At 39.9% G+C, this 72,089-nt stretch overlaps 1 non-coding gene across 1 annotated transcript; it reads right to left on the bottom strand.

Moving 5' to 3' along the window:
• Positions 1 to 28,711: 28,711 nt before the first annotated feature.
• Positions 28,712 to 28,793, bottom strand: trnas-gcu (transfer RNA serine (anticodon GCU)). The gene has a single exon. It is a non-coding gene; the product is annotated as a tRNA-Ser (tRNA).
• Between the last annotated feature and the right edge of the window lie 43,296 nt (positions 28,794 to 72,089).

A 72,089-nucleotide genomic window follows, 5' to 3' on the forward strand; every position in this document is an offset into this window, starting at 1 on the left:
ACTCATATGATGGTTAAGTCATATTGAAATAATAAAAGGCACAACAGAACATTAATCTCACAGACTTTTATTGAAATCACACACAAATCAACAATGACCCAGCTTTTTCAATTTAGAGTTTTTATGTCATGTCTGGGCTTTCTTCAAGCCAGTCAAAATGAATCACGCTGTGACAATCAGAGACACTGGGACAATATGTCAGTGGGGTTTGGATTAGATCCCAGAAAGTTCAAATGAGCGCTGACAGCAGTATCGGTAATGACAGTGTTTGGGAACTCTTTCTGTGAGGTAACACCTAAAACACCCTGAAGCAGCCACACCCTCTGATCTTTTCATTCCATCGTTTTTAACAGTTTTTCACATCTCCAGCCTCTTTTTCATCCAGTCATCCAAACTTAGGTGGTACACTTCTGTATTCACCTACCTGGTGTAATGATGCAGTTTTCTCTCCCAGAGATAAGTACCTGCTGCATTTCTTCAGCACATCCCTGAAGGTTTGATTCCTCTCTTTGTTGAATTGTGATTATACTTCTTTAATTCCCTCACAGCACTGGACCTGTCTTACCAAGAACTACTGCATAACTATTACTACAAGCATTTGAATTTCATGACAAAAGCATTCTGGGGCTGCGTTTTCTGCAGACTTGTGTTGTCAGCCGGAAACTCATTCCCTTAAACTTTAAGGCAAGTGAGCTTAAGCTGTCCTTTGATGCTTTTGATCTTGTTTCCATCTGGTGTTGCATGGACAGTAATAATGGGATCCCGCTCTGCTCGAGAGGCTGAGAAAACCAAGAATTTCTGCTCCGTGCTAAGTCTTCTTATCAAACTTTCAGGACTCTGGAAAAGAGCAATTAATATTCACACAAGCCATGTAAGCACTTTTGTTGCATTTGAAGACCCCTGACCACTCACTGTTCCAGCGCTTCACTGCCTTTTACTACATGTTATGGGGGATTAAGATGCAAATTGTTGCCTTAATCTTTGGAGTTAAATAAGCTTTCTCAGTTCGGGGCTAAGTAAGCCTGTACTGTATGCTGCTGAAGCATGAGCACTGTCATCACTGTATGCAGGGCTCAGCCTTAGTGGCATCTCCAAACACAAAGTGAATTTCATGTTTAATGTATGTGAGTACTACAGTGTCAAATTATCATAAACTTCAAACATGTTTTTTTTTCCCCATATTTAATATACTGAAGGCCATGAGAGCAAAGCTTCACACACACAAACATACACACACTGTGTAAGCTGTTGCTGCTGTTTAATCTGCAGGGATGTTGATTCACTAAATCATGATTGAAGTCTTCAGTATTAAATGTTTCCCTCCCGTGATCATAAATAAACACATGCACACAGAACCGCTCAAACACACGGAGTCGTCTCTGTACAGTTTGACGGAAAAGCCGCAGAGCTGATGTCTTCATAAGTCGTGTGTTTTCTGTGCCAAGTCAGCTCCACACAAGAGGAGATGAATGTAAATCCGTGCCTATAGATTATCCATTCTCCTCGCATAAAAACTGCAGGCCACAATCCCCCATTCACCCTCTTTATATTCCTTCCCTTCATATGGATTTCAGCAGTCAAATCGTATTATGTAGAGACACCCCAGTGGCTTGCTGGGCGAGGATGTGTACACTGCTCTTGCAATTTTGTGGGCTGAATCCGACAATTTCCCCATAAGCCCTTCCCTCTCCCCTGACGGAAGCAGAAGTTGTTTTAAAACTCAGAAGCACATTTTACATCGTGGGTATGGATCCAACTCTTGACAGTACAAACTCGGCCTGCTCAAATCGCATTATGACAAAACTCAAGGCACTCTGCATCATTTATCGGCCTGAACATCTGTGTTACTTTGGGAAGTCGAACAGAGAAGTTGCGTAGAGGAGGGTTCATGAATGGGTGATGATATAAAGCACATGCATCGTACTGTGAGATCTCAAGACAATAAGATAAACTTAGCAAATCATCCATGAAGAACAGATCTACAGTATAAAACTACTGAAACTGCTTCCCCTCCTGAGACTGCTCAGCTACACTGCTCAGTAGTTAGTTGTTACAATGGTTTGAACAATGTGTTCTCATGAACATGGTAGTGAAAGTTTTGGAAACACATTAAAGAGGGTACTCTGCTTTCCCATGATTTCAAACATCAATATAAAGTTACGATGCTGGATGTATACACTAGACGTGTTATTTTCATACCTCTACACACACACACACACACACACACACACACACACACACACACACACACACACACACACACACACACACACACACACACACACACACACACCACTTATCCTGTTAAGTGTCATGGATGGCTGGAGCCTATCACTTCACTTCAAGGGCTGCCTGTGGCTTTCACAGTTGATTTTAAGATCCATATCTTTGTTTTTAAATGTTTCAATGGTCTTGCCCCGCCTTACCTCTATGAGCTTCTTCACCCCTACTCACCCTCTCGGCCCCTCAGCTAAGCCGACCAGCAGCTCCTGCAGGTACCGAGGTCCAGGGAGAAGCTCAGAGGGGACAGGACTTTCTCTAGTGCCACTCCCAGGTTGTGGGACAATCTTCCCCTGCATATTAGAGAGGCCCCCTCACTGTCCACTCTCAAAAAGTGTCTGAAAACCCATGTTTATTGTTTGGCTTTAATCTTGGCAAACTTAGTTTCTTTGCCTGATCTAATTGCCTTTCTGTTTTTTTTCTTTTATTTGCTCTAAGTTGTTTTTAGTATGTTTTCCTTTATGTGTCTGTTTTTCTTATCTGTTTTTACTTTTATTATTATTATTATTATTATTATTATTATTATTATTATTATTATTATTATTATTATTATTATTATTATTATTATTTGTTTTATCTATCTGCTGTTTTTAAAAGTGCTTTATAAATAAAGTTGGTATGGTATGGTATGGTATGGTATGGTATGGTATGGTATGGTACGGTATGGTATGGTATGGTACAGTAAGGTATGGTATGGTACGGTGCAGTACAGTACAGTACAGTACAGTAAGGTAAGGTATGGTATATTACAGTACAGTAAGGTATGGTATGGTACGGTACAGTACAGTACAGTAAGGTATGGTATGGTACAGAACAGTAAGGTAAGGTATGGTATTGTACACTACAGTAAGGTATGGTACGGTACAGTACAGTACAGTACAGTACAGTACAGTACAGTACAGTAAGGTATGGTATGGTACATTACAGTACAGTAAGATATGTTATGGTGCGGTACAGTACAGTAAGGTATGGTATGGTATTGTACAGAGCAGTATGGTATGGTATGGCATATTAAAGCACAGTAAGATATGGAATGGTACGGTACAGAACAGTATGGTATGGTATGGTATGGTACAGAACAGTAAGGTACGGTATTTTATATTACAGTACAGTAAGGTATGGTATGGTATATTACAGTACAGTAAGGTATGGTATGGCACGGTACAGTACAGTACAGTACAGTACAGTACAGTAGGGTATGGTATGGTACATTACAGTACAGTCAGATATGTTATAGTGCGGTACAGTACAGTGAGGTATGGTATGGTATTGTACAGAACAGTATGGTATTGTATGGTATGGTACAGAACAGTAAGGTACGGTATGGTATATTACAGTACAGTAAGATATGGTATGGAATGGTACAGAACAGTAAGGTACGGTATGGTATATTACAGTACAGTAAGGTATGGTATGGTACGGTACAGAACAGTAAGGTATGGTATGGTATATTACAGTACAGTTAGGTATGGTATTGTACGGTACAGTACGGTATGGTATGGTACACTATGGTATTCCAGCTGTCTTAATACAAGAGGGCAACCTGTAATACTTTTACTGCTACAGGCAGTTTAGAATCACCAAGTCACCTCACAATTAGAGTAAAAGTGAGAGTACCTACATTTGAACAGGGAGAACATGCAAACCCCACCCCCAGAAAGGCCCACCTTGCGTGAACCGGGATTTAAACTGGTGAACTTCTCTTACTTTGAGGCATCAGCACTCGCCGTTGGGCATCACTTTGGAGAGACAGGGCCTTAAAAACCCAAGCCTTGTCCACAGCTCTGTCACTAACAGGCTTCAATGGGCTTGTCAACAACCATCCAAAATGCAATAACTGAAAAAGTAATTATGTTTTGGGGTAGCATTGTAAAATTTTGTGATTTATTACTTTTTCATTACTATTTTACATTCTGGGCTCAACATTTTTGTTACATCTTCGTCCAGCTATGACATTTCAGGCTTTATTACATTCTCTCAATTACATTTCAGTTTTACATTACATTTTGGGTTATTGTTACAAATGGGGCTCTAACAAGGCTGACCATTCAGAGGAAAGAGGGTTTGTTGAGCGAGGAGCCTTGAAGAGACAGTAACTAAAACCAGACGTTTCATACAGAGGTTGACACATGGATTTTTCTAAAACACCAGCGTGACAAAAATGGGGATAATTTATAGTAAGGGGTTTGGAAAAAAACAGCCATCCACTTTTAACTCACACATTTACACCATACACCAAATGACTAACAGTGGGAGCAGTTTGGGGTTCAGTGTCGTGCACAGGGACTCTTCGGTAGCTGGAATTGAACCAGCAACTCCACCGCTGAGCCACTTCCCTTCCTCCAAACAACTAGCCAGATGCTAATCTATGGCTCATGTGGCAATAAAATACAAACAAAATCCACTTCATAATTTATTTGTATGCTTTTATCCCAGATGTATATATATTTTATGATTTTAAATTGTTATTATTTTTAGAATGACGTCTTGTAGCCCTCTGTCAGTGTTTCACGACCCCCCAGAGATCCAGACCTCTACTTTGGGAACCACTTCCCTCCCCTCTACTTAAATAAAAGTCAAACCACAGCTGGTCGTGTAAACTCTGTGGTAATTTTAAAGTGTTCAGCTCCATTCCTGTGTCGTGTCATAAAGGAAGTGTATAAAAACCTTGTCCTCGTGTCATGAGGCTGAGGAGTGAGGGATTAACATTTCATGTTTTGAGCAGAAACATTGCTCCATCAGGGGGTGTGTGACACGGAGTTCTGCTCTTTACTCAGAGACGACTAAGAGCTGCTTTTCTTGTGTGACCTGACCAGACGTCCCTGTATAAGAGGCTCCACGTGGACGAGCTCTACAATAAACGTCTTTTCTGTCAGATGATGGAGAAATGTAAATTCATGCCTGGAGATTATACATTCTCCTCAGGGGGAAAACTGTCACACCATTCTTTCAATTCAGCCCAATTGTATAGTCAAATCCATTATCCGTGTGGAGCCCAGCAGAGGGAGGGGGGGGTACTTCCAGACGACAAGGCACACATTTTCCTTTCAATCTCCTGTCTCCACCAAGAACATTCCTGTCACTCATTTCCATCATAATCCGCTGGCTTCTATGTTTTCTGTCAAGAGCGTGACAGATGTTACACACAGGGAAGGAACAAGAAACTCATTCTGTTTGTTTATGTTGTGGATGAAGCCTCTTCCTGAGCCGCACATTTTCAGAAGTACTCCTGAGGGCTTTAATCGCAGCTGAAGTGGGCTTGACCTCAGGATCTCAGAGGAGGACTTCAGAGTTTAGACCTGAGCCAGGAAGAAGTTCTCAAACAGGATTTTTTCTGCTGGACAAACTTTTCCTGAAAACTTTCAGTTTTTGAAATCTTGGAGCTTAGGCATCACTCTCACCAAAATGGCTTTTGGTACTGCCACTATTATTGTTTTTACCATTATTATTGGTAGTAGTAGTGAGATATGCAGTCATAGTTAAATAAATGAATAAATAAATAAATAAATAAATAAATAAATAAAATTTGTGTCACTGCTCTACAAAAGCTCAAAATGAAGTGAGACTTTTTGGGCTCTAATTTCGTAGACCAGGCGCGCCGGCCTTCCCCGCGCAGACAGGGTGTGACTGGTGCACTTTGCAAGTTTCCTGCAGTGCCAAGAGAGGCACAGAGGAGCGCAGGGGTGCGCTTCCACACCTCCCTCCGCGCAAATGGCAGAGAGGGAGGAGAAAAGCCGTGAGTGGGTTTAACACAGTGGAGCGCTGATTTCACCAATCAAATGAGCGCCTCTCCTCGCCTTTAAATGTGTTGCAGCCGAGGCACAGCGTCTGATTGGTCTGACTGATCCCTGTCACCGCGGGAAGTGTGCTGGAAAGACCCTGTAGCGGAGACGGTCAGAGCCGCTGTCCCTGCAGCAGGAGAATGGACAGCAGGGCTCATCGGAGGACACAGAGCGCATCACTGTGTGGGCCAGATTTAATCTGTTCCTTTGTCATTAATAGGAGTACAAAATGAAGAGACAGTTACACAGCTGGCTTATCCATTCAGAATACTTTTGATCCACCTGCACTCCTGGTTTGTCATCGCCAAATAGCAGAACCTTTGGTGATATACTGTATACTCTCCCGGTGTCTCCACCTCATCCTCCTTACAATAATGTACTCCATCTTTTTAGATCACGTTAAAAATACAGACTAAAACAGAGAAATATGGGAAATCACGGGTAAATCCTGAGTGACATACATTTATTTTGTCTCTTTTTTCTTCGTCTTTTCTCTCCCTCTTTTCTTTGAATTAAATGAAATGAGAGAAGCCAGATATATACTCAGTATCAGATGTTAAGGCTGTTTGTTTATTGTTTAATTGTAAGATGTGCATCAAACTTGTAGCTGCCGTCAGGTTAACTTTCCATTGTGACAAACGGCTTTAATCTGACATCAGATGTGACGGGACAGTTAATATAGATACAAATGTATATGCTGGTTCAGACAGTTACATTAAATAGTGATTGCTGTGATTGTTTATTGCATTAAAATGTGCCTGACACTCTGGAAACCTGCCTCTGAGGCTTTGTTGACGTGTGTGCACCTGTGCGCCTGTCACCAAATTACAACTGCGGAGGGTGAGCTCTGCTTTGCGCCAAGAATAGACCAGGTTGGAGCTGGCGAGCTTTCAGCGCACTTTCTGCGCTGGTTTTGGCACAAAATTGTCACTGCACCAACATGAATCTGCTGACACCTCCCCCTGGTGCGCCGTCAACTCCCCCTGGTGCACCGTCACACCCATATCTGCGCAGATGGTCTACCAAATTGTCAAATTGGCAGCACAGGGCGGTGCGCTGCACAAAATTGATACTGCACGGGGTGTGCCAGGTTTGCACCCCCTGCACTGCGCCACAAAATTATAGCCCCTAGTCTTATTTCTAGAAAAAAATAAAAACGCTACACTTGATACATGTCATATTCATCCTTTAGGCCCTGAAAAATATCATAGTTAAAGAAATTGGAAGCCAGTCTTGCTTTTAAAAAGTATAAAAAAGAATGCTAATGAAAGAGAAAAAAATTGAAAAGGGATATTTTTAAAAAATTTTTGATACTGAAAGAGTAATTCATTTTTGTTCCACTGGGAGATCTTCTTTTCTACCCATTGAAAGCAATTCAGGCACCAGTTTTGACTTGTGATATTTTGATATAAGATTTTTTTTTCATAAACTTGCCTGGTGAGTAGAAATTAAATGAACTCCTTTAAGATATGTAATACCAGAAATGTGACAAAAACCATTCCTATGCTTTGCCTTTCGCAGTGTGGACTCTAATAACATGTAGTCAATAAAACTTATCCTTACCTGACAGCCAATCACAATTAAGAGTACTAATTGGCCCTTCTTTGTGTTGAATCAATAAGCATTGATTTTGTATTTACATACATGGCACCTCTGGCTTCATGAGGTCATGGTTATAAACCTTTATATATACATGAGACTCACCAAACGTTGTTCCTCTCACTCCTTTCTTCTTTTACCGCAGTCATGAATGCACTCTGCATTGACACTTGTAAATACAGCAATTAAAAATAAGTACTGCCTTTTCCAGGAATTAACCACTCAGCAGATGTCAGTAAATCAGATGGAAAGAGTCGTTCTTGTAATTGGATTATGTTTCCTGGTTTGTATCTCACAGCCGACAAAGCATAAAGAAAACATGCTCAAGGACTGAAGACAAAGCAACATGTAAATTGGTTTGCATTGAGTCAACATGTGTTGGTTTTGAATTGAATGCACCGAGAGTGAAGTTACAAAAGAAAACCTCACGTGCTTGGAAGCAAAAGATTCAATGAGCCTCTTTAACCATCATCTCAAGGATTTTTTCAATTTTTGTCTTTTTAGGTCTTGAGCTTGAGCCAGATTTCCCCAATCAGCAAAGAAAAACACCCCTCCAAAGGAAGAGCATGTGGTTGCAGAGTTGTTTGCAAACAGAAATCAGACAGGATTGAAGTGACAAGAAGTGGACACACATCAGGAAAGCCCAAATTAAACTGGAGACCCTTTGTGCACTAAGCTCCAAGTACAAATTTACTTTTTTTTTACCAATTGTGTTTTTTTGTTTTTTTTTTTTGTTTTCAGAAAATTGTAGAGATTTTCTGGCACATATTTTGAGACTAAATATTGGTCTTTTAAAATCAACAGTGTCTTGCTTTCAGCTTTCCTGTATTTTAAGCAAAGATGTAAAGGAACAATTCTGGATGTTCAGACTAAATGTGTGCCGGTTTTCAAACAGGTACATATTCATACATTGTAGAAATCCCTGACTCTGGAAAGAGATCAACATGCCCTATTCCAGAAAAAGCACAAGATCTTCATGAGATATTTACCAAAAAAAAAAAAGATGTCCTGTCTGGTTCATGACACATTGGAGGAGTGGGCCTCAAACACCAAGGTCTACCCATAGTCCTGCCCCTGACACACCTCCAGGGGGCTGGCCAATCAGAGGGAAGGTAGTTTATGGAGCAGGGGGCCTTAAAGAGACAACAGCTAAAACAAAGTGTTTGAGACAGAGACTGAAACAAGGGTTTTCTACAACACCAGGAAGAGATTTTTTTTTTCTTTTTCTTTTCAAGCTGCAAATTATTTAAAGTTACTATAGGTGCGCCAGAGGGACATTATAAAGCTTAAAAAAAGCACAATATCCCCTCTTTAAGGTGGATTATTTAATGTCCTTATCATCTGCTTAATGACAGTGTGTCAGTTAAGTCCTGTTCCCACCAAGGGGTTCAGTTTGGTTCATCTCAGTACGGCACACATTTTATAGTGTTTCCTGTGACTAAAACAGGAACAAGTCCCAAAATTACCAACCCCTTTCCACTTTTAAGTACCCTTGTGTTGGGGTGCCCAACATACCAATCCGACCCAGAAGATGGAGCTATGAACACTGCAGTCCGTTGACTGGTCTAAAGAATCATCACTTCCTGTGCAACAGTGGTTAAATAATTAATAAAAATAAATAAATAATAATTTTTGAAACACCAGTTGAGTCTGTGAAAATACGTTTCTTTTTGTTTTGAAAACGTCATCACGATACAGTATGAAACTGCTGTCGAAACAGAACTGTCGCGTTTTTCTACTTGGTTGGATTTATTTGCAGGGAACTCATGTCGCACTGCTATGGTGTCTCAAAACTAAGGTGGCTATTAGCATCCAGCTTACACGCTGCCCACCAAGAAGGTCACAGTTGGCTGTGCAAGCACAAATGGGATCAGGCTTTCCCAATCTGAATTGTACAAAACTGTACTGATCTGTACCGGACTGCTTGGTGGAAACGGGGATAGAGATGCATGTTTGAGTGCTTGTTGTCCCTCTAAATGAAGCGTGCGCCACACATACAGAGGCTGTGGTGGGCCCTTTGCCAATATGTGCTCTCCCTACACTTCCTGTCTCTTTTTAGCTGTAATATGAACAAAGGCTGAAAATTCTTCAAAACAATTAAAAACTGAAGCATGTCAGCTTTACTTATTGTCTTCAGTATGACAGTGTTCTTTGGAGCATGAGCAGGGCGCTCCTTATTTAATAAGGTTTCCAAAACGTTTTGAGTGCAGGCTTGTTAAATTCTCTATGAAAGTTTGGTTACAGTCTTTTAATGGTTAAGGTTTAAGTTACAATGAAGTCAGCCCATCAAAGAAACGGTGGAGAAAAGGAAAGAGGGAAGACGGTGACGGAAGGTTTTTTTTCCAGGGGACTGAAAAAGGTAATGGGGCGGAGCAAAGAAACTGACCATGAGAGAGACGTGGATGTGCTTTGCAAACAAATTCTTCCTCCTCTTCTCGCCTTCATTTGTCAGGTGACTCCGTGTGCTCTGTTTGAGTTCCTGTGGAGGGGCTGCGGGGAGGCTGTTCACTCCAGGTCAGTCGGTCTTGTGTTTCTTTAAAGGCTGATTAAGATTTAATACATCAACACACAGATTTATAAGTGATAATGATGAAATTAAAACTAACTTTGAGCAGCTACACCTGCAGGACAGAAAGTAGAGGACAGTGGAAAGTGACTCATTCTAAACTATTATTTTAAAAAAAAGACAAAGACATCAATAATCGAGTATGACTATGCATATCAAAAATGTTACTCTGATGTTTGAATAATGATGGAAATGCAATCACCCAGACAGTTTCTAATTGAGGGAGTTAGAACTACTACCACTCACATCTAAAGGAGGTACTTTACGCATTTAGGGCATCTGAGCAGCATGCTTCCTCTGCTCCTCCTTTCAGGGTTTTTTTTTTTTTTTTTTTTTGGCTTGGGCACGTCCAACTGGAAGGGGACTCTGGGTTGATACAGAGCTCGCTGGAGGGCTTCCATCTGGCCTGGGACCGCCTTGGAGTCCCTTTGGAGGAGCTGGCAAACATTGCTGCAGAGAGGGCGCCTGGGTCAACTTGCTTGGACTCATGCCACCATGACTACAGACATGAGGAAGAAAATAGATGGATTGAATTTCTAATGAGAGGATAAAGAGCTATTTTTATAAACAATACAGATAAAAAAAAAAAAAGTCTCAAGTGCTGTCTTCAGATTTTCTTCTTCCTGCGTTTGATTTAATGAGCTTGTTCCTTCCATACATCATCATGACAATTAGCTTCTTATAATAAAATACTTGGTTTGGGGAGTATCATTTGCTTAGCCTGTTCAGGGTCGCTGGTGGCTGGAGTCTATCCCATGTGTCTTAGGGCGAGAAGCAGGGTACACCCTGGACTGGTCACCAATCAATCACAGGGCTGACAGAAACAGACAACCTTTCACACACAGTCATACCTAAGGACAATTTAGAATCGCCAATTAACTTGATGAGCATGATTTTGGACTGTGGGAGGAAGACAGAGTACCTGGAGAGAACTCATGCATGCACTCAGAGAAACTGCAGGTTCCACACAGACAGACCCACCTTGCCTGAACTGGGATTCGAGCTGGAGACCTTTTATTATTGTGCGGCAACAGCACTTACCACTGTGCCACCATGCAGCCCCACACCTTTCATGAGTCTTTGAAATAAGGTCTGTACAGAAACAAGTGAAACATAAAGGTAGAAAAAAATAATAAAGGTTCAAAAAATGATCATATTCAGGCTTTTAAAATCCTATGATTGTGGCATGAATTCTTAACATTTGGAGGGACTCCAGGGATGAACACACATCAAATAACATCAATCTACAGAAAAGAGGAGAGCCGTTTTCCCTATGCCTGTTGTTACTGAGGTAAAAACTGTTAGCATGCTAAATTGGGGGCTTGTTAGAGCCTGATTTCTAAAGACCTGAAATATAGTTAAAATATTTATTTTAAAAAAAAAAAAAATATATATATATATATATATATATATATATATATATATATATATATATATATATATATATATATATATATATATATATATATATATATATATATATATATATATATATATATATATATATATGGTTGATAATTAAACAATAGTGCTGAGATCGAATATTAACTAAAAATAAAAAAAAATAACAATTTGTACCAGCTTATGCAAAAAGTCACTACATTTTAGGCCCAGCATCTTGTTACATTTTTTTGTTTGATTTCAATTTCTTTCATTACATTTCAGGTTGTTGATACACATTGGGCTCTAACAGGGCTAAACAGCATGGTTAATGTTTTTATATTAAAGCCAAGCAGCAACCCCCACTGTCCAAAACATGGGACTTAAACCAACATACTGAAATTGACACTTCTTGGAGAATTCACTTGATGCTGACTTCAGAAACTCCAGAAACCATGAACAAACCATGAGGAAAATGCCATAGACCTGCTCACAGCCTGGTTTAACAAATGTGCTTGGGTCTGAGTAGCTCATTTCTCCATGTGCACAAACTGTATGGAGGTTAGTTTCTTTCAAACTAGTAATTCTTAACTTATGAAACGTGCCAGTTATGCCCATATAAGGTCATGGCTGACTGGACTGATAGGTGGAGACCTTGTAGCTGTCTGCAGACCCTGTTTACACGACAGCGTTTCATCTAAATACACTAAAATGCTGTGAAAACGCAGTGAAAAAAATCTGCGTTTACACGGAAACGCTGAGGGACTGAAAACGCTGTAGTAAGCATACCAGGCTTGTAGGTGGTGCTTTATCTGTCTTGTCCAGAAGCTGCTTTGGGGAGATCTCCACCGAAGTAGAGTTGAGACGATCATCTGGTGCTTTGGGGAGTACTAAGTTAAAAAGTGGAGCATAAGATGCACATTTTGTTGAAAGACAGTCAGCAGATTCAGCAGATTGTGCAGTACAACACGGTGGTTCGCAACGATCCTAACAACGGTACTGTTGTACTGTTCAATGCACGCGCGCGAGGCAGAGTGTGACGTCAGCGTTTCCACTGAAACCGCCAGCTTTCTGTTTACACGGCAATGGTGTCGGGAGCGTTTCAGAAAAATCCCACTCTGGAGGCCGTTTTCAAAAGTTTGCGTTTTAGGTCGGCTGAAACGCCGTTTCTGTGTAAACGTGAGGCTGAAACGCAACAAAACTTTTGCGTTTCACCCTAAAACCGTTGTTGTGTAAACGGCCCTTGCAGTGATGCTAAAGTTCAGCCTCATCCACACTCAAAAGAGGAAAGGTTGAGTTCAGCACTTCCAACATGGCTTCCACCAATGATGTGCTTTAAAGCTCTGTATCAGAAAAACAGCGTGTGTTATTACAGACACATCCATATCTGAAACAGCCTATGATTGAAGCCTGTCTTTAAATCCAGGAATACGTTCATCTCTGAGCTTTTGATTTCTCTAAAGGAACTTAAATAGTGTTGGGCAGTGATGGCAGGATTGCTGATTTAAACAATTGTGATTCTTCCCTTGTAATGTTATGTTAACTGCTAAGCTTTAAGAATAAGACATTAACCTTCCTTTATCATGCATTTATACAATGGGCCACAATAAATCAGATCAACCTTTGTAAAGCAGCTCTGCAGACATAAAAAGTGGAGACTAGTGGCCAACTTTCGTCTACGCATTGCTGCATTTTTGTGTCAGTGTTGCCCTTTACATCTGTTCTGTGTGTGTGTCTCCGCGCGTGTGTGTGATTGTGTGTAACAGTGCATGATCCATGTTAGCTGTCTTCCCCGGCTATAAAGGGGCCAAGCCTGGAACCTGCTGGCAGCCGGACGTTTGACAGAAAACAATGCATATTCATCCCTCACACTCACATACACACACATGCACGGAGAGATTCACACACACACAAACCAATCGGCCCCCTGTGGTTGAGCTGCCACCGAGCCTTATGGACGATTAGTCAAGGCCACAGGCTTCACCTTTTAAAAGTATTCTTTCTTTTTCTTTGTCCTCCTTTCAAAGTTTCCCTCCTCCGTACTGTATTTCTTTGTTTCCCTCCTCGCTGGGCAATTTAGTCTCCTCAAATGATTGATTCTTTGTTCAGTTCTGCTTTTTTTTTCTCAACCTTGTCTGTTTTTTATCCTGCCACCATTTTTTTTTAACCAGAATTTTAAAATAATTCCTCCTGTTTCTTCCCCACTTTGATTTTCTCTCCTCTGTTTGCGTCCTGTTGTTGCCTTTCAGCGCTCGGCCCTCTTTCACTGTCCTGTTTTATTGTTTTCTTTGATAAACTCTGTTAGACCGAGATTAGTTTTACAGGACAATCAAAAAATAATTACCAAACGCCCTCTGTTACTCCTTCTCTTGTACTTGTGCCGGCCATTGTGCCGGGAGTGTTTTTGGTGCAGAGTCAGGGAGTCATGCGAAGGTAGATTTGGAATTTGCAGACATGCTCCAGTAATGATTAGTTTAGCTCTCGTCTGTAAATCTCATTTGGACTCGTGTCTAAACAAAGCGCTCCTGCTGTCACCCCGCGCCGCGCTTTCCATTTCCACCTTCACATCTTCGCCCCTCTTTGCATCATTCACCGGAACATTTAAATTATTTGACAACTCCTTCGTATCGCAAAACTATAAACTGGATACTTCCAGGGGCGGTGAGAATAACCAGCCTTCCATCCAGTCGTATTTATGTAAATGACAATGTATCACATCTCCATAAAGTTTCCCCAGTGCTGAGAGAAAAGTTTTAGTGCCTGCTCCAGGTGCAAACAAAGTTGCTTCTAAAGAAATTATTCGCTTTGGAGACACATTTGACACGATCAGGCAGACAAATTATTCATTCTGCGAGCACCTGAGCTGAGAGGGAGTTGGAGCACAGTGAATTATATCTGTAAGTTATCTGCCTGGCTCCCTGCTGATGTTGTCACAGCCTCTTTATTTTAGGGACTGAAATAAAATGAATCACTGAAACTTTAAGCCTAATCATGACAGAATAATATTTGCTGCAGGTTTTTCTGTTTATTACGACATGGATCTGGCTTTTTATTGTTTCTTGTTTTTGCTCCCTGCTTAGTTTCTCTGGCACCGACTGGACTCAAACCTGTGCAGATTAGACGATAGCAAACAGTCGTCTCTCCAGCAGCATCATGCTTCTTTAAACACTTGATATCAGATCACTTTCAGTTATGATATGTTTTATTTATCTTTGAGCCTTTCAGGTCCTGAAGTTTTTGATCGTGATTTCCTGATGGGATTTATTACAGTCTCATCTTCACCTCGACCGATATCACAGCTGGCTTTGTGTTTGTTCTTCTTATGAACTCCAGTGGAGGTTTGACTGACAGCCCAAGATGACAGGAGTCGTACTGTTTCTATTACTTCCCTCTGCTGCGACAGCGCTGTCACCTGGCTGACCCCGCGCAGCACAAACAGAGAATTTCCGTTTTGGACAGTCACTGAAGCTGATGGAAACACATTTCCTGCAGGTGAGGGCAACGGATCTGTTTTTAGTTTGGTTAAATCAATCTAAAATGAAAAATAACAAACATTTTAGCTGCGGCCCGTTTTGAGGACAGTGACTACAGAGACAGAACCAGACCTTTAAATCTTTTAATCTAACAGATCAGATCCTGTCTGCTTTAAATATGTACATATAAGAATCACTTGCATTTCACAGTCTAGAGCATATATATATATATATATATATATATATATATATATATATATATATATATATATATATATATATATATATATATATATATATATTTTTTTTTAATTCAAAGGCACGGAGTAAAATAAATAAATAAATAAAATAAAAAAATAAAAAACAGCACCATATACTGTAATTTTTTTAAGCTAGCATCCCTCTCAAAGGGCTGTAAGTCCAAAGTCAAGAGTTACAGTATTAATTAAAAAAAAATAATAATAATAATCTTGCACTGAAGTGGAGGAAAAACTGCTTGTAGCTTGTTACAACACATCCCCCATGGCTGATGTTACTGTAAGACCTCTGAAAAGGTCAGGTGACCAATCACGGGTCAGGATTCTGCCCTCATCATGATGTGCTGTTGTGTGTAGTGTGAAACATGGAGGAGCATGGTGATGAAAAGGGCATCAGTGTGATCACTGTGTGAGAGATTCTCGTTAGTATAATCTAATTAAAGCTGTGTGTATGGTGTGCTTTGTCAGAAAAAAAAAAAAAAAAAAAAAAACAGAAGGGAGGTTTTTTTATGAAAATGTAGTGATTGCTGGCTTTATTTTTCTTCCTCTCTTCCTTAAAGAGATTTGTGTTATTGCACCTGCACTTTCGCATCTATTCCTCATCATGACCACCACAGAGTTCCTGCTTCACCCATGTTTCATTGGCCATCTTACTAAAGCTTACATGAGTATCTGCACGTTTGGAGTATTCTATTTTGTGATTTTGCCCTAAACTACCCTGTCCCTCTTTTCCCAGTGCCTCCATGAGTCTCTAGTGCAACTGTCCAATCTGTGTCACCAGCCTCCACCTTGAGCCTCAGGTCTCATTCCCACACCTCACTTGGATCCCCCACTAACCTTGGACCCTGGATTGTTCTCCTTCACCCTCCACCTCACCTTTGAAGTAAATCTCACTTAAACTGCTTCCCCTGTCTCCAAGTTGCTTTTGGATCCTAGTTCAAACAACCAGTTAACAACTATAACAGCAAAAAACAAGCAGTCAACAGGCCTAATTATTTATTTCTTTAAGTAACAGTTGGCCATATGACATTTTAAACCTTTGAACATACACCTTTAATGCAAAATAAAAAGGCATCAGGCATCTGGAATCTGGGAAATGGTATAGCTAAGTTTTGGGACCACGGATAAGGGTGGATCAACAGAACATGATGGAGGATTTAAGATGAACAATCAGACTGTAAAACGTGACATAATTAAAAAGATTTCACATCATGTCAAAATAAATCAGTGAATTAGACCGTAAGTAGACAGTTTGCTCTGATGTTAGACTTTGTTCAGTTTCTTGTTGGTGCGTCATCTGCAGTGTTAGCCCTTCTTTTATCCATATCTCTGCCAACTTCTGAGCAGGGAATAAACACGTCATGGCCGCTAACAGCGATAAAGAGAAGACTGTTCAGTGCGGTCACCTTTATTCTCATACACTCATCAGTGTAATTCATGGCACTATGTCCACAGTTGCACTCTCTATGTATGTGGGTGGGTTAAATGGTCTGCTGACGGTTTGTGTCAGGTGAGGCTTTTCATGTAGAACAACTGTCATGACCTGCCTGTTATTTCATTTGGTTTTTAATCATTAGTGGGGTTGTCCCTGGAGGAAATTCATTCAGCCAAGGTAGGGACGTAAACACCAGAGGAGGGGTTGATCTCCCCCAACAAACCACACCTCAGTGCTTCTACTCGGGGAAGTGTGTTGGCTTTTGACTTGAGGACTGGTGGACTGACTTATAAAGGAGTTTTGTTATGAATAAGTCTGTACTCATCTGTCTGCCACAGGGGTCTGCAACCTGTGGCTCTTTGAATCCTTTGCAGTGGCTCCCTGTAACTTTAAAAAATAGTGAAACACACACACACACACACACACACACACAAATATGTATATATATATATATATATATATATATATATATATATATATATATATATATATATTTTCCTCACAATCAGTATTAACAAGTAAGTATAATCAAGTATATAACAAAAGTGATACTAAATAAATTCCCAAAACAAAATCTAACATTTTGTTAAGCTAACTATGCATCAGATATAGTCAATGGATTAATTTAACTACCAATGTGCTGGCGTAATGAACATATTTCGTATGCATCAAGAAATTAACACACAACAAAAAAATGATGAGTTGAGTAAAGTCTGTGCCAGTCATCTGTACAACTAACAACTATGAAGTGTAAATGAGGTTTTATCATCTTTCTTACACACAACAGTTGAGACATCATTTTTTCATCCCCAAAGACGGCAAAAGATGCCTTTAAGGGAAAAAGAAAAAAAAAAAAAAGGATCTATTAACAAGACTGCTTCATAAAACTTATGACTTCATGATTTTTCCCTGCTTGACTTTTGGTAATATTGTTTCAGCAAACAACCTTTTTTTTTCTTACCTTTGTAATGTTGACTTTTTTGTTATTAAACTTTTATATTTATTCAGATTCTGCTCAACAGTTTGATCATCTCCATCTTATTTATTTTAAAACTAAAACACAGTCTATTTATGTTTCAGTCTCTGTTTATGTATTTATTTTTCACCTCTTTCTTATTATTTAAATATAAAATGCATATGAGAGAGAGAGAGATTTGACAAAATCTAGGACAGGACATCTCAGTAAGGAAAACAAAACATGTTTTTTTTAACTGCAGAGGATTCAACCCAAAACAACATCCTATGTTTGAAGCAAAATTGTTCTTCCTCTTCGATTACAACCATCTTTCCAGAACAATTTGTCTCGTATTTCTGTCTGGCCTTCGCGCTCTGTTGTCTTGGTTTTATCTCTTTCAGGTTTTATCATCCTCTTCCTCTGCTGTCCTTCATTTTATACCCCTCCTCTATTGTTCTCTTTCTTCCCATCTCTTGTTAAACCCCTCCTTCCTTTTCCAGCTCCTCTGCCTCAGCCAAATTTCAAACTTTTGTTTAGAGTTGGATTTTCCTTCTCATCCTCTGTGTGTGTCAGATTCAGCTGTTGTTTGGACAAGTCTTTACAGTCTTTGTAATTTACTGTTTTTGAGCTGTTATGTTCATCCCATCCTCTGCTCTTTCTCTATGTCTGTATGTATATGTTATCCTCTCCTCTTTGACCTTGTTCCTTTCTGTGTTTTTCCCTGAAAACATGTCCTGACACGTCACAGTAAAGCTTTATTTCTGCAGCGGTTTTGACACTGAGTGGTCTGGAAGTTTTCAAAGCCTCCAGCAGCTCTACTTTTCCTTCCTGCACATTTTCTACAGGGATGACTTTGGTAGCTGGGATGGCGTGCAGCTCTCCTGTAATGCTTTTCTTGTTTATACTTAAATATGGGTTTCCTCAGGATCTTAGAAAAGCATCACACGGAAATCTCAACCTTATAATTTGATGGTTTTATGTGTGTTTCAGGGAGTCTTGCAGGAGAAACTGTATTTGACAAGAAAATGACAGTGTGGAATACTTGTTTCTCCACTTAAAGTAGGCAGCAACACTTTAAGTATTATCATTGTAAAACACAAATCCACCAGCACTCAGTCATTATCTCACAAAAGCCTCTAACCTCAACTTCCAATAGCAAATGATGCTGTAAATACTTTTACAGTTAATGGCTGACAACTTGCTGTCAGTACTTTACTGTAAAATTTGCAGCAACCATTTTACTGTGTATGTTTGTCTGACTGAACTTAAACTACACCTTCACAGATAGGATGTTAAGTGAATTAATATGAAGCACAGTTTCTTTGCCTCGTCTTTGGTGAAAGCACAGCTTTCTTGAGGTATAATGGGGTACGATGAGATTTTTATAGTATGTTGGTACATTGCAACAACTGGTTCCTTCAAATGGGGGCATGTTTCCAAGTGACCAAATCAACCTCATTACAGTGTTCACAACAATGTTAGTCAAAATGAGAGCGGCCGAGGGCCAGAGAGAGTGCAGCCTGGGGCCAGAGAAAAGCAGCCGGAGGCCAGAGAGCACACAGCTAGAGGCAAGAGAGAGTGGCCAGAAGCCAAAGAGACTATAGCCAGAGGCCAGAGAGAGTGCAGCCAGAGAGTGGCCTGAGAGCTGCTGGAAGCCAGAGAAACAGCAGCCAGAGGCCAGAGAGACTGCAGCTGGAGGCCAGAGATCGAGCTGCCAGAGGCCAGAGAGTGCAGCTGAAGGCCAGAGAGTGAGCTGCCAGAAGCCAGAGAGTGAGCTGCCAGAGGCCAGAGAGACTGCAGCTGGAGGCCAGAGATACTGCAGCTGGAGGCCAGAGATACTGCAGCTGGAGGCCAGAGATCGAGCTGCCAGAGGCCAGAGAGTGAGCTGCCAGAGGCCAGAGAGACTGCAGCTGGAGGCCAGAGAGACTGCAGCCAGAGGCCAGAGAGGGTGGCTGAAAGACAAAGAGAGAGTGGCCAGAGAGTGAGCTGCCAGAAGCCAGAGAGGGAGCTGCCAGAGGCCAGAGAGACTGCAGCCAGAGGCCAGAGAGGGTGGCTGAAAGACAAAGAGAGAGTGGCCAGAGAGTGAGCTTCCAGAAGCCAGAGAGTGAGCTGCCAGAGGCCAGAGATACTGCAGCTGGAGGCCAGAGATCGAGCTGCCAGAGGCCAGAGAGTGTAGCTGAAGGCCAGAGAAACAGCAGCCAGAGGCCAGAGAGGGTGGCTGAAAGACATAGAAAGAGAGGCCAGAGAGTGAGCTGCCAGAAGCCAGAGAGACTGCAGCCGGAGGCCAGAGATACTGCAGCTGGAGGCCAGAGATTGAGCTGCCAGAGGCCAGAGAGACTGCAGCTGGAGACCAGAGATTGAGCTGCCAGAGGCCAGAGAGTGAGCTGCCAGAGAGACTGCAGCTGGAGGCCAGAGAGAAAGCGGCCAGTGGCCAGAGAGACTGCAGCTTGGACCCAGAGAAAAAGCAACTGGAGGCCAGAGAGTGCACAGCTGGAGGCAAGAGAGGGGGGTGGGGGGCAGAATACAGAGAGAAAGCAGCTGAGGGCCAGAGAGCGTAGCCAGAGGCCAGAGTGATTGGGAGCTGCTTGTGACTGGGCAGAGGGGAGGAGAGGGACTATTCAGAGGCCAGAGGGGAGGAAAGCAGGTGGTCAGGGCCAAAGAGAGCAGCCAGAGGGCCAGAGAGGAGAACTGCCCGCTAGAGGCCAGAGGAGAGAAGAATGGCCATCTAAGAGCAGAAACCAGAGGCCAGAGAGGTGGAGAGTTGCCATACAGGGAACAAAAGCCAGAGAGGAGGAGAGCACCCACCCAGAGACCAGAGGGAAGGAGAGTGGCCATTCAGGGACCAGAGGCCAGAGAGTGGCTGGCCAGAGAGCGGCCAAATAGAGGCCAGAGAGGACAGAGGTAAGAGACAGAGATGAGACACAGTGCTAACAGGGAGAGTAAAGCTGGCTGCTTAATGTCAGCCATGTATAAAGCAACAGCAACAGCTGCGTAAAGTGTAACTACTTGATAATAGTTTTAGAAGGTATCAAGATGTTTTTGTTTTTTTATATATTAACACCATACTTTTGATTGTGATAAAAGGTTGTCCTTGAAACATGTTGTCCGTGGGAGTTTATGGCCAAATCCTGTTTAAACCACGCCACATTTAAAGTCTCTTAAATCACCTTTTTTTTTTCTTGAAAGAGGGGAACTTCATACAGTGGACTGTGAGTGTTCATTGATTCACACCATTCTACAGACACAACACATGGATTCTTCATGTATTAACCAGAGAAGGACCATGTTGTTGTTGTTGTTGTTGTTGTTCAAGGCGAGGAAAGGCAAATGAGGAATCTAACTGTACTGATCGATTTATCTGACGGCCTAACCTCTTTCATTCATTCCCTCTACTCAGCCATCCGTCTTATTTTAATTAATGAATAAGCCAGTCAGTTCAGAGCTGTCAGAGTGTGTGTTTGCTCTCATCAAGTTTCCTCTCCTGCGCTCCAGTTTCCCTGCGCGGCCTTACAGTAGGGACAGCCAGCCCCATCAATATTTAAAACGCATTCTAATTAAGCCCGGGCTGCACCCTTGGCGCCTGAGACGAGCAGAGGGGTGAAATTAAAGGCGCCCCTCGCCCTCCGCTGCCTCCATCCCGTCCCCATTGACTTTTCATCAACCTGGAAACAGCAACAACAACAAATTGCTGCTCACTCGCCACGTCTGCGGCAGGGGGTGTGTGTGTGTGGACGGCCGGCGGTGAAACATGCTTCATCTAATGGAGGGTTAAATATTGATGACCTCCACGATCCTCCTGCACAATGTGGGGATGCTGATGGACGACTGATGTGCATAGGCTGGGTTAACATGGGACAAAGGGTGAGACAGTGTGTGTTGGGTCTTATGGTCCCTTTCGATCATGTTTCAGCACTGACTATGTGGTAAATGTTTCTCCCCCATTTGATTGAAGTGACCTAAAGAGACAGAGTAATACCCTTTGTGTGTGTGTGTGTGTGTGTGTGTGTGTGTGTGTGTGTGTGTGTGTGTGTGTGTGTGTGTGTGTGTGTGTGTGTGCGCTCAACATGAATGATGACAGTGAATCTGATTTGAGTTGACTAAGTGAGTGAGAGACGGAGGGAAGGGAAGCATCGGACAGACGAGGACAAATGAGCTGAAAAGAGGAATCTGTTGAAGATGGAAAGGCCCCTTTGCATGCACAGCTCTATGTTAAATGCACACACACACATACACACACATGCGCGCACACAGGCACACACACACACACGCCTAAAGCCATTATCCCATCACGCTTGCCAAGTTCCTCTGACCGGTGCTGTTTCGTCAACACCAAACATTGATGGATCACTTGAATAAAAAAAGAGAAGCTGTCAACCTGTCACTTAGAAATGCATTGTTTTCAAACTGGACAGCTCAGACATGCCTTATACTTTGATAGACTGATTTAGAAATCAGCTTTGTTTGCAAAACTGAACCCACCTTTAACTCCTGAAACTAAGAGTTCCTCAAATCTCTGTAAAAAGGAACAACATGCACCTGTAGTTAATTTATAACTCTAAAATCATTTCATGAGGTCAGATTCTGTTCTCGTTTGTTTACAAACAAACATTAGTGCAGCTCTTCTGGGAGTTACGTGACATCATTGGACTCGGTGCGCTAATGACTTGTGGGATTTCTCGCCCTGACAGGTGCACAGAGAGATGACAGGAGAGTTGGAGATGTCAATCAAACAACACACCAACAACATCCTTAGAAGTATGTCGTCAGTCTGCTTTTTATACGGGGCAGGTAAAAAAGATCAGGTAAACTCAGGAAACTGTGAACTTTGGTAAGAGAATAAAGAAAAGAAGAGTTCAGAATTTTAACTGCTTAAAATAACTGAACACACATGGGAGCCTCATGCAGGCAGAGCCATCTATTTAAAGACGTCACTTTGAATGATTTCAATAAACATCATCAGGTCACAAAAGCAGCAATAGTCACTCACCAGCTACTTTATGAGCAGACTTCATTAACAGAAATATCTAATCAGCCAATCACATGGCAGCAACTCAAAGTAGTTGGGTGTGTAGACATGTGGAAGAAAAGCTGCCAAAGTTTAAACTGGAAAATGAAGAAAGGTGATTTCAGAGACTGTACTGCAGGAGTGGCCAACCAATCAGAGACCAAGAGCCACAAAAATTACTGTGGTACTACAAAGAGCCACAAAAAAACTTGGTCTTACAAACGCACTCCCTCTTACATGTAAACAGATTTACATAAAATGAAAATCAATACATTTCCAATTTTCAAAGCAAGATTTATTGTGTTTGTAAGTGTGTTTAAATTTGTACTTGGAGCCATGTCAAAGACAAATTTCTGTTTTTACCGCAGAAGAGACGAAGTTCCATCTATCCATCCATCCATCCATCCATCCATCCATCCATCCATCCATCCATCCATCTATCTATCTATCTATCTATCTATCTATCTATCTATCTATCTATCTATCTATCTATCCATCCATCTATCTATCTATCTATCTATCTATCTATCTATCTATCTATCTATCTATCTATCTATCTATCTATCTATCTATCTATCTATCTATCTATGAGCACATAAGTGATTGAGAGCAGTGCATGTAGAAAGAAACTGAAACTTAAGTATCAATCTTATCACCCAAGTATCGATCAGTACCGATCCTAATGTTTGCAACAATATATCAGTTTTAAGAGTGGATTGAAGAGCTGCACACTGAAAGGCAAAGAGCCACAGGTTTGCCACCCCTGCTCTACTGGAATCTACTGGGACTTTAACCCACAACCATCTCTAGGGTTTACAGAGAATGGTCCCAAAAACAGAAAAAAGCTGCGTTTGCACACCTAGAATTGTGCAAAACCTAAATGACACAAAAAAAAGTAATATGGAAACACCAAAACTTCCAAAAACTGTTCAAATTTTGATAAAAAGTTTTTACGCTCTCATGAGTTAGTTTTTACAGAAGTTTCGATATTGAAGTTAATTGCTAGAGTGCAATAGAAAGACCTTTTTTCGTGAAAACATGTCACATTATCATAGCAACGCACCTCTCTCACTTCCTTGTATGTGGCCACTGCCTCACATACGGACTCCGGCATTCATACTGTAACAGCTCTGCTGTTAGTTCTGTGTTCAGTGCAGATGTTTGTGTTTTGACTGTCAGTAGTGAAGGCATCATGAAGGCTGTGAGCAGGTCAGAGTCAGAGATCAGCAGGAGGGAGGAGCGGAGGTCTGTGTGTGTGAGTGGGAGAGTAGGCAACTGGAGATGATGATTTTCATTTAATGATTTGATTCTGCCTGTTTTGAGTTGATGTAATCAGAGCAGATAGTTTGACCAGGGAATAAAAACACTAATGTTCGTTAATCAACATCATCATGAGTGCGGTGTCCGGACAGACATTAAGCTTTACTTTGCACCTGTAAGATGAATTGTACTTCATCAAAACTTCAGAGCTATCACTTTTATTTTGCAAAAAGGCGTAATGGAAAAACAGCTAATCTCCAGTGAACAGCAATTCTCTGGGATGAATTGCCTTGTTGATGCCAGAGGTCAGAGGAGAATGGACAGACTGGTTGGAGCTGATAGAAAGGCGACAGTAACTCAAATAACCACTGGTTACAACTGAGGTCTGCAGAAGAGCATTTCTGAACCAGTGTTAATGTTGACAGAAAATTCTGATTTAGTCTTAGTTTTTTTAATAACACTCCATTTAGTTTTAGTCACATTTTAGTCATCTGGATCTATCTGTTATTTCTTGTCTTTTCAGCACCACTCTTGCTCCTCTTACTGTCCATATATTCTGGTGTTTGTACCATGGACTGTGTCATAATAAAGGTTTGATCCTCTGACAAGCACTGCTGCGCGTGCACAGACGTGTTGTCAAGGTAACGGGCAGCTGCATATGAGAAAAAAAGAGAGCTGCTGGTGCAGGCGGCCTTGGGAGTGTTATGAGCTTGTGTGGTACATTTCAACCTGGTGCCACTCTGGGCCAGCATCACTTCCAAACATTTTGGTGTTGTCTTTGCTTGTTAATTAAAGTGTCTGTTATATTTCATCACAGTCTTCGTCGTCACGTCTGACTTTTGATTTGATTTTAATCTTTTTTGTAATTTATGTTGTCAATGAAAATGGTTTGTTGGCAAATATTTTTCATCATAGCCTTCCTCAACAAAGTAAACTCTGCTCTGAACATACAACATGTCCAACCTTGAGGCAGATGGGCTGCAGCAGCAGTGATGCTATCATGTCAAGGAATCTGCAAGGAATATTTCCGGGCAGTTCTGAAGGTAAAAGTGGGTCCAACCCCGTACTAGCAAGGTAACGAACCGTCTGCAGAATGTGTTCAAGCTTTATATTAATTATCCTTATCTCTCCTTAGCTTCTTCTTTTCTGCCATCCCAATTATCCTCCACCCTTACTTTGCAGGGATGGTTTTCATCGCCCTCTGATTTCACTAATGTGAACTTAATTACTGTGGAAACTTCTTCACTTGTTTGCTTGTTGTTGCTTTGATTCTTCCTACCGTGCCGTGCAGAATATCTACCTGCACGTCTGTTTGTATGTTTGTGTGCATGCTTGCATGAGTGCAAACCCCACTGCGCTGTGTTCGGTTACAAAGACGAGTCTTCAAAGCTTTGTCAGTTAACAAGATGTATGGGAGTTCACGCTGAGGGGAGTATCCTGAAAGACGGATATTTCCACCTCATTACACTCACATTTGCTCCATGTCTTCCCCTGACACACGCACACAGAGTCACATGAGCAGAGATCATGAAAGACATTGCTCCCCACACACACACACACACATTCAAAGACTCTAATAAGGGTCTGATTGAAGTGCTGATGCTTTAGAAAGCGGTGAGCCCTGTGTTTTAAACCCGTGAGGGACTCAATCCATCAACCGTGCCGTGACAGGTTCATAACACATGCAAAGATAAAGAAGAGACTCTGCATGTGTGTGTGCATGTGTGTGTGTGTTCCTCTGTGCTTTGTAGTGAGGTGCCCTGCATCACAGAGACTGTGGTTTAATGTGACGATGTCTCACCCTGAGGAAAGGTGTACGTATAGATGCAAATATTTCTCTGAGACCAAATGTTTCTTTTTCTTCTTCTTCTTTTAGGATGTCTTGATTTGCCGTAGACTGTTTATCCAATTATTATTCATAGCCCTATGTATATACAAGCACCAGGCTATAGAACCCAACTTTTAATTGTGTCTCTGAGTGACATTCCTCTTTCATCTCTGCCCGTAGAGCTGCATATATGAAGCATCAGGGGAGTAAATATGAGTTTATTTGCTGGGATCACTGCAGCACAACAAAAGAGATAACACAGCTAACGGTGGGAGATGACGCTCTGTGCTAAATAAATGTGCAGCCAAGTCCGACTGCCTTTGCACAAACAGCTAATTGATTCACGTCTTCCTGATAAGCCCCTCGCCTGTGAAAACAAACAGCAGAATGTTTCAGTGGTTTGATCACTGGCTCCGGAGCGCTGCCGTGTCTCACGGTTGATTTGTGAATCCAGAAATGGGTCCATGACTTTTTTTTCTCTACCAAAGTTGGTGACAAAGTCAAGCTGCACTTTTCATTTTTGATTTGACTGTAGGGTGAATCAGGTATGTGGTGTGAGAGGAAAATAAGAAATGTGACAATTTTTATCAACCCAGTGATTCATTCTGTGGTGATTCGTGATGCACATGAATAAATAAACATCAGCCTTTAGTTTAAGCTTGTAATTCTTCAGGTTATATGTTAAACTGTGAAATTGAACGTTTCGGATGTCTGTCGTCAAAATGATGTGCCCATAAATAAGAGTGTATCTGCATCAACAAGGTCTGTTTGGATTACCAAGGAATCATTATAAAGCAGACACCTGTGAGAATTCCTCAGATGTGCAATTTGTAATGGGACAGGGTTAGAGTAAATTCATCGGGCACACAGCATAAATGAAAGATAAATGAAGATGAAAAGACAATTTTTTACATCTGAACAATATCAATGCAAAGTGATGTGCTGATAAACCTCTGTCATTTGCTCTGCTGCACTTTTAGCTTGATTGTGTTCAGATGGAATAATCAAATGTGTGTCATCTTTGTACATTTTGGCTTCATCAGTGCCATTTTAGATTTTACTAGAACAAACCCATTGGTTTTGATTATATGTCAGAATAGGAGCTCATTACATCTAAAAAAAAACTGTTTTGACATTTCTTGATCCAAGATACTTGCAAAATGAACTGGTACCTATTGCCTGCAATAGCTCACTTTCTTGGCCATGTATAAATATGTACCATACCTGGTTCACAGCATGTAGCAAATTTCTTATCTTTTGTACTAACCGGTGTTGCCAACTCAGCATCGGACGTAGCTGTAGGCCCACCCAAAAAGTAGCTAGAAGTTGACAGATCTTTTTTTTTCTGTCGGGGGGTGGAGTGGGGGGGGCTGAACCTGTGGCTGCCTACCTGTCAACTGAGCTGTCCTAGTGCCCTAGTGTACAGCTGGCCATGCATGAACAGGAAAAGAGAGAAAACACCACCAAAAAGGCGCTAGATTTGTCACGAGTCGCTTTTCTCTAATTTTCTCTCTTGGGGGGGGGGTCCAGAAAGTTGCTAAAAATAGTGACAAAGTCACTAAGTTGGCAACACTGGTACTAACATTTCCAACTTCCCAATGGTGATGAGGTCACCACGGTTGTCAAGCCAAGTACACTATTGGTTGCCAAAAGGACAGGTTATTCCATGCATAGACAGTTATGTCTACACAGTTAGAACAAAAGGCAGTGGTGGGATTTGAACCCACGCCTCCAGAGAGATTGGAGCTTAAATCCAGTGCCTTAGACCACTCAGCCACTCTACTTTAATGTGTAAGAAAAGGCCTGGGAGGAGTATCAGGCAGAATATCTTTAGCCGTTTCGTCAATGAGTGGGAACTGTGATGTTGTCTCAACGGTGGTGGGGAATGACACAGTGGCTATGTCATATTCAGGTTAAGGTCAATATTCCGTTTTTTGAAACATTCAGAGTAACCCCTTTACATGTGTGAGCAATCAGAGTTAATTCTTTCTGCACGGTACATCCATCGAAACAGCAATGCACGGACAACATCACGAGTCGCAGGAAATGTCATCTTGCTGTATCCATGGCAACAGCAGCAACAACAACAGCAGCAAGGCAGACTTCCTGTACTTAAAAGACCAAGATTCCTTGTGAACAGAACGTGCCCACAACACAAATTAATGTTCCTTTGGATAAGGATATCCTGATATCTGGGTTAGAAAAGGAGCAACCCATTGATGTTTTTCTGTTTTTCAAAAGGGTTATTGGTGTTTACATGGCCGTGCACAACTGGATTATTGCTGGTATTCCGAAAATCAAACGGTTACTGAGTGCATGTAAGCGTAGCTGTTGATTTAGCCCAGACAAATCATGGAGCAACAATCTTATTGGCCAAAGCTTTTCATCTCCTCAGTTTTGAGTTGTACTTGTATGAGCCAGGGGAAAAAGTTCACTGCAAGTTCAAAGGTGTTCAACTAGCTTGTGGCACATTTTCCAAGGTTCAAAAGCTGTTGTGACACACTTTGAATGGGGACCAACAGCCTGCTGCAGTGGACGCCAACCATTGCACTCTGCTAGACTCGAGGGTCAGGGACTTGCCTTTGTTCACCTCTTATTCAGTGAATCTGTTATTCTGTTGGTAACTGAAGCTTGCCACTGTGTGCCTTTCATTTCCATTGAAAAAGGAAAAACAAGAGCCCAAGGTAGAGCTCAACAAACATAGCAGCCCTCATTTCTGACCTGTTTGATCCTACTGACTTGCAAACAAGAGCCTGGCTGTTTGGCAGAAGCCAGTAGTTCTACAACAGCGCACGAGTTAAGGATTCCACAGGTGGTCCGAATGGGCTCCAAAGGGCCATTGGGCGTCAAGCACCCAGCTGTTTTGTTGCCCTGCTAGCATAAAACCTGTGCGACGAGGATGGGATTCGAACCCACGCGTGCAGAGCACAATGGATTAGCAGTCCATCGCCTTAACCACTCGGCCACCTCGTCTGCAAAAGCCCAGATTTTGAGAGCATTTTGAGAGCAATTTTTTATTTCTCTCTCTCTCCAACCACAACACACATGGAACCTCGAAACTCACTGGAGTTTGCCGCCCTGCCCAGTCAGGAAGCAAATAGTGGGGACACTCGGAATTAGCTTAAATGGTAGTGCGCTCCCTTAGCATGCAAGAGGTAGCGGGATGATGCCCGCCTTTGCTTTGCTGTCCTTCCAATGAGAGGGCCACATGTGAAGAAACTTGAGACCTGGGTTGGGTGGACAGAAAGAAATGTTGGCTTTGAGCCAGGAAGGGTTTCTTGGTGAGTCATGATGGTGTTGATATCGGAAGGAAACAGGCACCGTCTTGGCGTTTTTCCAAGGTCACAGAAAGGTTCAAAAAAGCAACAACACTCGCTGTTCACTCAGTTGTAGCAATGTTTGCCGTGGAGTGCAAAACACAGCTATGGGGTCTGACACAAAGGACATGGAGCCAAACTGGAGGCTGTCCACTCAGATAGCAGAGGATGGTTTTGATCCATCGACCTCTGGGTTATGGGCCCAGCACGCTTCCGCTGCGCCACTCTGCTTGGCATACAGCCTCAATGGGAAAGAAAATGATGTCTTGCACCATTTCTTATTTAACGTCTCAACTTTGACTTTTAAGTCATAGAAATTTGACGAGAGATCTTGTCCAGCTGGCATGGCAATGCACATCTGTCGCTTCACAGTCATGATTAACATCAAAGAAAACTGCCATTAAATCCAGCAAGGATCAGCATTGGAAGACTACATTTCAACAGACATATGAGGTTTAGCTAAAGGTACACAGTGGCCCCCCCACTTCTGAACTGCTTCAGCTCCTAATAACTCACAAAGAAGAGTCTCTCTTCCTCAGTTGTCTTAAGTGTTTATATCTTGCAACCAGGCTTAGGGAGTATTGATTACATGTAACAGCATAAAGTAATTAGGATACCAAAAAAGTAATTGCAATCCATTACAGTACCGAAAAAAATGAAATGAAAAATGGGGTTATTTAGCAAGATTACATTTTAAAAGTTGAAAGGCACTCAGAGATCACAGACTACCGCCAAGCATTTTGTGATTGTCACCAATACTTTAGTCCTACTTTAATGTTATACAGACTGACTAGACAGAGAGCAGACTGTCTGCTACAATTTGGTGTTAGTTTCAGGTTTGTACAATAATTTGTTACCTGACAGTGTTGAAAAATTTGATGAACCAGTGCATATTTCATATTCTGGATATTGGTACCAAAAATACTGCTAGGATCTGGATTGTACTTTAACATCTGTCAGAAATGATCGTGACCTTGTCTTGTTTTGTTTTGAAAAGCAGTCTGACCATTTATCATGGAGTTATATACACATATAGAATACAACAGATTAGAATAGAATAGAACAGAATGTTCTTTTATTGATCTCCCCGTAGGACACTTTTTGTCACAGCAGCTCACAAAAAGTGCAATAATGCAATAAAAATAAAAATAGAATAACGATAATGAGAATATGACATTAGAAACTCCCAAGGAGGAGGCCCCTTGGGATTTCAACCCACACCTCCTGAAAGAGCAGAGCCTTAACTCTGCAGCTGACCTGGTTAAGCAGCCTCCAGTCCAACTCATTGGCTGCCTCTGACGTGTGTAGATGTTGACTATGTTTTTCAATGGGGCAGCCTGGGGGACTGCCTGGCGGAGCTTGTCCATCAATGTCAGGCTTGTAAACTAGTGTACGGATGAACTGACCCTTGTAGGTGGCAGCTGTGCTCTCTTTGGATGAGAGATCAGGAGAGATTATGAGAAGTATGACAGAGATGGCAGAGAGAAAAATGGCAAAAAGTTGCAAGTTGGACAAACTCAAGCAGCTCACACCCGAACAGAGTGTGTGTTGTGATCGTGAGAAAAGACGACAGAGACCATAGAAAGGGTCAAAAGATAGAGCCTCAGAGCCAAGCGCTAAAAAGTAATCAAAACTAATTTTCTCATTTTTTGGTCAAGGCCAGGTGCTTTTGGTGAAACCGGCCTATGTGCTACCCTGACTACTAAAGAACAAAAAAAGGTAGAAACAAACTTTTGGGGGCTCTTTGCTCTGAAAACTGCTGCCAGCCAATGGGTTAAGTACCATTGGAGAAACTATTATCAGATTTAGTGTCTATATTATTTAACAAACGTAATTATACAGATAAGGATTCAACTTTATTGAACAGCATGTAAATCATATGTAAATACTATTATAGAATCAGCTTTTCCCTATTCAATGTTTCTAAAACTTTGGTTCTTTTACCAAAGTTTGAGTTTGTTTTCAGGACTTCATATCGACAAAGGTCTTTTCACTGTGTTTTTGTACTTCCAGTACTTCCAGCACCAACAGAAAAACCCTTTCAACACCATTTCCAGAGTCAAAAAACTTCACAGTTTTTGACCCGACAGCTGTCACTTGTCAAGGAAAGTTGGGTGAAGGAATTTCACGACGACAGCTCCGTTCAGCTCTGAAACCACTTCAGAGAAGTGTGCCAGGCATGAATGTGAGACACCATCACTGTGTTGACTCGCCTGAGAGGAAGAAATTCACAAGAAGCCATCTCCCACAGTTTGAACAGGCAGTCACAATTGGCTTTTGATTGGACATGCTTGTTGCTCGATCTGTTAAACCCCACATGTCTCTTTTAAAGCTCCTCTTGTGATTGAAATTGGGCTGAAGTTTTGCTGCTGAAGCTTTTTCTGCACTCGTATCTCCATCTCTTCTCTGCTGTCATAACAGGCGACATAAAATTCGCATGAGTAGGTGGAATGGCACATTTGCTGAGGAGAAACAAAGCATCTTGACAGGTTTATGTTTTATGGGCTGCTCTTGGAGATAATAGCAGAGTTTCTGCTAGCCCACTTCATTAATGCTCATTTATGATTTTTTATGAAGAAGACTGAACACTTTGACGCTAACAGACAGGCGATGCCAAGAAGAAGTAAGAGGCAGTCAGGAGTAGGAACTGTTACAGCAGGTAGATTTTCTATCTACAATAAAGTTAATGTGATCCTTCTCAATAAAGTATTCTGTGACTTCAGTGCATAAAAAGCAATGTAGATGAAGACTCTAAACGTAATTAGTACAAGCAGCAACAGGTAAAGCCTGGAATCTATGTCTATCTTTAACAGTACTTCTCTGGATTATTTGTTTCTTTTTGTAAACATTATGTAACCCCAGGCAGCAAGTTCCAGTGCTAAAATATGGGGCTAATGCAAAAGTTTTTAAAAACTGTAGTTCATCAAGTGTCCACTTGAGGCTGGCTGCAAAGGCACCGGAAACCACATACACACCCATTAAAAAAGCAAACCTTGGTGACAAAGCATGCTTATTGCCTAATTCAAAGAAGAGACTTGATCTGAATAGCTTATTTCCAAATGCACACTTTCACACTTTTATTTTTAGTCTCTTAATTGGTCAACCTGAAGTTGTGCCAGCATCAGTTCACTGAGGCTAGGTAAATATACTTTACAGTCTATTTTATACCATGACATAAGTATTAGGCCTTACAGTTTCAGCTTGTTGCCAAATGTGATATGTGTTGTTGGACACCTAGACCATCATTAGAGCACATGAAATTAGCGAAATTTTTGGACTTTTATGCCAAAAAGCTAGTTTTTGAAGTTGGAGATCCAGAAACATTTGGCTCCTGGTAAACATTCCCTGGAAGTTCATGGTTCCTGTGGTCCATTGTTTGGCTTTGATTTCACAACAGGCCAAATACCCAGGTAGATAATGTCAAGGCCAACGACATATGGAGTAGAAATAAAAGCAGTTGTAATACACCACCAGACCAGTAGAGGGCAGTAATACAGTAAATAATGGACATTTAGCAATACTGCCTCCATAGAAGGCATTGAATAAATACTGTACAAACAATATGAGTGTTACTGCATATCCAATATTTTGTAGGATGGGGTTATTTTTTGTCAGATTTTGAGTGAATTTCCCAGGTTGGTGTTGTTTTTAAGGTTTAAGGTTCAAGGTTGTCTTCATCGTCCCTGTGAGAGGGCAATTCATCTTGCAGTAAGCAGCAAAACACACATATGTAATGCAAACAGCTCAAAGGCAAGAGGATGGATAATACATAAATAAATACAAAAATTAAGACAGATAAATTGAAACAGAGGCAACACAATTAGTTAAAAGGTGATAGCAGCAGGAACAAATGAGTTTCGACAATGGTGTAGGGGTTGGTTTGGTGTGTGTTTTCTTTTTTTTCACAGCCCTCATATTTCCACAAACTTGTCCTCTGTATGTTTTTGCAGAAAGTTTTGCTGGGATTAGCACACTAGCTGTGTGGAATTTTCACATTGCATTATGCCTGTCCTTAGTTAATTCTGTAAATTGCCTCTATATGGGTTTAACAATACCTGTATTTGCCTTTAAGTTATTTGTACACAGAGACAGTGTGTTTCTAGTCTGGGTTGGATTCGATTCACACGTTCCTGTCTCCTTGAACACTGTTTCACACATTGAGATCCCAAGCCAAGCTAAACCCATTGGCTTATAGATAGACATAGCAATCTCAATCTCAGGAATGATAAATACTGAGCACACGGACTGGTCTGTAAGAATTGACTCTGCATTACACTGGGCTAAACTATTTCAACTTAAGCCATCTGAGTCTCCTGAGTCTTCTTCATCAAGTGTCAAGATTCCTTACATTTTCCCAAACACTAGCTACATGTGCTCCCATGCAGCAGCACATATCCCTCCCCTGCTCATGAGCTGCCACAACTGAAAAGCCGATGCTAAGCTAATGGCTTGGTTTTACTGCTGGGGACCCGTTTTATGAATGGATTTCTTTTCCCCTCTTGCATTGAAGTGAAGACGAAGAGACGTTTACAGTAAGTACAGAGATCATAACTCACGGGTGAAACCTTCTCCCCATGTGGACTTTTGGCTTTTTCCCCTCTTTTTTAAAATGTATTTAAATGTAGTTGAGGCAGATGTCGGTCTAAAACTAGTCTGGTCCTGTCAGAGGTTTCTGCCTGTTAAAGGGGAGTTTTTCCTTGCCATTGTAACTTGATAAATGCTGCTAAGTCCTGTACTCATGGTGGGTTGAGATCAGACTCGTTATCTTATCTTGTCATGATGTTGGGTTTCTGTTAATAAAATTTTAAGTGTCTTGAGATAACGTTTGTTATGATTCAGTGCTATACAAATAAAGACTGATTGTTTGATTGATGTAGCGGGTGTACTTGCATGTCAACTTTGGATCACGCAACTTGAAAAACTTTTACCTAACTTACCAAAGGTAAGACTGCAATTTAAAGACAAAAAGAAATTTCATCTTACAGTGAAATTTATCTCAATGCTGATTTTCTTGGTGTATTAGATGTATACTTGGCGTAATTTAAAACAGTAACGTAGGCCCTACAGGCTGTTTTTGGTTACATTATCTTTTTGTTGTGTAAGAAATGCAGTGAACTTGAGAATGAGGGGAAAATAAATCCACTTCTGCTACTATTTATTTGTACAATTCAGGCATTTTAGTGGTCTTTGAAAATGTATAAAATCTGGCTGCCAAAGAGAGCAGACGATCTGCAACGCCCAAAACCATCTTTATAATGAGGAACAAGGCAGAGTCTGCTGATTATACTGCTAGCTGTGTGACTAGCTGGGGGACGCTGGAGTCAGTCTAGCCAGTTTTAGCTCCAAGCATGGCACTAAAACCTCACTCTGATTCTAAAGATGGAGGGATAACTGCGCCTGACATTCCTCCTGTCCTTTCCCAGCCCCACAGCACAGGCCGTTAAATAAAAGCTCCACATGTTGACTAGAACAACCTGGGTTTCAAACGTTGTATTCATTTGTACACAACTGCTCCAGAACGTTGAGAGTGCCACGGGTGAAACATCGGGGTAGCATGCGATTGAATATGCAGACGAGCAAATCTATTACACACCAGAAAAAGCTAAAGCAAGGGCCCAAGGATTACAAGTTTATCCCCTCTCATGATGCAACGGCAGAGCCCAGAGTCAAAACTTTAATCCAACAGCTCCACAGACACAGCTGTGTTTATAATACTTCTCACTAAAAAGCCACCGCTCCACTAGATTCCCCCTGCAGTGGCCGTATTGGGTAATTGTCTAATTAACATCCAAGTAATGCCAACTCCCACCCTCCCCTTTCTCTTTCTGCCCTCTCTGCCTGTCTGAGTCTAGCTTTTATTACAGCACACACACACACAGGGACACACACACAGCACAGTGCATTATATGCTATTATGCATTTCTGTAGGTAAAAGCCATTCTCTGCAAAGCTAATTGAAAGGTGTGAACTTGCGGGGAGAAGCATTCATTAGTTTTTAAGCAGAAATCCATATCAGTCATCAGTATGACAGAGGGAGGACGAGAGGGGGAGAGACAGACAGGTTCCATTAAAAATTCAGAGCTACCTGTGCACTCACGTAATGGCTGCAGACAGAGCTGTCCAGAACCTTCCACTGCAGCAATGTCTAGCTGTCACACAAAAGGTGTTTGTGGACAATAAGAGAGAAAGAGGAACTGTTGGTGAGGTGTAGTTTGAGACCTGCCTGAGTGACTGGACTAAATCTCAGAAGTGTATGAGACAAACTTTGAAGGAAACAGACACGTTTCACTTTATGAGACAAACAGGCAGGTAATGAAAGAGTGTTCATAGCAATTAACTTTCTAAAACTGATCACATTTTCTTCTTCTTTTTTTTTTAATTTCTCCACAGCGGGTGGTGTAGTGATTAATACATTAACACGCTTTGTTGTTCCCTAATACTCTAAACATATTAACCTCATCATTTACTGTAATTACGCTTCTGAGTGGAGCCTACAGAAGCTCTAAACCTTCATTGTCCAGGATAAGCTGCACAAAGGGTTAGGGTACAGATGGCAAAAATATGTCTGGTCGAATGAAACCAAACAGCCATGTCATCATACATAATGTTCAACTCCTCTATTGCTGCTGATGCTGCTACTGAGAGCTTGTTGTTTCCTGTTTTTAGATAGATTGTGAGTTATAAGTTGTTAACACATTGTATCCTGTTTGTTAAAACTGCATGTTTTTGTTTGCTATCTTGAGGAATGTGTTGTTTTTTATTCTTTATTTTATCTTTATTTTTTTTTTCTGTTTGATTAGGACAACGGATGAAATTTAGCTGTTGTGCTAATTCCGTCATATTTACAATGACGTATATAACAAAACTGCTGATTAATGTGCACTGTCCTAATCAAATAAATAAATAACTGAATAAATAAATAATTAATTATTTAAAATAAACAAACAAATAATTAAGTAAGTATTCATCCGTTGCCATTGTCTTGAAAAAAAAAAGTTTTTACTTTTTTTATTTCAGTTGCTCTAAACAACAAAACTCCTATAAACAATGAAGTGAAAATGAACAAAAGCTGAGTTAAAGCTTTTTCAGCATTAACACCAAACAAGCAACAAAAGAAAGAAAGAAAAAAACAAAGAAATCAACAAAACAAAGAACAAAACAGGACCAAAAAGATGTGGGCTAAAGCCCTCGCTTACTTCACCTAAAATCATCTTTTACTCAGCTTACATCAGCTTACATAAAACAATACTATAAACCCAATGAAATACTGATTCATCTTATAAAGACCCTTTGTTGATCCAAAAGTTCAGACACGTTATGTTTTCACACCATTTTTGTACACCATATGTACTTTACACCCATCTGTTCAAATATTTTTTGGAACCTACCCGTCTGACATTCTTATTTCTCTGTGTCAAATCTGGTGTTTCCCAACCCTGGTCCTGGGGACCCCTGCCCTACATGTTTTAGATGTTACCCCACTCCAGCACACCTGATTCAAATGAATGGCTCGTTATCAGGCACGAGCAGAGCTTGATGACGAGCTGATCATTTGAATCAGGTGTGTTGGAGTTGAGAACATAAAAAAACATGCAGGGCAGGGGGTCCCCAGGAACAGGGTTGGGTAACACTGGTAATCCATTCCACAGACTTACTCCATACACTGAAACACATCTTAGTTTAGCATTTGTTCTGCTCTTTGTTTTCGTGAACAAACAGCTCCACCTCAGCTCAGACACATTGGGGGTATTCCACGAAGCTGGCTTAGCTCAAAGCCTGGCTTATTTGGGTTAGCCTCGCTAACTTTAGCGAGAGTTGGGTTCCACAAACGAGGCTTAGGGCTAGCGTGGCTTGGTAACCATGGTAAATTAGCCAGTGCCACTAGCCTGGTCCCGGTCAGGCTAAACGTCAGGCTTACCTTGGCTGCGTCTCAGAGAAGGTCCGACAGGCTTCTGAAAGACACCTTGTGAACTGCAGGTGTCACATTAAATTAATCTATACCTGTAATATTTGATGTTCTTGTTCAGAACCATAAACTGAGACCTTTTGGTAACTTTTCTGACACCTGCTAAAAACCAAAAAGTCAGAAGGATCGTGAGGCTCCGCTTTCACGGTCTGTATTAATACTGACAATCAAGATCAAGTGAGCTTTTGTCTTTCAGCTCCACGGGAGGTTTCCATCCTCACCTTAGGACACCTGCGTGATCCTTTGACAGGTGAACCGCCCCAGTTATACTAGACTGGAATAACCGTGAATCAAGACATCTGAGATACTAGACTATGTATTTGCTGTGCAGGGAAATCAGTGGCTGAGTGGTTAGAGAGTAGGACACAGGTGCACAGTGATCCATGTTTTACTTGCAGCGTGGGTTTGATCCCACCAGTGGTAACTATTTGAAATTATCTGATTTTCTTTCTTCTGTCACCCTCAAAGTACAGTCAACATATAACAGAATAAAGGCACAAATTGTCTTATGATATAAAAGGTGACAACAGCCACAATTTTCCATAGAAATACCCTCCTTTACCGGAGGTCCGTTCTGATCATGATGATAATGTAAAGGTGATTCCACATGGTGAGATAACTTTGTGTCTTCCCCCTTATTTAAATATAGGGCACTGTATCACTGACACATCTCATCTGACAGCTGAATCATCTCTAATAAAAAAAAATGACATCTCATCTACATGTCTTTTTCTGCTGTTTTAGTCAGTGTTTGATGAAACATCACCCCATGAAGTATATAGGCCTATATATATGAACAGCTTTGATTTAATCAAGATCAATCTCCTCTGAGCCATAGCAGTGTGAGGAGCTTTAGGGTGAGAAGAAAAAAAGGTCATCAAACTCAGCAGAAACAGTCAGTGCTGATTTGACACATAAGCATGATATTCTTGAACCAGCAGCATCTCTGGCTTTATTAATTGCCACCGTGTCACCCTTTTATGTGATTTTCACTTTGTAGTCATCATACATGTAGGAGTTTTTTCTCTGCTGAGGGAAGCGTCTCCGCTCTCGGTTTTGACATGATTTGGTCATTTTGACAATCGACACGTCGGGGCTTTTTATCTACTGCGGACGCGCGCTTATCCGCAGCTTGGATCAGCCTGGCTTGAATAAGCGTCTCTGAAAATCAGCTGAGCCTTGTTAGTGGAACAAGTTGCAGCTAAGATTGAAGTGGCAGCTTATTCAAGCCACGCTTACCGGCGATAGCCCAGCCTTCTCTAGCCAGCTTCGTGGAATACCCCCACTGTCTCTGATCTTGCAAAAACAAAAAAAACAAACAAACAACAAAAAAACACCTCTGAATGTAATGTGGTAACATGTTCTTGTATGCTATGAATATTAGTGAGGCTATTCTGAAACCCAAAGATTACAAAATTTTAAAGCCTGTGGATTTATAAATATTCTGTGTGTTGGCTCTTGATGATCACCTCAGTGTATGATTTAATATCTTTTCCCCAAAAACGTCAAGTCTGAATCAATACTTGTCTAGAAAAGAAACCAAACACACCATGTTAGCTTTGCAGTCTAGATGTAGCTTCATTTTTGAGGGGCAATAAAAATAAAAAATTACAAAGTTGAACAAATAAAGCGAAGTAACATTAAAAAAAAAAATTAAAAAGAAGTTAACGCTGAGGCGCATTTGGTGGATTTTTTTTTATTTTTTTGATTCTGCTTTGCATGTTACTTCACGTTAAATTAGAGTTCCTGAGTGAAGTATTAACACGTCTTCAGTTGCCTTGTGAACTGGCAATACACGTTCTAATAAAGATGTTATTTACAGTTATATAATCTGTTCTTATTTGAAGAGCCATGTTTAGATGATTATAATAAAAGTAGCAAAATAACAACTTTCTTCAAAGCACTTTTAAAAACAGAGATAGTAGTAGAGAGCAATTTTTATTATTACAGTAAAAGAAAAAAAATGCAACGGCAAATGTTAAAAAAAGATTTAAAGCACTATAAGCCGTATACGTAGAAGAAGACAAAGGATACAGATCAGAGAAACCAGACGGTGTTCAAGGATGTGGAACAATGAGATGAAAAGAAATAAATCAACTGATCAATATATGGGTGGACACATAAATTGGAGAATAAATAAAAAAGCAGTTAAATAAGACCAGTAAAGGGGATCAGAGGAAGTGTCTGGAACAACCACGTAAATTAAGAGCATGGGGATAAGTAAATGAGATTTATAATAATGAGATAGATCAAAATCAAGTTAATCACACTGAAATGAAACCAAATTAACAAGGTGAAATCACATAAAAGCAGGTCTGTTAAAGTGAGTTTAAAGTGATTTAGAAGATGTCACTGACTCTGCTAGCTTTATCTTTCTGGGAGGTTCCAAAGACGAGGGACCCCGATGGAAAAGCACAATCAGCAGATTGGAGCTTTGAGGCCCATGTATGGATCTGAGGCCAAGAGATGGCTCATCTGGTTCAGCTGAGCTTGTTATTTAACTGTTTTAGGTAGTGCCTTCACCATGATTTTCTCGTTTGTTCATCACCATCACTCCATCAAGATGCCATCATGTCTAGGCTGATGGTGTTCTTCTCTTTCTCCTTCACAAACATTGGGCGGTTCCCTCCTTCACTGGCTCCACTTGAAACTTCCCACCTTCACCCAATTACTGTTGCCCCCACCTGAACTTAAGCCCTGCCGTGAGGCTTCTCCAGTGCCAGAGTATTCCTGCATCTCATGTAGTATTTCTCTCGTGTTTCTGCAGTTGTTTGAGCTTCCAGCTTAGTGTGTTTTTACCAGCGTCTAATTTAGCTTCCCTCCTGTCTTCCATACAGCCTGGATTCACTCTCCAACCACCTCCTCAAGCCCTCACGTCTCCAGTCTTCACCTTTCATGGATTCTTCTCTCACACCTTGGAAACCTTGATCCCTCCCCTCCACTCTTCTTTCCCTGCAATAAATCCCCCTAAGTGCTTCATCTGCCTCCAGTTGTGCCAAAACATGTGGTTTACCAACCTTAACCTGTGTGCGTTAGCTTATTTTCACATTAGCATATTGGCGCAAAGGATTCTTTTAAAGTCACGGATGAAAATTTCTCAATTTTTTCACAGAGCCAGTTTCCTCCAAACAAGGTTTACACTATTTGTGTGTCCTATCTAAACTGATTATTGATTTATCTTAATAAGTCATTTTTTGGGGTTAGGTGAAGTCACTGAAGACATTTAGTGGCTTTTTGAAAAGGTTATGGTTTGTCTAATGGCTGAAGATGAAAAAAAAAAAGTCTTTGGAAGACACTTTTAACCACAGGAAGTAGAAAGATCTGAACTTGGAAAAAAAAAGTGCTTCAAGGAAAGTACCCGTCAGTTGCAGCATTAGCTGTCATGACTTCTGCAGCCGTTGATCTGACCAGATGACCGTGCCTGATGATGAGTCAGTGTGGCTCTGTAGTAGTGCTTCTCCAAAACACAGGAGGGAAGTGTCGTCTCTATGCTTGTCAGGCTGCCTGATTCTGGTCCTGCTATGTTTTTTGCTCACTTTCTAAAGTCATGTTTTGTCTTTCCTTTTTTTTTTTTTTTTTTTTTTTTTAATTTATCATACAGTAACGATACCAAGAACTGACTATTTATAGAGCATGTGGCCCACAAAAATTAGCTGCATGGGGTAGGAGTGTAGATTTGCTACATACACAGGCCTCTGTGTCTGAAACATAGACTGTATAATTAATGGACGTAGCCTCCCTGATGTAACCCATTCGTTTCTGAAACAGACTTTTAAAGCAAACCGCCTCTAGCGGCCATATTAGAAGTGACACAAGCTTCAGCTATAGGGTGCCCGTCAACAGTGAGCTGAGCCATGCCTCTGATTGGGGGAACTCGGGATCTTAATATCTTCTGGAGAAAAAAATTCCCCACACAGTGTGTGCAGACAGTCAAGTTAGGAATTCAGATGGGAGATGTTTTTTGTACCAGCAAATGTGTTTATTTCTGCTATGAAAACTGCATTTTTTTGTGGCTTGGTGGGTACACTGCAAACAACTGAAATTGTATCAATGCAATTTTGTCTTATTCTCAGCAGAAAATATAGTTTTAGACTTAACATAAGCCTCATTCACCTGACTAGTTCAGAAAAAAGTTAAAAGACAAAATGAGGTCTGAGTTGCTTGTAACAAGTTAAACAAAATCTGCCAATGTGTTAAGACTTTATTGTAGTTTCAAGCTAATTTTTCTTGTTCCATTTGCAGATTATTTTTTTTATCTTGTTACAAGCAATTCAGACCTCAGTTTTAGTTTTCGAATGGCTTAAAGCAAGATGTGTTTCTGTACTGATAAGTTGCTGATCAGTTTTGTTTTTTTTTTTTCTTTTTTTTGCAGAGTATGTGACTTCAGGTACTTCCAGAGCCAGCCAAAAAAAAAAAAAAAAAAAATTTTAGCACTACAGTATGGTCTTGCATTTTTACACTGGAGGTTGCCTCTTGGTCTGAAATGCGTAAACCAAGCTTGGGTCACAACAGTCATACACTGTTGATTTTAGTACATCAGTAGATTGTCCAAATTTATCACATTAAACCTTAAAGTGATACTCCAGGGTGGAACAAGTTGGGTCCTATCGCAAGGTTTAGGACAGAAATTACCCCTACAGCAGTGATTTTGTGCAGCAGAAGCCCAGAGCGCTCGCACCAAACACCCCCTCCCTGCTCCTCTGCCGGTTTCCTCTGCACTCAGACGGAGCCAATTTTTACTTAACCAAAAACAAGGTAGTCCTGGCAGACTACCTGTGTTTGTTTATATCTGGCACGCTGCGCGCGGACTGATACACTAAGCGGCGAGCGCCTCGTAGCCAGCTGTGGCTCTGAAGCGGAGGTAGCGCCCTTTTACGACACGATGAGAACTAGAGCCTTATTTAGCTGTGTTTTTCTGTGAAAGTGACGTGCTGAAAATTCTCTGAGTAAAGCGTGTGCAGACTGATATCAGATTTTCAGTGGGAGTCCGTTTATTTGTGTTTTTGGTCAAGTAAAAATTGGCCCCATCTGAATGCATAGGAAACCGGCAGAAGAGCAGAGAGGGGGTGTTTTGTGCGAGCGCCCTGGGCTTCTGCTGCACAAAAACACTGCTGTAGAGGTAATTTCTGCCCTAAACCTTGTGATAGGACCCAACTTGTTCCATCCCTGAGTATCACTTTAATGGAATGTTGAATGCTTGATACTTGAACCTGGAGCAAGTGAGACAATGAAGACATATGAAAAACTAAAATCAGTGGGGTTGACCCTCAAAGGCCATCAGGGTGTGGTCATCTGAACTGTGCCCAAGCATGCTTCAACCCTTAAGTCACGTTTGATTGGCCAGTGTGATCGCAAGACATGGTTCAATTTTCTGTTGTATCACGCTTCATAAAGGTGTGCTTCAGCATATAACCCATGATGGATGTTCGATGTGGTGGGGTTTGGCTTTGTCGGACCAAAGTGACTAAACACAAGCCAAAAAGTCACTAAGGTTGTAGCAGTGTTCTAGGTGTTCCCCAATGTGCACTCTCTGGTGAGACCATGCTACTTGTAAACAGATGCTTCATGATGATGTTGGTGGGCTGTGGGTGTGCCCTAAGCCTGGTTCATACTGAAGTAGTGTGATCATAAGCCATACTAGGGTGGATAGTGTGGCACTACCCTCAGTGTCTCCTGAAACTGAGCAGTGGACTGACAGAGAATCCATTGCTGCTATTTCCTGAGCCCTGCTGCAGAAACGGCGATGTAACATATGTTTGTAGGTGTGAGGGTGAGCTAAAATAGCTCACATTTCTAATTTCTCGAGCACTTGGACTTCTACCTTACGGTGCACAAGCATTTTTATTGTGGTTAAATATTTCAAGTGGGAGTATAAACCTGAGGCCCAAAAACTGTTGCTACATTTTCTTGATTCCTTTATTCTGTCATTTATTTCAGCTTTCTCTTTCTCTTTCAGTCACCCTCACAGACTCAGAGACATAAAGTCACTCCTGCTCTGTGTTATTCAGTCTTCCTGCAGGCCAGAAACCTCCCTCTTCACTATTAAAGAGACACAGAGGTACTGAGATAAGGTAGAGCTTAGAGGGTAGAGTGTGTGTGTGCGTGTGTGTGTGTGTGTGTGTGTGTGTGTGTGTGTGTGTGTGTGTGTGTGTGTCAGTTGCCCATTACACAGAGGGGAAATATATGTGCAGCAACGAGTGGGAGAGATGGAAGAACATCAGATCCCCTAGATGCATCATTCCCCAGACCAAACTGAGCTCTAATCAGGATCCTGGAACAGGATGAGGATCTGGATCCTCTGGGGTTGATGAATCATAAAACTGATCACATGACTGGACACATGCACAGAACCAGGGTGAGGCAGTGTTGATGCTGGGTTTGCTTTAGCCCACTAAGAGCTGCCACGACTCCTCTTTTTAATGAAATCTGGCTGAAAACTTGTTGATTCTGCTTTTAACTCCTCTTCATCAAAACACCCACTTGCTGCTTTGACTTGCATAAAGTCTTGTCAGTGGGTTGAGTTGGCAGATTCATCACAATTTTTTGCTTGTTCAAGTGGAATTTGATAATACCTCAACTGTGGTTTATGCTGTGACTTTGTGTAGAAAGCCACACAGTGACTGGTTCAAATAAGGCGGGTAGCAAGGGCTATGAATAAGATTGTTGGAGTGAGAAATTCAGCTTGCCCTGAAATGTCAGATATTTATCACAGATTTGCAGAGACCTGCTGTAGCTCCAGATGCAGGCTGTGGAGTCTTTGCCAACCAACTGTTCAGCAAGCAGACTTTTGAAAATCCACATACACAGCACTTAGCAGTTTGAAGGAACTCAGCCGGTAGGGTCTTCAAAACATCTTGGAGAATTAAGCACAGATCTGTGGATGTAGGCTCCTTCAAATTTGTGACTCTTCATGTAATCCCAGGCATTAGAGGCATGCACAGACTTTTATTGAAGGGCAGGGGCCAACATATATTTAAAAAAAAGAAGGTATTTTATTATGTGTTTTTGCATCCCAAGAGGAAAGTTTATCCTGTTTAAGGCCCATTTATCCTCCCTTTATGTACAAAAAGTATCCATCCTTTTCAAACAATGTTATTGTCACTGTTCACATACTTCCGTCTTGCGTCCCTTATGTTGGCATTGCTGTTCACCAGTAAATCCACCAAGGGGCACAGCCCAGAGTCAAAAGTTTATGACAACAAAACTCGAAAACAAGCATGGCTACTGCAGAGGAGGTGTTAACAATACCTCTTGCATGAAAGACAAAAACAGAGGAAGTATTGTATGAGGCAGTGATTGGTGAGGCTGTTCGATACATCACAAAAGTTCTGCCATTGTTAATTCTTCTTCATATTTCACCAAAGCTACTTATCAGGTAGTAACAGCAACACTGCCCCCACAGTTTCTGGTGGTACTGCTCCATTTCACCCATATCTGTAAGCTTTGTGGAAACATGCATAAATGCGGATGAAATGAAGGCAGAGCAAGGACAGATGCCTCTGTCCATATCTGTATGTAACGTTGAGCTTAAATTGGCCTACAATTCATCGATGGTGTAGAGATCAAGGCTCTGTGGGGGCTGTACTATCACTTTCAGGACTCTCTACACTGATAATTGGTCATAAATGTGTTTAACAGTCCCTCATTTTTGATTTAAATAATTAATAAAAAATAATAGTTTAAAAAAAAAATTGAAGCCTGATTTTTATGAGCACTTTTTTTGGATAAGTGGCATTTATGTAAGCATTTTATAAAATAAAATAAAATAAAATAAAATAAAATAAAATAAAATAAGATAAAATTTAATTTAATTTAATTTAATTTAATTTAATTTAATTTAATTTAATTTAATTTAATTTAATTTAATTTAATTAAAAAAAAAAAACTAAACTAAATAAATGGATAATTTTATTTATTTATTTATTTTCAAACACATACATTTAAGTTGCTGCTAATCGTTCACACATACCAGGCTGAAAAAAAAAGAACATTTGTATACTCTGCTCCTTCTGCATGAAACATGTTGCAAAAAGACTGGAAATTAACTGATCTTGTTTCTATAAATGCATTTAAATCTAGACTGAGAACACTTGAGACAGCCTCCTCAATTTGTACCTGTTTTTTGTAATATTAATTTTTCATTGTTAATCGCCATAATTTTACCGTGTAACTTTGCTGCCTCTTGGCCAGGACTGTCTTGAATAAGAGGCTCTTGATATCAATGGGACCTTCCTGGTTAAAGAAAGATTAAATAAATAAAAAACCAATAATAAAAAAATGTACAAACCATAAATAATTCATTTTCTTTAAAGTATATAGAAATAAATTATTCATTGTGTATTTTAGACCATAAAACTGAGTTTCATCATGACAATACGTGACAATTTAGGGGTTAAAAATGTTTAAAATGCATTAGTGTTTCATATGTATGAATAGGACTCATGCTGGTTTAAATATTTTTAAAAAATGTAAAAAAAAAAATAAACTTTTTTTTTTTTTTTTTGTTAGTCTGTCAGTCACACAGCTAGCAGACTGAACAGCCCATGTGAGCTGATGAATGCAGTCAACAGGGAGTAGACACATCTGGTGTATTTCAGCAGGACGACGTGATGATGGTTTCAAATGAAAGGATAGTGACCCCAAATATTGATTTGGTTACAATTTAGATTTTGATGTTTTTTTTTTTTGTTTGTTTGTTTTTTTTTCATTTCTGAAACTGACATCAACTGAATCAATAATCATATTTTTCTGAAATAATTCTAAGGTTACAGCAGTTTTCACACCTGCCTTAAGTTTCATCACAGCACCTGTTTGTGTTCAACACTCGGCTAATTTAATCACAAGATAATTACTTCTTCCCAAGGTTAACAGTTATTCCAAGTTAACCATCAATTGGCTTTTTAAAACCTAAGAAAGAAAAGAAAAGAAAAAACAAACAACACAACATAACTGAATGTACGATCCATAAACCAATCAGCAGGTTTCAGGAGATTTAATTACTCATCCTCGTGTCCTCCTCTTGAACCCCGCAGTACAAATGTCTCCTAGATAAATAATGTAAAGCAAAGCTCTCAGACACGTTAGAGAACACGGTGGTCCATTGATTTCCAGTCATCACCAGGGAGGCTGGTGGCTTATCCGTTTCACTACTGATAATCTCTGCCAGACTAAGCTTACCTCTCCAGTGGTTAGATAGATTGGTAATTAGTGAGTAAGCCAGGCAGTGTTAGTGGAAGATTCCCCTGAGGGAGAGGAGAGGTAAGCTGGGCCAGGGAAACTGTTTGTGTTTTTTCTTTTCTTTTCCTTTCTTTTCTTTTTTTTTTATTAAACCCAACCTTGGAAAGACGTCTGCTTTTCACCACTGTGGTTTCATCTGGATTGTGAGAATGATCTGTGTTGGATCAGAAAACTGTAATTTGTTGTTCTGGGCCAAGCTGTAGCAAGGAAGTGGTCTTGTGCAAAGTAAATTATCTTCGGAGACAGAAAATAACCCAGCAAATGTTTTCAGAAAGGCTTTTTTTTTCTTTTTCACTGACAACTGTTGTTTACAGGTTCGGGCTTTGGATATTGGAGGGAAATATAAAGCAAACCAGATTTCTCTTCATCCTGTCCAAACACTCAAACACTCAAACTAATAAATGACAGAAAGAGGAAAAACTTTTTCCTTTTTTTTTGCTAAGGGAAGTTTGACTGTCTCTTCTGACTAAACCAAGAATTGAAAACCAGAAATGCACTACAAGAACTGAAATCAAATCAAGCAATAATAATTATTATTGTCATTTAAAAAAAAAAAAATCTAAATATATGACTTCCGTTTCTTCTGGTACTACTCTAAACTGAGTTTCTTTTGGAAGGAAATCCACAAAACATGTGAAAAAAATACACAACGCTCAATTTCCTCTGAATTATGAGGGTTTTTACCCAGGTAACATTGTTTCAGGACAATAGAGGAGTGATAAAAAGTTATTGCAGGCCTTCTTGGCAGCTAGTAAAACGTCTATCACTCAAAAAAAGGCTAAATCCATTCTCACCCACCAAGGATAAGACTGGTTTAAAAAAATCTTAGAAATCTATGAAATAAAGAAGAGTTGACCTACATTATAAGGATCCGAAAGGACTAATTTTATCTCATCTGGAATAAGTGGATTGAATTTATTAGCCCAACAAGAGCAGACTTTGTATGACTTCACCACCAATCAGACTTCTTAACCCTCCTAAGAGACACAATTGAAATGTAGATTCCATTTGTTGGTTTTATAAATAGTTGATTCCTTATTTGAGTGATGCAAACACATATGGATGTTAAATAAATGTGTAAAATGTAAACAGTAGAAATGAATATGCCTAATAGAATACATGTGGAAAGTGACAGAGGAAGATGTACAAAATTCAACATATGTGTGGAAAAAGGACTCTGTATAAGAAATGTATAATTGTTTATCAAAGAATAGAATAGAATAGAATAGAATAGAATAGAATAGAATAGAATAGAATAGAATAGAATAGAGTAGAATAGAATAGAATAGAAAATACTTTAGTTATCCCTGAGGGGAAATTCAGGAGGAGTCACAGCAGCAATCAAGAAAATAGATGACAGCTTGTCCATCATTGTCCAGTTCAGCCAGTCTCCACCTCCACAGGGTCCAGGACTGAGCTTCTTCAGCAGTCTGTTCAGTCTCTGTCTCCTGGATCCTGTCTGCTCACAGCAGGTGAAGCTCTTCCAATGTGGCGTTGGTGTCTGATGTTAGCTCTGTTAGCCATGTCTGTGAATAGCACGATGCTACTCTGCCTTCTACCATTCCTTCTGTTGCTGGGTTAGCATAGCTCCATCTTATTGGAGATAGATCTTACGTTCCCAATAATGATGGATGGAAGGACAGGTCAATATCATCACTTACTAGCTCACACCTCAGTACCAGCATGTCGTCCTCACCTCCTTCTCCTTACCTTGTGGGGAAACATCAGGCCTTGCACCAGTTAGCATTGACATGCTACAGACTGCTAACAGCTGAGTTCACATGTAAACTATGCAGTCATGGTTATATGTAGGATCTCCAGACAAACACAGGAGCAAAAATAGTAAAAACATCACTGAAGACACAAAAAGTTTGGTGTTCATGACCAACAAATAATCTATACAAAGTAATGATCCACTCCAAATACAAAGATGATGAAAAAAGAGATGAAAAAATTACAAGAAAACGCAGCTGGTGTGAGTTGACAAGTGCAGTCAACACACTCAATGGAGTGGAGCTGGACTGCAGATGTATTTGGTGTATTTGAGGAATTATGATAAAGGATGTCATTTTGTCTTTGATATCTTGTATTAGACATTTTCTGGACTGGTAAGGTGAATGTGTAGTCTTATAAGACTTTTTTTTTACTTGAAATAAAGACATGAACACTTACTCTGATTTAAGTGTTTGTTGTTCAGAGAGAATAAAAAGAGCTGAACTCAGTCCTGACACAACCTTACTCACACACAAGATGTAGGAAGATTCTGTGCATCCCTTTTTTCTCTGCATTAAAGGTGCACATGCTCATTTTAAGCATAAAGACTTGAACCAAAACACTGAAGTGTTGGCATTAAACATGAGTAATGTGTGTTTAGTGATTATTTTTATCCACTGGTGGTTTTGCACACTTTATACATTAAGTTGTGTTGTTTATAACTCAAGCTTCTTTAAGAGATTCCCAGGGAAATAACCACCAAGGACTCATTAAGAAAGGAGGCTTCACCTTAAAATAATAAACCACTTATTTGCAGCTTCTCTACATTTATTGCTGCATGTTTATTTCTCCTCCGTCGCTCTTTCACTGTGCTGGAATGAGATCTCTATCCTGAATTTCTTTCCCTTCAGATGCAGTTTGGCTCAGAATAGCAATAACAACACTTCAAGGCCGATAAATACAGAACTACTGAGGAACTCAGGAACCACACAAACACTGACCAGCGAGAGGAGGAGAGAAACAAGACAAGTCTTTTCAACCGAGCAACACGGCAACTCAAGCTAATATCACCATGGTAACTGCTGCTGATTAGTGTGGCAGCAAACAGAAAGAGCTCGGTTTCAAGATGCCAGAAATAAGGTTGCTTTTGCATTAACGCTCTCACTGGGGGGTCTACGCTGGTGCCACGTTACAGCCAGGGGGGAATTTGATAAGGCAGCATTCACCTGTATTTTTAAATGCAGGTTGTTTTTCATTGATTTGGAAGAAAAAAAGTCCTTCTAAAAGCAGAGATTTTTATGAACAGTATTATTCACACGTTAACAACAAAAATGGAAAAAATAAAATAATAATAATAATAATAATAATAATAATAATAATAATAATAATAATAATAATAACAATAATAATAATAATAATAATAATAATAATAATAATAATAATAATAATAATAATTTAAGAAATAATAATAATTTAAGAAATAATAATAATAATAAGTAAATTATCCCCCCCAAAAAATAAAAAATAAGAAATAATAAAAAACAGCATAAGCATACCAAGCCAGTGGGAGGTCAAAAACCATACAAGGATATTTTGCACATGTGTAAAGTATCAAAAAACATGCCAGTGGAAAACGTGAGCTCCACTGCTTTGTTGTAATGATTCAGAACAGCAAGGTTTCCTTTTTAACTTATGAGACTGAACAGCGCAGAGCAGATGTAAACAAACCAGAAGCCCCATTTACTTTGCATGTACAAAAATATAAACAGCAACAGCCATGAACAGGTATTTCATCAATTTCTACAACTTTCTGTTTACTCCTGTCAACAAAAATACAATGAAACATAGTTGTATGGTGTAGAGATGTAACCTAGGTGTTATAAATGTGTTGAAACTATCTGCACAAACATTTGTGCATCATCATCTATATATATGCTTTCTTTCAAGGTCGAATTCACAATGCTTTTTGTTGCCATGGTATTCAGGGAAAAAAAAATCAACTCTGTGCACTTTGCTCATTGTCCTGTGTCTCATTGTGGAAATAAGATGTTGGCATATGTGGTCTCTTCAGGGGACAGGGGGCACTTCTGTCACTGTACTTTGGAGCTAATTCAGAGCAGATAGGACACTAATGATGGACTCGGGTGGCGTTTTGTCACAAGGTTTGGGCTTTTCTGACCGGCCTTTTTTCAGTGAGTTCCATCATAATCAAGAAGAAAAAGCCACCCTTAAGATTCCTGGACAGGATTATTGTAACGAAATTGTAGTAGAAACATTTCAGATAGTTAAAACTAGCATTTATGTACATCACTTTTTTCCAGTTCTTGTTTGTTGTTTGTTTTAAGTGCTTTATACATAGAGTTGAGTTGAGTTGAGGAGCAGCTAGTAGTGACACCAGTGTAAACAGCCATTGACCAAGGGTCATAACCTGATTTTATTGTCAGTTTGAGATATTTTTTTTCTTTCTTCCTGTTTTTCTTTTTTTTGTCCTATCTTATATTTTCTCATTTATTAATTAATTTATAATTTTTTATTATATATATATATATATATATATATATATATATATATATATATATATATATATATATATATATATATATATATATTAGGGCTGGGCAACGATTAAAACTTTTAATCGTAAATAATCGCATGATTTCCCTGATTAATCATAATTAATCATAATTAATCGCATTGTGAAAGTGCCATAACATCTGTCATGCAAACACTAAATCAGTACTTGTTATACAGTAAAAGTTAAATCACATATTAAGTGCACATCAAATTTACAAAATGTAAATACAAAATTAAAGCTTATTGCCACTGTCAGGGCATTAAAGAGATACTCTCGAATGGAACAAGTTGGGTCCTATCACAAGGTTTAGGGCAAAAATTACCCCTACAGAAGTGTTTTTGTGCAGCAGAAGCCCAGAGCGCACGCACCAAACACCCTCTCCCTGCTTGTCAGACAGTTTCCTCTGCACTCAGACGGGGAAATATTTTACTTGACCAAAAACAGAAATAAAGGGACTCCCACCAAAAACTCTGATATCGGTCTGCATTCACGCTTTATTTAGAGAATTTTCAGTGCGTTGCTTTCACACAAAATCACTGCTAAATAAGGCTCTAGTTCTCATCGTGACTCTTCATCCTGCGTTTGTTTATATCTGGCCCTCTGTGCGCGCGGACTGATACACTAAGCAGCGAGCGCCTTTAAAGGGCAACTCCGGTTTTTTGACACCTGGACCTTATTTATAGGTGTGTGCATGCTCATATACTCACTCAGACAAACGTTGTGCAGCTCGGAGTCCTTCAGAAGTTATTCAGATCCAGCTGATTTTAGCCGTACTTAGCGGGGGCCACGGCAAGGGAGCTTCAGCGCGGGACATAATCTCTGCAAAATCGCTCATTTCGGCTATATTTTTTCATCCATTGCTATCCATCGTTATCACAAACACAGTCCTCTTCTGTTGCCATAGACGAACACTGTCCACAAGCGCACCACCAGTTCGCATTGAGTCGTGGATGTGCTCCTGTTTGTTGTTCTCGAGCCAGCTCTTCGTCTCTCTCCCTCTGCATCCTTCTTTTATGGAGCTCCTCGTCCGTGTACTCAGGCTCAAACCAGTAAGGACAGCCGTCAAAGTCAAAGTCATAGTCTGAAGACGGTAGACGAGCTGACTATATGATAACACTGGCAATGGATGAAAAAATATAGCCAAAATGCCCCTCTTCTCCATGCTTGTTTTGGTTACTCATCGTGTTTTTCCGCCGATTTCACTTCCGGTCAGCGACAGACATTTACAAAATAAAAGCATGTGAGCAACATGCACTAATGTGCGATAAAATATTTAACGGTGTTAATAGATTGACAAGTTAACGCAAAATTAACGCGTTAACTTTCCCTGCTCTAATATATATATATATATATATATATATATATATATATATATATATATATATATATATATATATATATATATATATATTAGTTTTGTATACATACTTTCACATTTGAGAGTATGTGAAGTCAGTGAATGGAGCACTTAGGTGGAACCAAAAAAAACATTACCGAAAGACAGGCCCTACCTAAAACGTCCTTTGTTGGACTGAGTTTATCCATAAATCATATCTTGTAAAAAAACAAATACAGCACTTTTATAATTTCTGGGTTAACAACAACAACAAAATCTGTATTATTATTCATAATCCTGTTTTTAGGGGCCTTAAACTTTCCAGGCTTTATGGCACTGCAAAAAAACGTCTTCAATGCTTCACAGCATGTGTGCACCAAAACGAGGACATATCTTTGTTTCAGACAAAGCAAATTTGAATTAGTTTAGAAGAGACCTAATTGAAAAGATCTAAAGTTCAAAAGTAGGGTGCAGAGCTGATGAATATTGAATACGGCAAAACAAACAAATATTCAGGTATTTTTTTGCTCAGATGTTTGCTGATCTGTGTTGAAAGAAATAAACCTCTGTAAGCCTTGGTTTTAAGCCCATGTACTATCTTCCCTGTTCTCTTTAATCTTTCTGACCTCGCTATGGAACTAATGCATGTTTTGAGAAATGCCATCCTAGTATTTATGTTTAAGCAGTCAATGACATTTCTGCCAACGCAGCACTTATCACCACTACAGCTTTTCATACCTCTTTCCTTGTAAATACCTGGTTTTTATTGCAGTCAGTGACATAGAGGGGAAAAAAACGTCCTCAGGCAGTACCCCAAGATAATCTTAAAGCACACAATGGTATGTTTTTATCACAGGGTGTTAAAACCCAGAAGTATTTAATCTTCTGCTCATGATTCCCCAGTAGGATACTTGAATCAAGTCAGTCTGTCAATCTCAACTTCACAGCCTTCTGAAAGCAAGCAGACAGGTACACGATAAACCAGCTTTTCTCACAGCCCAGAACCTCGACATGAAATAATCTCAAACTTCTGAACACATCAAGCTGGGTACTTGCTGTTTGTAGCCTAGCTGCTGTGTTTAGCCATTAGCAGTCCAATGAAACCCTTTGATGCTGCCAGCTGTCCTTCGATCAGACGGTGGAAGGTGATAGCTGGAAACCTGAGACAGATAACAATACGCAGCAGCAGTTCAACCACCAGGCAGGATGTTTTAATGTTTGCCAGATATGTCACTCAGATCAGCTTAGGCTACAAAATCAATTAGCTAACACTCTATTAAAACTTTTGCCAGTGAATGCAGCCAAGTTAATCCAGTTAAGCTGCTTGTATCATGGCACTCTGTCTCTGTAGCCTATGAGTGATGATATTTTGAGGTCAGTGGATTTTTTATTACTTCATAATGAGTTTAGAAATGACTCAAAAAGGAAAGGTCCCTAATACTTTTCTTCAAGAAATCAGCTGTTTAGTTTTGCTAAACCACTTTGACTGAAGGAAGACTGAATGCTAGTTGTTGAAACTTAATGCATGCAGATTTTCAAACCTCCACATACTCATATGTTGTAGGAATCCCTGAAACTGTTCTAGCATGAGATCTTCAGATGATCTTTAGTGGATTTTCACGACACTTGCTGGAATGATGATGTCATCACTTGAGGATCTCCTAACTAGGTCATGACATGTTGGAGGGGCCTCAAATACCAGGGTCTGCCCACAGCTCCAGCCTTTTAAGTCCTCCAGAGGGCTTTCCAATCAGGAAGAAGAGGGTTTGTGAAGCATTCAGCCTTAAAGAGACAGAGGCTATAACAAAGTCTTTCAGACTGAGACAGTTTTTTCACAACACAAGTGTTAGGAAAATTCCTTTTTTAGTTGTAAATCCATGGACTGTATAATTAATGGACGTCACCTGTCTGCTTCACAAACATATTCTTGAAGCCAATCGGCCATCACGGCCATATTGGAAGTGACGGGGGCTTCAAGTACAGCTACAGGACGCATGTCGGTCACGCTTGTGATCTTAGTGAAATTAGTGATTCATACAGGACAGGAGACGTTTTTTGAACCAGGCTGTAAACATGTTAATTTCTGCTTTGAAAACTGCTATTTTTTGGCTTGGTGTGTATGTGACTTTCGGTACTTCTGCAGCCAGCCTCAAGTGGACACTTGAGAAATAGCAGGTTTTTAGCACTTCAACGTTGTCTCATATTCTTAAACCCGAGGTTGCCGCTTGTATAAATCATGTAAAGTTACCATGGGTGTACAAGAGGGATGGAATAAAGACTAGAAATATAAAATAAAATATTTTTTTTTAAATGCACATTACTCCCACTTAAATACTTAGTTCCACTAAGTTTGATCAGCCAAAACCTCAGAAGAACTTCAATACATTTTAAATAGAAAACCAAGGCAATGGCCCCACCAGAAATGATCTGGTCATGCAAGGCATATAAAAAGGATAATGGCATATCTGACCTCTGCCTGTTGACACTGTGGCAATTAAGAGTTTGCATTTTTAATTAGTAAGCATTGTTAAAAAAAACACTTTTTATCCCAGGCAAAAGGTAATCTCTGACTGTAAGAAATCAAGTTAAAGTAGAATTGCCAGACTCAGGAGTTTTTGGTTTTGGGGGTAAATAAATGTGTTTCAAGTATGGTTTAAATAATGACTTTGGTTTGAACAGCTCATTTCTACCGAGGCAGAACAGCCAGGATTTTTTTTTTTTTTTCATCCACTGTTATCTTGTGACACCAACTTATAATCTCAATACTACAAAGACAATTTTCTCGTGATAACGATTCGTCGACACTGTGTTCCTCTTGGTTTTAACTTACAAGAGCTGCTTCCAGCCACTGGTTGTTGCTGTAGCCTACCAAAAAGACACCTTTTGGTGAGAGAAAACAATCTTTGTTATATTGAGATAACGAGATAATAAGTCATTATCACAAGATAACAGTGCATAAAAAAAAGAAAAAGAAAAGAAAAATCTCAATCAGCACACATGGTAATTTTATTTTTCTCCCCTAATTTATCAGTTCAGAAGATATTAATGTGAAAGGCACAGCTGAGCTGTCAGCAGATTGGCACCCTGTAGCTGTTAGCAAAAAGGCTAAAGGCTCCTCTCTGTACCTCACACTACTTTGACAGAAGCCAGGTTGAGTTTACCTTTTCAGCTATGGCCCCCAATGTAGGTAGGCTTCAAAACTCAGTTCCAGAAACAGTTTGCAGGCACTGAGTTCAGCCTGAAGAGCAACTGGAAGCCAACCATCACTGATAGAGACAAGTAGAGAGGTGGAGCAAGTACAATTTTGAATTTTAAAAGTGGATACTGTTTTGTGTTACTTTGCCCTTTATCAAAAAGTTAGGAGAAAATTTAATCTATGTTGTCTAGAATAGGAAGTAGTGAGTATTGAAGTTCAAACATTCGGTTTTAGAAATGAAAGAAACAGCCCGACTGGCTCAGTCAAATAAACCCAATAGATTTATCAATGCATAATAAACCTTTCTGTAGATCTCTTGTGTTTTGTCTATTAATTCAGACAGTAAATGTTTGCTCTGGTACAACAACTTAGTTGAGAAATTTAGCTCTGACTTTACTGAACTGAAAGATTGTCAACATTCCAGAGATACTTTTTCCTCTTGGACTGATGCTACCCGTACACTGTCATATATATATCAGTGAGGCAGTGAGGACTCCGACCAGAACTGTGTCTCATCAAAGTTTTGGAAAAGTAGATCAGGAACTCTCTCACATCAAAGTAAGACTGGACTCTGCACTGAGAGATTGGCTGCACATTTTCTGTTTGACACATTGACACTCATGACTTCATGCTTGCAGGAACGCTGTCTTCACACTGCATCAGACATGACAGCAGAGCGAGGTCTCGATTTCTATCAGAAACTTTTCCTCCACTGTTTCCAGAAACTTGTAATCATTCTGTATTAAAGCCCAGTAAAGGAATATGCCTAAATCTTTCACTATGAAACAAACAAACACTCTTAGATTTAAAAGTGGAGTCATTCCCCGTGGAGCAGAGAAGAAAACAGGTTGTGTCGCTTCTTTCCTCTTTGAACTCAGACAGTTTTTACTTCGAGATTTACTTTTAATGGAAGGCAAATTCAATTTTATTCATCCTTGTGCACTGGAGTGAATAAATAATACAATTTAGCTGAATAAAGGCCACTGGTTGAGTGTTACAAGCATCAGCAATCACCAATAAAAAGCCTCTGACTCACAAATGTTTGCTTATTATGAATCTAATAGGCTGCACACACCATCCAGAGCGCCCAACACACTCTCTCATTTGAATGTCATTCTTGTTTATTTACCCATAAAGCACTTGGGCTGACATTCTCATTTCCTCTCTGCTAACTGATCCTAACGGTCTTAATGTAATAGACCATCCCGAGTCTATGCTTTTCCAGGCGGTGTGTATACATGGTGTCTAAATCCCAGCCATGTGTGATGATATCGAGCAGAACACGCACATAGAAAACACACATCATCCTATGCCGCGCCGCACCGCACGCTTCAGGAACAATGTGCTCCAATGATTTCTGATGTGATTGGATTTCTCTTCATGGCCACTGGGCTGTGGGTCCAATCTTGTCTGCTGTTCATTTGGTTTCAAAAGAAGACACTGTTTAGATGAAGAGGTGAAGATTTGGTTGGCAAATGTTAACTTTTGACCCTTCAGACCAAGCTCTTCAGAATCAGAAGTACTTCATTATATCATACTATTATTTTCCTTTTTTCTTCATTGTTTTTCTCCATCCTGAACTTCATCTAATCTCTCACCTCCAATCTTCCAACACTGATTTCCTCCCATTAGTTTCCTTTCACTTTAAATCTTTTTTGAATGGTTGATGTATGTCTTTAATCTTGTCATTTTTCAGACCTGCTGGTCACTTCATTTCAAACAACCCTTTTTTTCTTCCTGTAACTTCCTTTCCTTTTTTGTATGTTTTTGGCTCTCCTTCCCAATGTATCTAACTGTTCCCTAAAATCCTACACAAGAACAGCATCCCTAAATTGTCGTTAAACATGACATTAAACCGTGTTTTTGGTGGCTTAAAACTAACAAAACCACAACATACAGATGTGAGAAACATTTGTATGAGGTGTATTTAGTTTTTTAAAGTTTGACCACAACTCGTCCCAAATGACTGGGGAGACAGAGTTTTGACCTATTTTACAGCCAGTCACCAGAGGGAGCAGTTTTTGTGGCGAGCTGAGTGAAAGGACATCCTTTTTTTTTTTTTTTTTTTTTTTTTTTTTTTTTACAGTCTATGGGTTGGCCTAGTTTAGGTGGCATGATAAAAATTACAGACAAAATGCATTTATTTCCAATTCAGAAAAAATCCATTTGCAGCTTTATACTGCTTTTTTATAGGCAGGGGGGAAAAGACATTGAAAAAAAAAATGGAACTGAGCACAATGCCAAACACAAGTGTTGAACTGCTTATGATGCTCCAAATGAATTTATGAAATATGTTCATTTCTTTTGCTTGACAGTCATTCCCACCGTTACAGGACAGCCTAGTGTTTTACATGTTGATAGATTTACTCATATCTTCAAATAGCTTCATCTCACCATCACTCTTTCCACCTTTACTTATACAGACACTGGCTCCTACTAAGACTGAGGGGTTAATATTTAGTTAACACTTTACTTAAATAACTCTTTTCTGGTCTACAAATGTCCTAAATAGTGTGGGCCATAAAATTATTACCAAGATACGTCTCCATAAATTCATGTCCAAACTGATCTTTGAAACAAGTATAAACTGAACTTTAAACTGAACTTTCTGAAATCCCCCCTCCATCTCATCCAAACATGGTACCTTCCACTTGGTTCCCCTCCTCATAAGCCAATGACAGGCTGCAGTTCTGTTTGGCAGTTCCTGATTCTGGAGGTGAAAAAGAAACATGGTGGCACCAAAGACAGGTAAGCAATAAAAAATGTCCTTTAACAGTTTTAGATATAAAATAAATAACTGATATGTAAATGAATATTAGTTTGTTTCTTTTACTTTGAGATATGGCCTTTGAATCTCTCTGTTTCTGCATTATTTAAGTTTGTCAATGACATTCACATTGTAGTGGCATGCTAAGCTAACTTTAGCACAGGCCCTGCACTCCCCACAGCATTTGTGTGTACTTCACTCTTCAGGGCACTGGGTTGCCAAAGGAGTCCATATTTGTTTTTTTTTTTTGTTTGTTTGTTTTTTTTCCCCTTTCCTCTTTTTCATTTTGCTTTTTTGTGCATTAATTATTTATTTTTACAGCTGCGAATTGTGCCATGAATGCCATTTACATGTTGTCTGTGCAGTTCATCTGTTATATTATCACTTTACTCACTCAGACACACACATTGGCCTTATTTTATATCCAACAGGTGGCATTGTGTGTGTTCTGCGCGCCCAATACAAGGTTTAGTCAGGTTTTTAAAATAAGTGAACACCACTGGGTTTATGAGGCTCTGCACAAACTGAACTTTCTCACATTTCATTTTTCATGTTTTACCACACAGAAGTTTATCTGAATGCAAAATGTGACCCTGAATAGTTAACATAATGAGTTCGAGAGGGAAAAGGAATTTAAATTCATGATTTGACCACTTTTTAGTTACCTTATAAGAGTTTCAATCACTGCCGCTCAAGGAGTTCAGTAGAGCAGCACTCTTATCAATCACTATTTCATTTGATAATTTTAGGATAATATAAAGTGAGCTGGTAATCATGGGAAAAAGAACCCTGAAAGATTAGTTTTTCCCATAACTAAAACAAACATGATTAAAAAGTTGTTTATTTGTTCATCCTTTTTTTGTAGATTTCTTAAAATGATTTATGTGTACAAACAAAGTCTCAATGATTCCACAGCAGTTGATTCATATCTGTCAGTTCTCTGACTGAGAAACGAGAGGGTCAAAGGTCATTCAGGCTTATAGGGAGCAGGGGGCTGTAGGTGATCCACGGGGCTTTAGTTTGATGGGAATGCTCCATGAAGAGCTAAGAAGGAGGGGCAGAGGCTCTGAGAGAGGATTGCTTCTGTTCAGAGTGTGATCTCTGAATTAGTTTAATCTTGGTTTAATTTGCTACAAAGTCTTTTACGATGCAATTCACTTCTCCTCCTTGTTGCAGTTAACAAATTGTTTGATCAATCAGCGCTGAGCAGTGAGCAGGCGATACCTGTTTGTTGAGCTCTACCAGAAACTGAGCAAAAGCAGGTCGCCAGAGGGATTTAAAGTTTCTGATCAAAGGTGATCACCTGTATTACGACCTGATATGTAATATGTAGTCAATTCTAAATCCTATACAGTTAATCATCCATACTATTCCTGTAAGAGGAACATCTGAGTCTTCTCTGTTCAAAAAGAAATGTGCAAAAAATCCACATTAGAAGAAAATAATCACCTCTGGGAGAATCCTACTTCCTGTGTTCCTTGTCCAACATACATCACAACACATAATTAAAGTGACTGCATCACTACACAACACTGACGTCAATACAAGCCATGCAGAGGTAATGTCTGTCAGGGGGCCCTCTGGCTTCTCCATGTGAAAATTATTTAATAAACATTGTATTCCCATGCGTTATACATGCAACACTGGAAATGGAAATCTCAAACCTCCCTGCGTATGAAAACCTGGCCTCAGATCACCAACGGGATAAATTGCTCAGTGAGGGTGACAGAAGGGACGACAAAGTAATATCAAACTCACTATAATTAGTTTTGGTGCTTGCAGTGAGTCAAACTCAAATGAGCCAAATGATGCCTCGTAGAGATGACATTTGGAGCCAGATAATGAAAGGAATTTATTCAGAAAGAATAAATTCAGCACAGACTGAAAGTCGATTGTGTGGAAAAACTGGATTTATAGAAAACTAATTTATCAGACTCATATTGTCACTTTAAAGTTATGCAAGGGGGACAGGGGCTCAAAGATTTGGTCGGGAATTTTATTTATTTAGTGATGGATTGTTGAAGATACAGGCTTTGTACACTCATGCTCACCTTGGTTGTAACAAGTAGCTTTATCATTATTATTATTATTATTATTATTATTATTATTATTATTATTATCGTTACTATTTTTATTTTATTATTATTATTATTATTATTATTATTATTATTATTATCGTTACTATTTTTATTTTATTTTTATTATTATTATTATTATTATTATTATTATTATTATTATTTTTTTTTTTTTTTTTTTTTTTTTTTTTTTTTTTCATTTGCGAAAATGCAAGAAAGTGCTGGAGAGGTGAAAAAACAAAACAAGGTGGGCTTATCCAAGATATCTCCCCAAATAGAATTAATAAAACAAATATAAGGAGAAAAAGAAACAAAATTTAGTAAAATGAAATATACTTAAAATAACTCCACTACAAACAAACAACAAGCAAATGAATTAATTATGAATGAGAAGAAAAAGAAGCTTTGGGATCTTGATGTATTATATATGACTTTAGTCTGGACTTAAAATTGGTTATAGATGTAGATGTTTTTGTTAAATGATAATATGAATTCCAAATGAATGAACCTCTGTAAGTAAAAGAAAACTGACATTGTGAAGTACGGCAAAAGGGAGTATAAAGTTTAATGGCATGACTTGTATTGTGCGTATGAATCTGAGAGTTGATCATAAAAAATAAAAAAATCCATAAAAGAGTCTGGGAGAAAATGTGGTAGATGAATATTTTTATAGATAAATATACAAGATTGAAGAGTATAAACATCGTTCAGCTAAAGTTCAGCTTTTTAAATAGAGGGGCAGATGGAGATACGGAACTAGAAGAGATGGCTAGCCTAACAAATTTCTTTTTGTGTAATGAATATTTTCTGCAAATGTGTAGGGCATGTACTTCCCCAAACAAATTACAGTAGCTAAGATGTGGATATATTAAATTTGAATAGAATGTATAAATTGTATAATAGTTAATTATTTGAATTTGAAAGAATTTGGTGGAAGATACCTGGATTAAATTGTTCCCTCCAAAGGAAATCTTGGCCTAATAATAATAATAATAATAATAATAATAATAATAATAATAATAATTTTGGAAGGTTTTTAGTTTTCTTTTTTCTTTCCTTTTTTTTTTAATAATTCAACCCTCTCTGGGGCTTTTATGTGTCTAGGGAGGATATCCTGGAGGTGGGGTGTAATGGAGCAGGAAGCATGGTTCCCCAATGCGTGGAGCTTAGTTCTGGGTGGTAGGCGGCAGTTTGAGTTGCTAAATGGAAGGTGTCTCGTGTTGTTTTGGTGGGTTACCAGTTCAAATACTCAGAACAACAACCACGCCCCATTCAGGGAACCTTCAACCACTGTTCTCCATTCTGATGCTCAGTTTGAGCTTCAACAGCTCAGTTTCACCATGTCTACATGACTAAATGCAATGCTGCCACATGATTGGCTGATTGGTCACATTTCATTAAGGAGCTGTTGAACACTTGTACCTCATTAAGTGGCTGGGGAGGGTGTATAGAATTCTTATTTTTAAAGTCTGCATAACAGAACGCTTTCTAATGCAGCAAAATGACAAGTGTCAAAGCAACAACTTAAAGGAAGTTGTTTGAGACACACAGACATTTCAAGTCATTAGTAAATTATTTGTGTTATTGTACATAAATTGGTTTTAACCAGAAAAATTTGGATACAATTTTTACCTTTCTTTATCTTACTTCAAGAGCTGCTGTAAAAGTCTGCAGATATTCTTGCCATCTTTTTCAAAGAAATGGATGTAATATCACTAATAGATGAAGTGGGAAGTGTCCCAAAATGTGGCTTATAGGTCAAAGTTTTAACAAAAGGTGTATCATGGGTCTGAGCGGCAAAAATATGATGTCCTCAGAGAGTATGCAGGCTCTGATGAGGATAAAATGAGACTTAAACAGGAGCAGCTGAACCTGCTGATCTCATTTTCTCTGTCAGATCATGTCAGAACGTCATGGTCTGTGTTAAAAACCCTCTGTCTCCCTTTGTTTTCAGCTGCATGTCTAGGACAGACGGGAGGTGTCTTCCAAAGAAGTAGGAGTGTACTGTCTTCAAAGGTAAGGCATACTGTCTTATCTAATCAACAAGAGTGAAAAGTGCATTTCACATGGGTCACATGTCAATATAGAGGAACGATCCCTTCTCAAGAAACAAGAAACACTTGTTCTGTTTTCATGTCCAGCAGTCTGTCACCACCATTTTGATCTAATTAACGTCTTGTTAATGAAATCAAACTTTCATCAGAGTTTGCATTTCAGTGCGGTTTTTTCTGGCTTGTCATGCTTTGGGGCCCAAGCACCCGCAGAAAATCCTAAGCACCCATGGACAGGTCTGACTAGCGATCATTACTTTTCCAGTGTGCGTCACCATAAACTTTGTTTTGTAGTCATATCTGTCGCCTTAAAGCTCCACAGTGAGCAGTAAGAGCAGAACTGATTGATGCAAAGTCATGAAAACTGTTGCAAATGTTGATAAGTGGCAGATTGGCATGTATTGGTTTACAGCATTAACTGGTTTCAGATTCCCATGATAATGTGACTTTACTATTAATCTCGGGATGGGGTCAGTATAGGATAAAAAGTTAACAGGAGCAGATGGGAGTTGGGACCAATCAGGAAGATAACATCATTTGTGACATGCGCGGCCATTTTGTAGTTTATTTCCAACAAGTCTGCACTCTACACAAGTGAAAAGAACTACACTTCCCAGAAGTCAACAGTAATCTGAAAAAGAATGGGAAGAAAATCAAATCATATTAAATGTATTGCCCAAAAATGAAAAGACAGGGAAAAAATGGAATCATTCTGAATGGAAGCGGGATGGGAGTGGGAGTCATTTTAACAGGAGTGGCACGGGAGAGTATTTGTTTTTTACTCTGGCCCTGGATTGGGACGGATCAAGATTTTTTTTTTTCTGTGGGAGTGGGATGGGACAGGAGTAAGAATCCACTCCCATGTAGGGATGGGTACCTTTTGAATTTGAAACAATACAGTACTGATGCCTGGTACCTAGCAATCAGTATTGGTACTCAACGTTACCAATTTTTGGTACTTTTTGTGGTAAAAAATATCATTTTTTAAAATAATCAAGTATATTTTTTCAATTTAACATATTTATTCTTCAATATATATATAATTTCAATGCTGTGTTCATGTCCTGCATGGAAAATCACCTTCTCTTCCACTCCCTCACAGTCACAATGATGCATTTAGGTAGCTAAACATGGTACCTTTTTTTTATTATTTGAATCTCTACCCGGTACTTTTGACAGAATTTGGTCGGTACCTATAAAGTACCTAATTTGGTACCCATTCCAACTCCCGTGTCACTTTCTTCTAGGGAGTCAGATTTGTCATAGCCTATACTGTTATCTTTCTGTCCACTAGAACCTGTTGCATTGATTAAATAGCATTGATTTAAGGGTGGGGGCGGGGTAGGGGGGATTTATAACATAACAGGCTCAAACACCCATGGCAGTCATGATGTAAGTCTTGGGAACCCACCAGCACAATGATGCTGACACCTATGATCAGGTTGTGTCAGTTCATAGATGGTATGAAAGATAATATTCATAACAGCTTTCTCTTTTGGAATTTTTTTTTTTGCTTTAGCCAACACTTTTATTTTTGTACGCTGGGTGACGTGTTTACTGAAAACTGAAAACAGATCACAGTGGCAGAAGAACTTGAGCATGTTTGCTTTTGAGAAACCGCTGCTGTGAAATACTGTCTAGAGTACATGTGAATAGGATGAGCATCATTTTAAATGATATATTCCTCCAACACACACTTTATTGGAATCAGCAGCACAGATAAGCTGTATGATACAACTTGAGTTACAAAGCATTGCTGCAATGAGATTAAAATAGAAACATGAACTTAGTAAATAAATAAATGTCTCCTCCAAACTGCAGCGTCAACATGTTGTATGTAGTGGTGAAGCCTTCCTTAACAGGAGTGTATATCCAAAAGTTAAGCCCAGGAATAATTCTGGAGGCATCAGGAGCTCTGGAGGCTGGATTTTTCAAATTGGATTTATGACCGTGAAAACTGCATCTCAGCCCTTGTAAATCCCAGAAATGTGTACTCAAATCATTTTGAATTATGGACGGCCATATGTCATGTAGCGCCTCGTCTGATGGTGCAGAGCATTCGCCGGATGTCAAGACACTCCGAGAGGGAAGAGATGATGGGAAAAGTTTGAAAATGAATGCAGACTTCTCTCTGTATTCTGCTGCTTTTCCTCCCATCCTCTTTATCTCCTTTCAACTCTCAGCTCAGTCATAAACCCATCAACGGAGTTTGGACCATTTGTTGCAACAAATTGCTCTCCAGCTTGATTTTGCACAAAAAGGTACTTGTGTGTTCGATGATGTTTTCTAAATGAATCCTTTCAGCTTCGTGGAGATTCTGCTGGGAACGCGTTAAAACAACCCCAACGCAGTCGACATATTTTATTCAGCAGTGTGAAAAAGAAATAAAAACACCGAGCCAGACGTAATTCAGAAACAGCTTGCAGAATGCATAAGCACAGACAGCAAGGGGGAGTTAAAGTGGCACATAGAGGGGGAGGGTGAAGCAAAGAGTCAATAGTCCTTTTCAGAGCAGACTTTTGGCTTTCCACAGCAGGAGATGCACAAATGTGTAACTGATAACATCAAAAACAGATGCAGCCGATCAGGCGGAGACGTAAGTCCAGGGTTATGGCACTCAGCATTCTGTCTCATTATGTGGTGGGAGTCTTGATGGAACCTGTGAGGGTACATGTCTGCCAGAAATCAGGTGCATAACTGTTATAGAAGGTAAGCAGTCAAGTGACACAAGAAGAAGCTGTCAACAGAGCCTGAGATTCATTCATTATTTGGTATATGCCTGCTTCCAATGTACAAGCTATAAAGTCAGTGAAGGACAGAGACAAGTAAACAAGTAAACTTAGCAAAAAACTTGAGGAAAATTGTGTTTCCTAGATTTTATTTGTTGTAACTATGATTCTTGGCAATAAATCTTATACCACTGAAAATCCTGTCTAAATGGTGCCACATCAACAAGGAATGAAAATTTGACATTTTCCTCTGTCGATGCCATACAGTTAATTCTGTCATTGACTTTTCTGATTGACACATGATTTCAGCACCTAGGGGAACCAGTAGCTCTAAACAAGAGTCAATAGCAACAGCAGAACAAGCTGTTTGGCATTGGCAGAGAAGATGTGGCAAATTTCTCCTGGGGGCAACCCACACACGCAGCTCTGCGGCTCATTCAACAAATATATGTTCCTGACAAATGTGGCACCATTTAAAATGAAATGATCAGGAATGAGATTTATTATCAAGAGGCATTGTTACAACAAAGGAGTAATACACCAAACAATAACTGTTTTTACTTTTTGTGCTGTGTTTAGCTCAAGTTGTGAAGTACTATGGGCCAGTACCACAGTAAGTGGTGCTGGTAGCACTGCTTCACCCAAATAATTTGTTTACCCAAAATAAATACAGGAAGTGCCGGTTCCGAGCACCCCCTGAACAACCAAAACAGCAGCAGCACACACATTGAATATTCTGGTTTGCACAGTGTTACCAAAATAACTATCTGTTAAATGCAGAATTAAGAACAGAGTTGGCGTAGAGACACATGGTGAACACTGGATAGAGCGTCACTGTGGACACGCTTTAAATGAACCGGAGGAGGATCAGACCACAGTAAACATGGCGCCTGCAGGATGAAGTACACGGATAGGGGATACTTCTCTACCTTTGTAAGGTAAATGCAGTGCCTAGTCTAAAAAGACATGAATCATACATCTTATAACAAATTATAAATCACAGTCCATGGTGACTATTGGACAACTACTGGCAGTTTGAAGGTGGGGCGTTTTCTTTTATGTTACTCAATGCACAATTTGGCTTCATAACCGTGGGTGCCCGAGCCTTCAGCTGCTCAGCACCCAGACTCTGGAACTCCCTCCCCCCACACATACGACAGTCAGACTCCATCAACCTGTTTAAATCTCAACTCAAAACTCATCTGTTTAAACTGGCCTACTCACTTTAATTGAACATTGCACCTCACTTGCTTTTATTCTGATGATTTGTTTTAAAGATGTTTTACAATGTTGTTTTTATCTTTTGTTGTAAGGTGACCTTGGGTGTCATGAAAGGCGCCCCCAAATAAAATGTATTATTATTATTATTTTTCATCAACACATCAGTACTGCTTCCTTTCTATTGGTTCTCATATTTCTGTCTAAAGAGCTTCTTGTACTGCAGTCTGCCTCAATCGAGTCTTGTCATAGTGGTCCATCTCGCTTTGTATTTGGCATTCACTTCACTCCCTATTCACATGAGGTGCCACCCTGTTGGCTATGGCTGCCTTTTACAGCGGCTCTTTCTACTTTGTCCGTTTCTTGTAATTTTTTCGTCTCTTTTTCATAATCTTTGCATTTGGAGTGGATCAATTCTCTGTATGGCTCATTTGTTGGTTGTAAACACCGAACTTTTTGTGGCTTCAGTGATATTTTTACTATTTTTGCTCCTTTGTTTGTCTGGAGATCCTACATGTAACCATGGCTACATTGTTTACATGTGAACTCAGCTGTTAGCAGCCTGTAGCATGTCAATGCTAACTGGTGCAAGGCCTGATGTTTCCCACAAGGTGAGGAGAAGGAGGTGAGGATGACGTGCTGGTTCTCAGCTGCGACATTGACCTGTCCTTCCATCCATCATTATTGGGAACGTCAGACCGATCTCCAATACGATGGACAAGCTAGCCATGCTAACCCAGCAACAAAGGGAATACCAGAAGACAGAGTAGCATCATGCTATTCACAGAGATGGCTCACGGAGCTAACATCAGACATCAACGCCACATTGAAGAGCTTCACCTGCTGTGAGCAGACAGGATCTAGGAGACAGAGATGGAGCATGACTGAAGAAGCTCAGTCCTGGACCCTGTGGAGGTGGAGGCTGGCTGAACTGGACAATGATGGACAAGCTGTCATCGTTTTTCTTATGGACCTTATCCACTTTCTATACACTTTCTTACTTTTGTTTTCTTGATTGCTGCTGTGACTTCAATTTCGTTGTACTTGTCACAATGACATTAAAGTTCTTTTCCATTCAAATCTATTCAATTCAATTCTATTCCACTCCCCAATCACATGATACAAGAACTTGCTTAATTTAAAGAAAGTTAGGAGTGGTAAAGGCCTGCCATCCAGCCCTCATTTCAAAAACTCTGCATGTGAGAGCTGTTTCACCACGTTTTTAACGCTCTTCTTGTAAATCTTGTATCCTTGATGCCGAACGTCTTGAGCAGTTAATTATCATCCAATTTGGTCTGAATCCGGAGCCGGGGTGGGGGTGGGGGCACAAACGGCCATCAGTCAGCTGTAATTGCCTGCTGTGTGTGAGCCAGAGATTTAAAGCGGGCGTGCACTGGACACCTGGAGCAGGTCCTCACAGCAGAGAGCCAGAGATCAAAGCCTGATGGTGAGGAGACAAACTGCTGCTGTTACAGTGTATGTGGGTCCATGAGATGTATAACTCACATCTTTATCACTGTATTTATTCTGCTGTGAAATAAGTAAAACAAATCAGACACTACATCTTGTAGAAAATGCACAAGGCTGCTTTTATTAGATTTAGAAATACATTTTCCCATTTTTGTTCTTTTGGACCCGATAATGCACCATAACTGTGTTAAAGTGTATGAGCAGCAAATTTCAGAAAATATAAAAGAAACTAGTCACATGCTTATTCTTCCCTTTTACACCAATGATATTGAAGAAGTGTCTGTACTTCAATCCTGAAAACACCAGTTTTAACCCGACAGACTGCTTTAAACTTGCCAATGTTGCATCTAGTTCTCGTGTGTGGCTGTTTGTGGGGTGTTGAGATTTATAACACCTTCCTATCCTACTCCAGCACTGATTAGCTTACCATGAAATTGTGCTCTGCTTCAAGCCAATTATCATTATTTATGTGTCTGTCACCTCTCCACCCTCGCCAAAGAAGGACAAACAAAAAATATAAATATATATATTTGCAGCACCTAACCTGTGCCTGGCTGAGCAAGCCAGGTCAGAAAACAGCTGTTTGATACCAGTGCACAATAAAGGCATCACTTTTCACTGTCAGTAATGGTAATAGTGCTGTAACATTTGAAAGAGTGATGAGTTAGAACTTGTGAGACTTTAAGGGCAAGTATTGGTGGATAAGGTTTACTGTTTCTGTGTGGCTCATTTCATTGGAGGGCGCATAATTGGCTGTAAAGACATGCATAATTGTGCATTAAATACACTTTGCTTCTAGTGATGGGAATTCCGGCTCTTTTTAGAGAGCCGGCTCCTTTGGCTCTCAAGCAGCTCTTCAATTTTTTTTAATTGCTTAGTGTAAAATCGATGCAAAATTATTTAATGATGTGACTTTTTTTTGTATTTATAGGTTGCCTTTATTTACCACCTCTACAAGGTGCTAAAAAATAATTATGGAATGCAAAAACAAACGTGTAACTATTTACAATTTAACTTTTAGCTCTTTTCTACCCCCCCATCTGCTCAGCGCAGAGTAATGTCTCTTTGAATTTCTCTCTTTCAGCTCCCAAGTTACCCTATTACCTTTATTACCACAAGCAATGTGAATGATTTACTGTATGTTAATGTCTTTATTTTTTTTATTACTCTAGCATATTGTTTATCTCATTGTTTCCAAGAAAGGAAAAAAAATAAATAAATAAATAGAATAAAATAAAATAAAATAAAATAGAAACGAATTGGCCCTATTTACGTGGGTCTTACAAAAAAAAAAAAAAAAAAAAGATGGGAGCCAAAATAAAAAAAATCTGAATTGGCTCCCAATCAGGAGCCGGCTCCTGTCATTCATTTTGAAGAGCCAGCTCCTCAAGGCGGCTCGTTCATGACCGACACGTCACTACCTGCTTCAAATAAAAGCCTTGTACCTTCAGCTGTCAATACAAATTAAGAACTTGGGGCCTCATTCATAAATGTTGTGAACAGACCAAAATAAGCCTGAAATTGGCCACTACCATTTTTCAAAACTCAAGTAAAGAGGAATTTTAAATGAAAAAGTACATAAAAAAGTACACCCTAATGAGACAGGGGAAACTGATGGCACAGGTGGTTAGAGAGTGACAGGAGGTGAATTTATATTTTGATGCAGACACTTTCTTTACTTATTTATCTAGGGCAGTTAAAAACTGTGAGTTTTATTATATTTGTTGTATCGTATAGCAGAGTCATTTCTCATCTTCTTGCTTTGTGCCAGTATCAAAAATCCCTCAGGTGTTGACCTGGGACAGTAATGTCAGTTTGCTCTAAACGTTTGGGTGTGATGTGAGACAAAGGCTTGATCACCTAGCTTCTGTCATGATTGATCCCAGTGGATCACAGGCAGAGCGCAGCATGTTTACACATTTTAAAAGTTGCATAGGTTTTTAATCCTGTCGAATCCTATGTTTGTGAGTTTTGAAAACGTTAGTTTTCTCATTTCTGTGATCAATTCCATTTCCTCCATCATTTACAGCGCTCACAGCCTCGGATTCTTTGAATGCTCCCAAACATAACAGCCTTAAAAGCTCTGTATAACACATATTCTCCCTCACCTCTTCCTTTACTTGTCAGACTGTCCGTGAAGACGCTCTGGCAAACACCTCATACCCTTCAGTACAACGAGAGCATTCTCACCACATTCGCTCACAATACCCCATTCTTTGAAGATCTCCAATTTTGAGTAAATCTTTCAGGCTTTTTTCTGCATCTAAGCTCCATTTTTATTCACCTCCACCTCATCACTTTGCATTGTGAAGAAAAATCAGAACTGACAGCTAACAACAAAAAACAACTGATACTGCAAGAAACACATCCAAGAATAAATAGTACTCGTGCTGCTGCCTCCCAGCTCCTGGATTGCTTGTGTGCAGTAAAATGAAGAGGGCTTTGTTTTTTAAAGACACAGCAATTAAAAGTGATGCTTGACGAGGTAACACTGCCAAGTCTGTTAGCGGAAACTTAACTGAGGCAACCTGCGTAAGGGCCTTCCTAAATACTCCACTTGATGATTAGACCTTTATGTTGTCAGGTGGGAAATGCTAACAAAGCATTTTACTTCCTCCAGCAGTATGAAACCTCTGCCACAGTTAGAGGCTGTGAATGCATAAACAGGAAGAGAGGTACATCAGTATACAGGAACAAACTGACCGTATCGGGAAATGCTGTTCAGATACGCTGAGTCAAGAAATGGATACCCATTACAATCTGCTGTGTGCAATTAAGTTGGCAAGTGAGCATGGAGTGTTGCTGTACACAGCGAGGGTGCCTTTACACAGAAGTCATGGCTCTGTTCAGGCTGTACTGATCAGGATATGGGTCAAAAAAGATCATCTATAGGGTGCACACCGTTTGCAATGGACGAAAAAAAATTGTCAAATTAAAACAGATCTTGACCCAACATGTGACTGATGTCCAAAACTGAACAATTTTTGGTAAACTATTTTTTAAATATTCAACCATGAACTGTAATATTTTGTTATAGCCATGTGCCCTCAGGGCCCTGTATGGGTACGTGTGTTTGTACTAGTAATCTACACTCAACGGCCACTTTATTAGACACACCTGTCCAACTGCTTGTTAACCCTAATTTCTAATCAGCCAATCACATTGCAGCAGTTCAATACATTTAGGCATATAGAGATGGTCAAGACGTGACTTTGAACACGGCATGGTTGTTGGTGCCAGACAGGCTGGTCTGAGTATTTCAGAAACTGCTGATCTACTGGGATTTTAACTCACAACCATCTCTAGGGTTTACAGAGAATGGTCCAAAAAAGAGAAAATATCCAGTGAGCAGCAGTTCTGTGGGACAAAAGGCCTTGTTGATGCCAGAGGTCAGAGGAGAATGGACAGACTGGTTGGAGCTGATAGAAAGGCAACAATAACTCAAATAACCACTGGTTACAACCAAGGTCTGCAGAAGAGCATCTCTGAACACACAACACGTCCAACCTTGAGGCAGATGGGCTACAGCAGCAGAAGACCACACTGGGTGACCCTCCTGTCAGCTAAGAACAGGAAACTGAGGCTACAATTCACACAGCAACACCAAAACTGGACAATAGAAGATTGGAAAAACGTTGCCTGGTCTGATGAGTCTGGATTTCTGCTCCACATTCAGATGGTAGGGTCAGAATTTGGCATCAACAATATTAAAAGCCAGTGAGTTTATATTTACATAGGCCTACTGTATATTTTCTAAGCTTCTGGCTATTATTATTGTTCATTTGCAGTTCTTTCTGAAGACTTTTTTTGGGGTGATGGGTGGAAAACATGTCAATGTTTAATGTCAATGCATGTGTGTTATTGCTATTATAAAAAAATAATTTAAACAAAAAGACCTTGATCCCCCCAAAAAAAAGAAAGGAAAAAAAAAAATCATCTCAACAACACACATTTTAAGCTTTTAAAATAGTATTTTGGAGAAATCAACCACAAGAGCCTCAAAATATGAGAACTGGAAGCAGAGAGAAATCTAATCTCACAGAGGAAATCTAGACATGTACCCAATTTTACGAGCAGTGTCAGATCCTCAGATCCTGCTCCATTACTGGTTGGACTGGAATAAACAAATCATCATCAGGTAATTTCCATCTCCCAGTGGCACCATCTGTGCTTAACGACCATCATTGATGGGGCTTGAACAGAACAGTCTCTGTTGTGATTCCATCAATAACTGGACTAATCTCCGCCTTTACCCTTCAGGGCTGAAAAATGAAGCCAGCACAGAAGAGTCCAAAGTCTTTCAGTGAGTCCCTGAAACTGGCTCCAGGGAGAGATTAAAGTAATTTTTCTGTCTTTTTCTCAAAATCAAGAGGAGAAAAAATAAAATCTGACTTTAAAATGTTTTCATTTTCAAAAGTAGCTTCCCTCTTTTTTTATTTTTATGCCTTGTCTTCAGTTCTTCTTTCAGTAGTCCTAACCATTTTCTGTAGTTTTCATCCCCCATTTGAATACAAATGTCAAAGGTCTTGGCAGTGAAGATTAAACAATATGTTTAACTCATGGAACAATGTGACGATTGATCTGGCTTCAGAGAAAACACATATTGATTTACCATTGCA

The sequence above is a fragment of the Halichoeres trimaculatus genome, unplaced genomic scaffold (genome assembly GCF_033239565.1).
Source record: "Halichoeres trimaculatus isolate MK-OKI-2021-1 unplaced genomic scaffold, fHalTri1.1 fHalTri1_scaffold_7, whole genome shotgun sequence".
Taxonomy (NCBI): Eukaryota; Metazoa; Chordata; class Actinopteri; order Labriformes; family Labridae; genus Halichoeres; species Halichoeres trimaculatus.